Source organism: Kryptolebias marmoratus, linkage group LG13 (assembly GCF_001649575.2).
Source record: "Kryptolebias marmoratus isolate JLee-2015 linkage group LG13, ASM164957v2, whole genome shotgun sequence".
NCBI lineage: Eukaryota > Metazoa > Chordata > Actinopteri > Cyprinodontiformes > Rivulidae > Kryptolebias > Kryptolebias marmoratus.
The window spans coordinates 8,352,991-8,425,079 of NC_051442.1; the positions used below are offsets into that span (position 1 = coordinate 8,352,991).

Here is a 72,089-nt window from a genome sequence, read left to right on the forward strand (position 1 = left end):
AAGCATCCCAAATAATCCAAAACATACAAGTCATGTCAGAGCAGTATATGGGCTCCTAAAACACTGTTTCCATGAGGACGTAAGGCTGAAACGATAAAACTTTTTGTGTATTCACAAAAACCATCCCACCTGGACGGAGGCTAAGTGTGCCCAAAGCCTTTTACAGCAGGTAAGATATCACGTGTTTACAAGCTTTTCTCCAGAACTCCACTTTAAATATTCTGAATACGTTCAAAGACAGTAAATAGAAGGGTTTCAGAGCTGTATTTCCTATTGGTTTTGTTTTCATATTTTGTCTAAATAACGTAAAAAAAAAGTGTCACCAAGATCTAAGAGTGAAACACGATGCTTTTACCCTTCCTCCTTTTCTCAAAGACGTGGAGTTTGTACCAATGACAACAGCGGAATGAAATAAAACCCATCTACATCCGTTAGAGTGCAGCTTTGATGCTTCTTCACCATTTTACCTGACTCCCCCTCCTCTGCCTCCTCTGCTCATGGTTCCCTGTGGATCTCCTCTGGTGTTTCTCTCCTCTTCCTCCTTCACCTTGCGAGGCTGACTGCTGAGAGGCAGTCTTTCACTGACAGCAGGGGAGGAGCTGAAGGGAAGTCTGTAGGGCAAACTGATGGCTCTAAGGGTGTGTGTGTGTTTGTTTTAAGTGTGTAAAAATTACGATCAATACTTGGAACAAAGCCCTGTCAAAAATAAACATATTCAGAAAAAAACAAAACATTTCAATAAATATAAGATAAATATGAAGAAACTGCATGGTCATTTTAAAATCCAAATTGGCTCAAAGCTGTTTTATGAAAATTTGAGTCTTAAGAGAGCAGCTTCTAACATTATTACAACATCAATCCTGGCTGGTGTCTTTTCACATCATACCCACCTTAGTCTGTCTTTTTCTTGTCTGCTGTTTTTTATACCTCAGACGGTTCAATAAAAAAACAACAATCTAATAAAGTAATGCAGTAGATGGAGAGGACGTATCAGTGCAATATCCTGCACTAGGTGGAGTCTTGTAGGCGTTAGACCGCCAGAAGCTCGATGATGTTATTATTAGACAGACAGGAAGAGGAGTCAGCTGGATCTGATGTCCAGTTGTTCCTTCTAAGTAATCAGGGCCGGTTAAATAATAGGTTAAATAAGCTCTGCAAGGAGCGTGTGCTTCTTTAATGTGAAGCTGATCAGATGGTTTCAGATGATACAGGGTGATTATTTCTGCAGAGGTGACAAAATGAAGCAACAAACCTTTCAGGGGTGTTTTTCCATATGTATCATTTCCTCAATTTTGTTTTATTAGAGCTGTTAATTGGTCTTAACCCTTACTTGACATCAAATATTAAATAATAATTACTACATAATAATAATAATAACTACCTTCTCTTTGACGAATGAAGCCAGCGGCTGCTCCTCTGGTTCCTCAGGTTGATGTTGGTTGTGTAAGTCATGCATAAACAACCATCTGTCCAGAACATTCAGATCTTGAGTCAGGCTTGTTGTGTACAACTAATGAGAACATGTCAATTAGAAAATTGGTGGACATTTTTTTTTTTTGTTCATTTTAAATGTGTTGTGCACACTTTTTATTTCGTATAAATAAAAGCTAAACCTGAAAAATAAACCCCATTAACCTTCATTTATTTCAGTAAAAAGTAAACAACACTAAATCCTATTTATTTTCCAGAATTTGTTGGTTTATTCCAAGGCAAACACACAGATGTATTAAAGTAAAACTTTAAAAATGCTGCAGGATTATCATATCATCCAGTTTATTTGTTCAAGTTTTATGTCTTTCATTAGAGATGATGTGAAATAATATCTAGGTCACACACAATTATCAGAATTACTGATTTATATGTAGCAGATTTTATTTATGTTTTAGTAATTAGCTCATATATTTGGTAATTTAGCAATTCACTGATATTTCAGCTGATTTTTAACAACTTTTACATGGTTTTAAATTGTTAGACTACACTTTAACATGTCGTTTATTAAATATTTAGAATATTTATAATATTAATGTTAGTTAGAGAAATCTGATTATAAAGTCACTGCCGAGATAAAAAAGCAGAGAATATTTAAACTACAGGGTGAGAAGAAGAAAAACACCTAAATGTTCATGTTGGTCAGTTTTGGATTTTATACCAAATGACAAGCTTTTACTTGTACAGAAGTGACTTTTTAAACCGAAAACAAGTTATTGTTAATTCTTTCGTCACACAGAGCTGATGTTCTGCCAGTTTGTTGCTCTTCTTCCTGATTTCCCTCAGCTGTCATGTTTTAAAACCTTAAACTTGTGTTGCATTATTACTAAGTGACACACTGCATTTTCTTTTCTGCCTAAAATCTGTTAAACTGAGGGGCCGTTTCATGACTCAGCAAGGAAAAACCCTGACAGCTGATGGCTTCATCAGAATGTGTGCCTTTAATTAGGAAAGGCAGCTCTTCATATCACTCAAAACAAGCGCCTCATCTTCCTTTCACAGAGAACCGTGTGGATGAATAAAACATCCAGCGGACACAAAGAACACAGGTCGTCTTATTGTACTTTCCCTGCTGTCAGTCATGGATTCTCATTATCATGAACAGCAGAATCGTAGGATGAATGTGATTTGAGAGCACGGGCCTCTAAATAAAACAACCTGCTGAAAAATCAGCAGCTGCTGTCGATCACCTCGGGCCCACATCAGGCCCAGTGTCAGAGCAACAGAAACGCAGCGTTAAGTGGAACTGACAGACATGCAGCACAGGTCACAGCTTGTTTTTATTCTGAATTCAAACCAAGAGGGCAGAGACAAGGTTACACGCTGATAAATTACACCAGGTATCAATACAACTAACATCACAATATCTGATCGAAGCGCTTGACGATAGATCCAACATTTTAAAATAACGGTACACAAAGGTAGTTTAGCTGCAGCTGAAGTCCGACTAGGAGCATAACAGTACACTGAGGAAAATAGGATCTTGGCAAGAAACAGTGATGTGTACAATATCTCCTTTTCCACCAGCAAAACTGTGTTTAATCAAACTACAAGACTGGCAGCTGAAGCAATGTGTTATAGTTCACAGAAAGGAATCGTAGGTCTTAAAAAAAAGGAAACCTCGCTACTACAATGCAAACACACAAAGCTAGCCTGAACGCACAACTGTATGTACAGCTTGGGGGGGGATTCTAGGATTTATGGCACAGCACATTGAAAATAAGCTATCAAACAGCAACGATGCATAAATGTATTCCGTCACAGTCGTGGATGTTAACCTCAGACTGACAGGCTGAGAAGCTTTTTAAGAAACAATGATAAAAGATATGAATATAAAGGGAACAGTGTGGATAATGTGTGTTAAACTAGAGTGATGTTACAGGAACTGGACAAAAAAAACAGCAAAAAGAGTTGAGAAAATGTGCAAAGTACCAAGACTAAACTCTTAAAAACGAGTGCTAGAAATATTCTAAACATAAAAATTAGCTGTAACTGGTGCTTTTGTACAAAACGTGGCAATGACGTACAAAACATCCATACATTACAGTAAAAAATAAATACATCATGACAGTCAATGACTAATAAATTAGAGGTGGTGAATATGCAGGAGGTTTATGTGAGCGAGAACCCGCCAAAAATGAGAATCCCACGAGAGAATGAGCATACGAATGAGCAGACACATGTTCAGGGGATGTTTTAGCATGTGCTTGTGTCTCTTAATGTCTGAAAGTCCTGAAAGCTTGAATAAAAGGCAACTGGACTCCCCCCCACACGGCAGGTAAAACCAAATAAAGATGTCCAAGAACCAAGAAAGGAAAACCTGTTGCCTCCTATTCAAGCATTTAGGATTACCATGACCTGGATGGTTCAAAATCTACACCAACTCAATGTCTGCATGCATGTTTTTACTCTAGTTTTTTATTTGTAGCTGTTGTTTCTTTTTGTCTATCGCTCTAAATGTTTACCAATGTGTTGTTCTTGGTCTACCTCCATTCGTAGTTACTTTATTTTCACGTGTTTGTGTGTGTTTACATCCAGGAACCCTTCAGCTAACTCAGTGGCCTTCACCGCTCGGAGGTTTAGCTTCGTGGCCCGTCGCCCCCGCAGGCAGCCAGGGGGAGACGGAGTGGGAGGTGGTCTGCTTGGCCATGCTGTAGTGGCTGATCACTGTGTAGAAGCGACCCCTCGAATTGGCGTCTTGGGCAGCGTAGTAAGCCTCGAGAGAAGCTGGGATGCACCTCTTGTGCTGCGAACAAGAAGAATGTGGTCGGTTTGTTCCGCTGTTGCACCTTGACGTGGGAAACCTGCACAGCCTCCTTACAAACCAATAAATTTTGCACTTAATTCATCAACCAGGATGCTGCTTGTCGTTCTTTGACTTGTAAATCGCTTCGGATAAAAGCACGAGGTGGAAATAAAACCTACATGTACATTTAAAATGCTAATTGTAGCATCATGTGGTGATTGCAGCAACTTTACTGAGAAGCAGCAAAACATATTCAACCCAAATTCCATCTCTTCCTGTACTGTGTTTTATGAAACTTGAAGCACTTTAAGGGTGAAGCTTTTAATCCTGAAAGTGAAATTGGTTTGGCGCTGCCTGCAGTTTATTTTTTTTTACATGTTCCGTTTAATTTAAGCTGTACTTGCAGAAACGATTGTCAACATTTTTAAACACAGCCTAAATTCTATTTTGAACATTTATCAGCATCCCCGTTCTGAAGCACCAACAGAAGAGCCACGTGTCAGCTGTGAAATTCTGTCAGGCTGCAGCCGAAGCACACTTCCTTCTTGCCACTGTGGCTTCACTGTGTTCTGTGTACAGCTGGACCTGCACACATTTTACTGCAGCCACCGCAAAATACAATCTTTTGTTAGTATTTAAATCAGCCTGATCAGCTTGGTCTTTAAAGGACTTAAACCCACAGAGAAACTCCAAACAGCTACTGTGTTTTTACCTCTTTAAAAAAGCCCCTAAGGCTGCCTTCTACTTTCTTCAGGGCTAAACAATTTCATGGAACAAGAATTGATTTATATATCCACTTTTTCTTTCAGTCTTTATAGAAATGGACTTTCTTAAACACATTTCCATTTCTATTCTCGTGCATATTTGGGCTCTGTAGATCCTGTATGTTATTTTGTAATGTGTGTGTGACTTTCTAGTGGCACTTTTTCCCCCAAAGGTAATAATGTCTCTGCAGATAGCTCTAGCAGAGATTGTGGGAGCCTGAAACTAGATGCAGTCCACCTTAAAAAACGTTTGTTGAGAGGCACAGAGTTTCAAGGTGACCTTTTTCGAGGTACAGTGCACCTGAAAACGCAGAATGCAGCAGCGTGAGGAGAGAAAGAGGCTCCTGCATCCATTCATACACTGTATGACAGTGATAGCTTCTGCTCAGCAGATTGTTGGATAAGGGTTACTCTGAGCCTCTGAGAGCCATTTTCTTTTACAACCTCTGCTATGAAGAAGTGAATCATAATGTGGTGATCATTATAAAACAGACAATGGGGTTATTTTTCCCTAATCTTTTCATAACAGTCCTTCTGCCTTATAACTTATAAAAGCAGATTTAATGGAGTATATGTCTCTGGCAAGCAAAGAAACTTCAAATTACCCTTTATTACGCTGGTCATAACAAAATCTCTGATTTCATTGACTGACGATTGCTTATCGGGTTTCGTAAGCCTCCTCCAGTTACATGACCTCTGAAAACAGAAGTAGGCCAGGAGTACCTTTTATATCTTCTCCCATAGGGGGCTGCACTCAACTTGATTTCTTTATTTAGATAAGTGCAAAAGAAAAGACGGAGAAAGTCAAAGCCAGAGAGGATAGTCTTTTGGTCAAGGACACATCTGCAAGAAGAATATTTCCAAGCGTGGCAAACTATCTTACCTGCTAAAGAAGGTAAGCTATTATTATCACTAATCAATTTTAATTTAAATAAACTGTACCTATCTTTCTGATTTGCCCTGAATAATAAACCCTCACTTGTAGACCTATTTAACTAAAAGGAGGCTTTTATTTGACCCAGTGTCCAATCCAGCTGCTCCGTTAAGCTCCTGACTTATCTGGGCTCTGAACAGATTGTGAAATATGAGCCACTTAAAGGTCTTACCTTATAAATGAATCCATCTGGGCAGGCGTGGTCGTAGGTGAACGCTTTATACACCACCAGGAACACGATGCAGGCAAGGAAGGCCAAGGCCAGGATGATCAGAACTGTCACCTGGAAGAGGGACAAACACGTGGTCAGCGTGTGTGTAGTGTGTGTGGTTTATGTAAGTGAGGAAGGGTTAGGGGTTAGACAATGAGGAAGATGAAGTATGTGCACTGAAGTGGGTCTGTGCGTTGTCATAATAAATGGTAAGACGCTGCTGACTGAGGTCAATGGCTCCTCGAGGCAAGGTGTTCTGTTCAGTAACATGATGGATGACTCAAGTCGTGACGCAGCCAGAAACTACCTTGTTTCCACAAACGCAGCGTTCCTTGGTTCAGATAAGTATAAGACATCAAGTCAGCGAGGTGAATCGGAAGAATCATTCCTCCTCTGCTGTTTAATGTTCTTGTTTTTGGTTTGTCTTATTAGATTTGTCTGTTGCCACAGTGTGCAGGGTCTCTTTGCAACAACACCGTGCAGAAAGCTCTGCTTCTAAAATTGTGTTTTAACAATTCTGACTTGTCAAAAAAAGGAAAATTAGCATTAAAGATGACTGTCCTATTCAAGCACCGTAGTAAGCTGTGAGGAGACAAAGACAAAAAGAACTGAAATGGGATTCAGATGCATTATTTTCACTCTAATTTAGACCACACTGAGACAAAAAAGTGCCCCAATTACATTTTAGTTACACTTATAAGCTATTAAGTAGAATTTGTAAAATTCACATCCAGAACACTCATTAAAAGCATAGTTCAGATCCTTTGAAGGTGAATTCAGTGGAAAAGTTAGGAACAATTAATATCTTACTAATAAGCCTGTGAAACAGAAATTATTTAGGCCTATATCTATTCTCTGGCTATTTCATCAGTTTAATGTTGCAAGCATTTTGTGATATGAATCAGTCGACGGCAGCTCTGAAGTGAAAGCTTTTTAATTTTCTGTCATAATAAATGTTTTGCAAAAGCTATCACAAACTAATTTGAACCGTTTTTACTCCAAGGAACTGTCGCCAGCATTTATTTGGATAATAACCTGAATTGGATCACAGTAATCACACCGTGTGAAAATGTGTAACATCCAGTAAAAGCTATTTAAAAATTAAGAGAAAGCACTTATTTCTGAATGATGCAAATACAGTATGTAGTTGAAGATTCATCATTTCTCTGGCAGGCAAGACAATGCAGCTGTAAAGGATATTAACATATAAAAAGCTCGGTTTCTTTATATTTCCGACATGACATCCTGATTGGCGCTAAAAATTGAGCATTTAATTAAAATTATGCTAATCAAGAGCAAAGAAAGCTGGAGGTGTGCGTGCGTGCGTGCGTGTGTGGTGGTTTTTACTCATGCTAAAAAATAAAAAATGCTGTCAGATTTTTTTCCCCCCCTCAGTCAGAAAACTAAAATACATAATTTTTCATGCTGGATGAATATTTCAAATGTCCTGTTTTCTATTCTTTACTGGAACTAAATCCATTTCCTATTACTGCTCCGTATACAATCTGTCACAGCGAGATGTCAGAGCAATTACACGACTGTGATCATCAGTCTCCAGCGGCGTTATGAGGGTGGACAGGGACACGCACGCTAAGTGACTGTTTATTCCGAGTCAACTAGGGGACACAACTCTCACCCCTGCTTGGTGTTGACACTCCTGCTAAATTACATCTCCCCCATCACACCCAGCCATACATTAAAGGGATGCGTTTAAAGTCAGGGTGACCCGCCTTTTGGAGCTGCAGCAGAGACACAACGACCGATTTAAGATCCGCCCAACTCCTTCTCAACTGATGAATGCAACCGAAACGTCTTCTTAAGAAGACGGATTACAGTAAAGCTCCTCATATCACAGAGAAAACAGCACAAGTGCTTCATGAACGTAGACTTTGTTTGAAGTCATGACATGAATACTCCAGCTGCTAATGACTGGAGAGGTTTCCACTTGTGTCTGCAACTAGAAGGGATTAAAATTAATCCAACTTCATCTAAGTGTTTGTGTGAGATAGTTGATCATTGGTTAAATATAAATATGGTCTCACTTTATAAAAAGGAATAGTTACCTGAGGACAGAGTAAAGGTTAGCCAACGCTTTCAGACTTAATGACACTTTTTACATGTCTACATAAAAGATAATCATTGATACAATTAAATCATTAAGTTCATAAATTGTTCAAAACTCAGGTTTTACAATAGTTTTTTGCCATTTAAGTCTGATTCAAACAGTGAGCGTTACTTTTTCCCTGGAACGCCCCCTGGTGTCAGAATTCTTGAGATTCTTGACCGAGCCCGACATCAAAATCTAACATGGCTGCACTGCACATGAAAAGTAAAAGTTGCAGTAATTAACTTTGTAATTTTGTTTCTGTCAGTTTATACCACGTTAAGTCTTTGGCGCACATAGTATTCTGCTACTTTTAACAGGAAACGAGGTTACAGCGTTAAAACGCACAAAATGTAGAAAAGCCAACAAAAAACAATCTAATCAGATTATTAAACACACCTCTCAAACATTTTATTTAAAAAAAACTAACTTTCTTAAACACCTAGTTAATTAGTGTTTTCAAAACTAATGTTATGGGCTTAAATTACAAATAATAATCAGCCTGTTTACTGAGCACAACAGACTAAATCTCCCAGATTGTCCAACTCTCAACAGCAACATGGTTATTCTTGGTGCTATTCTTAGATTTGAGTTCAGACTATTGAGATAACCATTATTTTCTCATTACTACATCATTTGACATTAATCAGTTGTCATTTGTGGTTACTAAATAATCTACATAGTTAACTAATACATCTACTAATATTATCAGATCTACTGCAAATCTTTGCAGTAGATCTGATAATATTAGTAGACAGCTACTTAATGGTTCCTCTGTCGTTAGCATTCATGCTAATGGTAGCCAGCTTGTTCCTGTGTCAAATACTGACATACTAATGTTGATGTAAAAAAGAACTGTTCTAAGCTGCTCAGTGTTTGGAACACCATTAATTAAGAACAATTCATTAAAATAAAGTCAAGATTTGATCTATTTGTAGATAAACTACTTATTTATTCACCAGTTCAGTTTCATCTATTCAGCTTAATATAATCATTATCTACCATGTAGTCCTGGACTGTGAGTTGTAATGGAAAAGATGAATAAAAACATGTACTGTTAGGCAGTTTATAATTGTTCTTTATTCGCTCGTATGCAAAATGTCTTGTTGAAATATATTACAAACTCCTACTAAATATTACCAATCTTTTAAGGGTCTTAAAGTTAAGTTGTGACATGGCACTTACATAAAACACAGTGATTAACCCTTAAAATTCATTTACACCTCAGTTCTAGATTCAGTATTAGAGCAGTAGTCGGAGCAGCAGTTCAGACAGGAACACACTGTTGTTTGTGATAAAAATAATCTCTGTAAAATCCCTATCGATGCGTCTGTGGTCATGTGGCGTATAAAGCCATTAAAAATCTGACCTTTCTCTATTATTCATAATCTGGCTGAACTCAGCTGTAAAACCTTAGGAGGCATGGTAACGGCACAGCTCAGGGATGAGTCTCTGTGTGTACGATGTGGAATCGTCTACTGTTATAAAATAAAGCTCTGATAGCAGGTGGAGTCATATTCAGCATGAAAAAGCAGAAATTACAGAAGAGGATATTGTAGTTTTTATTTGGCCGGTGTAGAAGTATGACTTTTTTCCAATTTTCCTGCTCAGCCTGGAACCCTGACAGTAGCTGTTACCTCATTAGTGCTCGACAGTGTGTAATCAACACCTCTTTGAATACAACCTCCATGTTGTTTACTGCATGCCACAGATAACAGTTAGTCTTACTCGTGGAGGTAGAAGCACAGCATGTTTTAACACTTTAGACAAAGAACAAGGTGTCCATAATAAGATTCGAGCCCAGAGGTAAAGGAGGTTCTGACTGCACAGCAGGTAATTGTGTCCTCTGGAGTTTAATTGTGTCACTGAATCTGCTGAGCACTGATAGAAAACCCCACTGATTCTGTTCACACAGACAAAAAATGAGAAATTAGATTGTATTTAAGGTTCCTTTGAAAAGCGCATCCCACTAACCCTAAGTCACACTGCTTGCCAACATGTCATCTTTAAACTCTGATCAGCATTTGAATCTGCATGATCTGTAGACAAAGAACAGATTTTTTAAGTATTGAAAGTCCATCTGTTGCTGTAGTAGTAACCAATCACATCTGAGCAAAACAATATTTGGGAAAAAAAAGTCAACAAAAACCAATCTAACCAGATTATAAAAAAATAAATCTAGGGGTTATTTTTCCTCCTCCAGCTTGTTTTTCTCTCCAGCTATTGTTCCATTTTCTCACACCTTTTACATAAAAAACTTTATTAAACTCCTGGTTAATTAGGGTTTTCACATTTAATTCTCTGAGAGTGAAATCGTCAACAAAATACCTTTAATTATTTATAGCTTTGTGGTGCATCAGAGGTTCAAAGGCATTTTCTAAACGGTTTCCACGCATTCGGTCTCACCAGCTTTTCACATATGATTTTTCTCCTTCTTTTTATTATAAACACTCCGCTGTGTTAGGATGCAACACACCGCCCACTCTCACCGCTGTAAGCTGACGGGCCATATGGAGGAGCAGACACCTCCTCACACTCTCTCGAGGAACAGGAGAGAATATGAAACCGTGTGGGAAAGAAATAGAAGGATGTGGGTGTGACAGGAGAGAAAAATGTCTCTGATAATAAAAAAGGTAACTGAGAGGCAGAGTAGGCAAAGTGAGATATAAAAGAAGAGATGACAAAAACAATATAGCAGCGAGAAAAAGGCAGGCAGAGTGTATGATGGAGGTCCAAGGACAGATGGAGAATCATTTCTCGTGGGAAAGACGGACAAACAGAGGGCAGCAAACACAATATGATATTGGATGACACATCGATCAATACACCACTGGAGGAAAAAAATTATTCATCTACCTATTAACCTTTTCAAAAGCAGTATAAAAGAAGCTTAGTTACCCACTTTAATGTGATTCCTTTTATGTTTTGCTGTTGTATTTTCATTAACTGCATATGCAGGATGTGCTACATTATAAAAAAATAAAAAAAACACAAGGAGGAATACCAGGAGGAAATCCTAAGTGATTTAAAAGAAGGCCACTGGACTTGAAGACGTTTCACCTCTCATCCAAACAACTAACGTCAGCATTATCAGGGAGAATTCCACATGTGACAACGACTTACAAGATGGAGGGTTTAGGTCAGTGACTCCTGACTTTAGCTGCCTTATTTGTGTGATAATTAGGACAATGACTTATAAGCCTGGAACTAACCTACAATCACAACTGAAGAAGCCTTTTGGATGAGAGGTGAAATGTATTCTTTTTCTTTCAGCTGTTCCCTTTTCAGGGTTCACCACAGCGAGTCAACCTCCTCCATCTAACTCTGTCTTCTGTGTCCTCTGTCCTCACTCCAGCTACCTCCATGTCCTCTCTAACTGCATCCATATATCTCCTCTTTGTCTTTTTCCTGGCAGCTGCGTCTCTAACATCCTTCTTCCAATATACCCACTGTGCCTCCTCTGCACATGTCCAAACCATCTCAGGCTGGCCTCTCTAACTTCATCTCCCAGTCGTTCAACCTGTGCTATACCTCTGATGACCTCATTCCTAATCCTGTCCGTCCTTGTCCCTCCCAAGGAGAGCCTCAATATCTTCAGCTCTGCCACTTCCTGTTCTGTCTCCTGTCTATTTGTCAGTGCCAACGTCTCCAAACTATACAACACACACTGAACAAAAATTTAAACGCAACAATTTGTTTTTCTACCCATTTTTCATGAGCTGAACTCAAAGATCTAAGACTTTCCCTGTACACAACAGGCCTTTTTCTCTCAAATATTGTTGACAAATTAGTGTAAATCTGTGTCAGTGAGCACTTTTCCTTTGCCGAGATAATCCGTCCACCTCACAGGTGTGGCATATCAAGATGTCGACCCAGCTCCCGCTCCATCCTACCATCTTTCACGAACAGGGCTCCAGAATATGCTCCGTATACAATCTGTCAGGTCCGTTTGAGGCAGAGACTCACCCTCGACCTGCGAGGTTGTCAACAATAATTGCACTCGTCACCAAATCTATTTTGGTTTGGATTGTTCACAGCCTCAGAGCAATTGCAATAAACAATATCATGTTCATTTTATGCCACTACAATGGACTGAGACGTTTCAGGATCATCTATAGTAGCATATTCTCTGTTGATGCCTGGAAAAATTAGGTTTTTAGACTAAACTCCTGCTACAGATTTACCAAAAGTGTAATACAGGCAATCTAAACGTTGTCTGGTTTTTAAATAAATTGCTTCTTTTCTTCCTGCTTGCAGCAGTGTTTCTATAAGGTAAGCTGTTACCTTAATGAGTACATGTTCAGAACAAATAAAAGCAATGGCAAAATAAATAGATACTACAATAAAATAAAAAGGTTGAAATGGACTTGAAATGACTGTCTGGTAACAAATCAGATTTACTCTCCAGTCTGACACATATTGTACAACCCAGCACTTCTAAACGTATCCACAGCAGCAATAATTGTTTTGTGTTTGATTATTTTTATTTGGAATATTGATGGGGAAAAGAAATTCAGCCATTCATGCATCCATCCCTGTGATCCTAACAGCTATGATTTATTGTCTTATTAACCATATATAGTTGTTTAAATTTAAAACTTCCCTTTGGTTAAATATGATTGCTGTTGTGTTTTAACGTAAACACTAATCACCTATTCATCACGTTTTAAGTGTTCAAATCAGGACTCAGCACGGTTCATAAAAGAAAAAAAAACTTGCCTTATTAAGGCACTTGTGGAAGAATAAATTAATAAAGTGAGTGACAAGACACCAGTTAGGGCAAATGGTCTGAAAGTCCACATTATAACTAAAAGGTCAATGGTCTGAATGTCCACGTGCAAACCGCAGCACTTACATCGACTCAAAAAAACGTCCACGAAATATGACTGTGGAGGCTGCGGATATGAACATTAGGTAAATGATGCTAAAACAGTGATTAGAGCACATTATCATCTCCTCAAGGCTTCTTGGTAATGAGCTGAACATCAAGAACTTAAGTGGATTAGGACGATACAGCGCCAACCTTTTGGTCCCCAGAGCCTATTTTTAACTCTCATGAAACAAACAATACATATTATTGTATTAACAACAAAGTTCAAATTTGCTTGCAGAAAAAAATACAAATGGTTTTCAAAGCAGACCATCCAGTGGCACATTATGAATAATTATACGTTAGTGCATTTTTTGGCATTTTATCAAAGCCAGGGGTTTATGGAGTCGCTTTTACTGCATATGTGGGAAGTTTTTAATTAATTTTTTGACCCTTAGTCCATATTTTGTAATTTAGCTCTGGAGGCTATGAACATTTACGTAAATTAAACTAAAGCTCCTTTTCACACTGGATTAAAAAAACTAAACAAAAAAACAGAGGGCTTTAACTTTAAATGATAAAGACTCTTAATAGGCATTTAGTTCCATATCAAATAACTCTACGGTTGTATTTATTGGATCCAGCTGAATGATACCAACATACACACTCATTTTTACAGAATGTAGTACTGGAACAGAAAGACTGGACATTGTCAGTATCTTCTCAGAACAAATGTCCTCAGTGTTTTCTTTCTTTGCTAGTAGTCTTATGTGTGTTCTTTCTCTTTACGTGCAGTCAGCAGCCACAGTTCGAGTGGTCTCAAAATGATGGGGTACGAGTGGTCTACCCTGCTGGACCCTTATGGATATAAGACTTTATGTGACAGAGGCCTCAAAAAAAAAGTGAGCTAATAAATTAGGATTTTAATAGTTTGACCCTTGGCTGGAAGTAATAAGAACTAAACAATATTAACTTTAAAGTGCATCTGGAGCTCTGAGCTTATGCTGTTTCTAACAATGAGACAGGATTGGTTTAAAAAGCCTTCACGTAAACATAAATGTTGGAGTAAAAAATGAGTATAGTTACCAGTTAACATAGTTGTTATAGTTAAACTATAACAAGATATCAAAGCTCAGAAGATCAGTTTTAATGTTTAACTTAGCATTTCAAAAGCTCTTAACATGTATTGTTTATAAAAAAAAGGATTTATCTAAAGAGAGACAGATTTACTTTCCTTTTTTGTCTTCTTCACTTTAAACTAAGAGCACATGAGGTCATGCTTTGTTTCTGAAATCATAGCACAGTTCAAAAGACACTTTAGTCTAAATTAATACTTTTGAACCAATTTGTGCTTTTTTAAGAGCACCCTTTTGTTCATTTTCCTTTAAACTTGTGCTTTTTTTCCCCCAAAAGAACTGTAGTAAAGAATATTCCTTTTGTTTTCCATCAGTAAAACAAAGACAAGTCTCAGAGCAGGCGGTGTTCGGGGAGCTGACTACCTCTGAGCTGAGTATCTGAGACAGGGCAGAGGGATGTCAAGGAGACTGTGGAGAGGGATTTGGGCTCTCGAGGACAGCTTATCCGGTTGAAACAAGAACAACTACAGCAGTCAGGCAACAAAGTGCAAACACGCCGCTGTCCAGGAGCGCGGTATCGCTGACGAAAACACAAACTGGTAAAATGTCAACCTTAGGAAACACAAGCTTCTGCCCTGATTTGAGGCCAGCCGAGGTCTTTACGCAAGCTTCGATTCCTCTGAGGTCCACAAAACTGCATAGCTCACACAAAAACAATAAGTAAACACAGGCCTAGGAGTTATTTATGGGGCTTTTATGGAGGATTTTATTACACAACCATCATTTTAATGTAAAGGTAAATTCAGTTAAGCCACTTCTTTGGATCAGTAAACAAAACTTTAGATTAAAAAAAAAAGTGATCTAAATTTAAATTCTGAAAAGATCTTCCTCAGATTGACTGTGGACGTGTAAATAAGATGCAAACATTTTGTTCTTTAACATCCTTCACTGCCTCCTTCATTAAAAGTAAGTTTTTTGTTTTTTGTTTTTCGGACCAGGCTGACTGTAAATTGACAGCACTGGATCCTACAGATTAGGTGCTGAAAAACTGAGCCATATGTCTGAAAAAAGAAAAAGTCACACGTGTACTAAGTGACTTATCCAGATTATATTCATGATTGTTCAAGTTGGTGATGTTTTAACAATCTTAAGCCTCTCTGTATTCGTCTGTTTGACTCATGATTATGAAAGAATCACAAAGGTTCCAGTAGCTCATTTTCTGCACTCAGATTTAAATTCTGCAGACTAGATAATAACTTGTAGCTTTCCATGGTGACTTGACCTATTTTTTTTGGAAATTGCCGCAGTCTTGCTATAATCTCCAAAAAAAAATTATTTTTTTCCAGGCTAAATTAGGATTATAGAAAGTATTCCTAGCTTTAGTGAACATCAGACTGTTTTAAGAATATTGTTCAATGGGAAAATCTCACTGTACTTCTGGGGTTTGAGTTTTTTGAAAGGCTGTGCTAAAGTCATTTTTCAAGATATGAATTCATTTTTGTTCCTGTGTTTTATGATGAGATTCGTCTTAAAAAACATTCACATTAAAACCACATGCTCAAAATAGACTGTGCACATTCAGCAGGAGATAGGTACTAATTATGCTAATGTATCCCAATTAACCCAGGTTTCTATGGAAACAAAAATTCAAAGGTTTTGTTGGCGCTCACGACCAGATTAGTAAGAGACGCCGCTAGCAGGAGAGCACACTTATAGGGTACGCAATCAAACAGGAGGTTGGGGAACAAAAAGACAAGACAAAAAAGAAAAGCAAAAAATGAACAAAGGAAAAAAATAACAAAAAAATGGCACAAAAGCCCCATATGTGCAGTCCCCAAAATCCCACTTTCTCATTGACGGTATATTGTTCAGTTAATCTGAATAATTATTCTGCAACCCATTTAAAAACTAAAAGGCAATATTAGCAAATCTGAGTGCATTTCCTTTGCGATGACCACGCCACACTGTTCATGAATCAGTAATAAGTCTCTGAGGAGACAGTAAACATCAGGCTTTAATTTGCAAATTTAGCTTCTGCTCTGCTGAAAGCTGCTGCAACAGAGGAGATCATTTTATTGACGGGAGCGGCCTCGTCTTTCACACAAACACAAGCGCGGCACACCTCTGAACAGCTGTTTACATCACAAAACAGGGTTCATTACTCTAATATCTCCCACTTCTTGGTCTCCGGGGGACTTTTTGTATTCCTGCATTTGTTCACTGTGTACACAACAGTGTGTACATGTGAGTGTGTAGGTGTATTAGCATAATGAGTTTCGCATTTGTACAGTGGATAGAAAAATGTACTCTCTTCTTGCAAATGTTCATACTTGTATAGGTAAATTTATGTGGATTTAGCCCAAGATTGAGTCTTTTTTATTATTTTAAATGTTGAATTATGTGTTTTGTAGTTACACAAATGTAAATGTAGTTTCCTTTCATATTTTTTATTATTAATACATATAGTTTCGAAATATAGTAATGTTTGTAGCACTTTTATGATAATAAAGTTGCATTATCAGAAAACTAATGTCTCTGAAATTCTTAAATTCAATAGTTTGGGCGCTGACACTGTCACTGTAACGTCAGAATAATAACAAAAAACAATAAAAGTGACTTGAAGTGACAGATACTGGGATCTTGTATGTTTATTGACAGCGGATGGAAAGATTATGACGGGATAACTTTCAGTCTTCTTGTCTTTCTGGGCAAAAACAGCTTTACACAACAAAGATTGAAAACAAAAGCATCCTGTTAAAATAGTTACTGCTAAAAAGGTAACATGCTTCAGCAGATGACATGTAAAACTGACATTTAATCTTTATTATTCACAAGTTTACCTAGAAAAGTTTATAACAAGGGAAAATGACAGTCCCTACAATTTAGCTTATTTTAAAATCTATCTAGATTAAATACCAACTATTAAAACCTCCTCATGTAGTTTAATTTAAAGCTCTGACACCATCACGTTCTCCCTGCTATCAAAGTGTCTCATCAAGTCAAGCTCCAAAAAACAAAGAAATCTTTACAAATGAGGCTAAAAATACATTTAAGAGAGAGAGTTTAAAACGCCCTTGAAAAATATCCTCCGGCTGCAGCTAAAGTTATCACAAATTATGTCGATTTCCAGCCGCTCTGGTGTGACTAAAACACCTAAAGCATCTCACAACTGAAAGAAAAATCATCAAACGTGTCACCAGGTCAACTTTAGAGACTAATGGATGACCATACATCCCACCCACATCTACTTACTTCTGACTGAGGTTCATTTTTACTGAATGTTTTTAACATTTATTAGATTTCACTTTAACTCTGATAAATTTTCTTGCCACATTTAAACTGATCAGCTTCACAAAAAGTTTCAAAAGCAGTTCACAACAACTTCGCTCAGACGCTTGGACGGATCTCTCTGACGTCTGCAGCTAGAAGGCTAATGTCTACGGGAGCGGGAGGCGGAGAAATTGTGAGGACAAATGTCAAAGTGAGAGGAAACAACAGAGGAGTAAAGAGTGGAGGGTCAGACTGGTCCTCCTCAGTCTGTCTGTCTCCTAATTGCTCCCCGGGCTCAGATTGTCAGAACAGGAGCAGCAAAGTGAAGGACTCAGGCAGAGGACAGGGAGCAGCGTGACCGCTCACTTTCTTCCTTCACTTAGCAGTTTCAACACTGAAACATCAAACCCAGGATTTATTTTCCTCTGTGTGTGTGTGTGTGTGTGTGTGTGTGTGTGTGTCCATTTTCACTTTGCTGCAGCTGAATGAGCAGAAATGTGAGTGACCGTCATAAAGAAGTTCAGGATGTCGCGTTTTGAGTCTCATTGAACTTGATTTGAATTACCATTTTTTGTCACATTTTAATCCCACGTATAACAGTTTGAGAAAATGTGCTCTTTAATCATAAATTAAATGTCCTTTGTAATCATGTTCTCTGAGTTTTAACTGATCCACTAAGACTTCTTGCTTCTCTTTTTTAACTCAATAACCAGAACTACAGAACTTACTCCCCATATCACCACTTTGTTAAAATCTCCTAAATCCTGGCTCATGAGCTGCAAACATCTCATTTTAAATATGTTGGTTTTCTGGATTTTGTCATGTTTATGCCTCTGTAGCTTCTTTGAATTGGTTAATAAAGTTTATTTATTTCTCGGGTACTTTTCCCAAACCTGTGGCAGATATATGTGTAATTCAGGTTCATATTAATTTCCTGTGGAATTTTAAAGCAATTGAACCTATTTTTCAAATTATTTTTCTCTTTTTTTTAATTTTCTCTTGAAATTTCTATTATTTTGAATACTTTTATGAAGCTAACTTGTGTATTTTAGTGTGCATGGCAATAAACTGTCTTATCTGCTTTAAGGATGTGTTTGGGTTTGGATTTTCCTCTCTGCGTACCACGAATAAACCCAGCACTCACACATTAACATCTGCCTAACCCTATTAAATAAACCACTAAACTAATCATCTCAAACAGCATTTTTTTTTTTAAAGGCACAGATTTTAAATTTGTGTACCACCTGCCGTTTTCAAAGACGTTTTTCTCTTTTCATCTGTAAATATATTTTAAAAACCACTCAGTCAGTATAAGACTTCCAATGAGCAAATAGCAACTTCACCACCAAACTTCAATGAACTCTGCTGACATGTTTCAGATATATCCTGCTGATGATTAAAGCAAGAAACAAAAATCACGGATATTAATCTATGTTTACAATCTACCAACTAACCAATACTAATAACTTCCCCATAATTTAATAACATCTAAAGAAGGACTGGATTAGAAAGTAAAGTGATGGATGACATCATGGTCTGGTGTGGCTATCAAGCACTACTACAAAATTTAAAAGCAAACTCATTAAAACATATGAGAGCCAAAAGACTTACTGATGGACTTACTGGCCATCAGTCAAGCTAAAAAAAAAAAATCATTTTTGTCTTTGCAACCCTTGACAACTAAGTTATAATGAAAAGTGTCTGCATCCTTGCAAAAACAAAACAAGATGATCGATTTTAGATGGATTCACAAATCATTTTATATATTCACAAATTGAATGTTCTCTTCTCCGTGACCTTTTAGATGAAATGGGACATGAAGTTAGAACTTTGTTTCCAAATGTTCCCGGAATATCGACTGGGCACAAGAGATAATTCATGCATATGCATTCACATCTGCTGATATTGATAGGGAAACATTGTTTGAAGTGCCCTGTCCTTTGAGATACTGCTTCATAATGAAGCTAAAACAGAACAGCAGAACAGAAGCCATCTGGAGTTCTAAATAATCCCAAATATCCCTCACAGCAGCCATGTCTGCCTCTGTTGTTATCTGCCGTTCTCTGTGGCCCTGAAGACATTAAGTTGTCATTCTGTCCGGTTTTGTTTTTCAGTGTCTCATAAGGCGGCTGACACAGGGAACCTCTTTACAGTGACAAATGACTCAGACTTAAGTTGACATTAAGGCCTTCGGAATAACAGACTGACCTAAACACGACTGACTTTCTGGTTCAGTGGAGCGTGAGGACATTTTGAACATCATCGTCTAACTTTACGCAGGTTTTGATTTATAAAGTGTTGCTGTTTGCAGCCTTTTTACGAGGAAACTTTTCAGACTCTTTTGCACCTATAACTGGTTTTCTCCTCCATTTATAAAGTCATAGTTTCCAGCTGAGGACTGGACTGCACGGATAAATTTATGAGGTCGAGCGTCACGTGTACGAGTGCACCAAGAGTTCAGGATCTAGGGCTCACATCAGAGTTATTTAAGGCCAATTCCAAACAACAAAATGTCTGTAGATGTCTGCCAACAGAAGCTGGCACCGTTCTAACTGTGAGGGTTTGTGTTAAAAATGCTGTAAAATCTTTCCCTGGGTACAGTTTGATTTGATGAGAGAGTGTGAGCATGCAGCTGGTATGGTATTACGAGGTGTGGTATGATGAGGGAGGAACAAAAAGAGACAAAATGGTGGGAAATAAAAGCAGAAGGTGGACAAATTCTGTTGAGAAAATTAACAAGAGATGGATGGAAGCATATTAGAGGGGAAGAAAGTAAGAGGCATATAGTTGCCAAACTGGACAGGTAACCCTGACGTCTGTCCCCACACTTATACTAAACTAGAGCTGCTGAGGTGCAGATGGTAATAACAATAAATCTATTTCTGCCCTGAGATCAGCTCATCAGGGCCTACCGATATAACCTTACCATATGTTTTATATTATCTGCTCATCTTAAGAACAATCAGTCTTAGTTTTTTATTGATTTTATGTTTAAAGTGATTTATTTCCTCCCTGGAATACAAAGCCTCCAGAATTATTTGTAGGTATAAATCTAGAAATAAAGTTATTAACACCGTTTTCTCTGTGCATCATATTTAAGTGTATATACTGTAACAATTGTGGAAGTGTGTTTAGTTTTTTTTTACTTTATTTTCCTCCTGACTGTCTCCAACAAAAAAAAAAGCATCTTCTGACTCGTTCTTTATGAGCCACGGCTTTAACAGCTTTTGGAGTCACACAGGCATGAAATTAGGTGAAAATCTCTTTATTCAAACTAGAAGGGCAGGCAAATGTTAGGGTTTACCCGATCACAATTACTAATGAGTTTCTGTGAATTGTGAGCAAAAGATGAGCAGCATCCATAAGACAGAGAGGAACCTAAGAATCTGTGAAACACCAAGATGTCCAGGAGCTTTTCTGTGACCCTGGAGTGGTGTTTTACTGCCCTACTGTGTATAAATACTTCTAATGTAAGTTTATGAGGACTACAGAAAAAATATAATAATTTCTGCTGTTACTGTAGACATGAAGGGTGGCTGAAGAAAGAATTCAAACAAACAAAATCAATTTTTTACACATTTCAGGCAAACTCAATAAAAAACTACTCAATCAGCCAAGCAGTTCTAAAATGACAGAAACATGGATGAGCATTTGTTGTTGGGGCTTCAAAACACATCAGAGAAGCTCCGATTCTATTTTTCTCGCATCAGTAACAACAAATCATGTAGTCATTACTCAGATGTTTTGAACCAGAACACAGATTTAAGCGTCCACTCTTCCTGGGCTAATACTAATAATACTGGTGACGTTGTTACTTATTGCTGTTGTATGTTTGCATCAGTGTGGGTGTTTAACTGAGATCTGTTAAAGCCTTAAATACTCTATAATCAACGTGCTGTTAGTCATCCATATGAAAAAATAAAAAATAAAGTGAAAGAACGATTTGCAGAACTGGAGACTATGTAAGGTTTGCAGCCCACAGCAGTAATTACCTCCAAACTGATGAACACTGAAGGCCGTCTGTGGAGGCGGCAGACTGCAGCAAAGCTTTTATCTGAAGGCAAAATGAAGGTAATAATGAGATAATTGTTTTAGATGATGGCTGTTTCTCCCACAGCTACTTGCACAGTCCTGCTAACTTCTCTCGTGTGTTTTTGTGCATGATTAGGTCTGTAACAGCATTTTACCAGGAGGGCGAATGTGTAAGTTTGTGTTTAATGCTCAGGGTTAGCAGTGTGTGCTTGTAGATAAAAGCTGATCAAAACGACATGCTTTTTGTGTGAAAAGCACCAGAAATCAAGTAGGGCATCACAAAAACTATCTGCCTTTCATCACTCTTTACCCCTACATTTCCCTGCCCCTCAGCGCCAACCTTATGCTTTTTCCTCACTTCTAATCTCCATTTTTAGGAAATCCCTTCAAGGAAAAGCCTGCAGTGCAAAAGAATAGATCCTTTCAGCTGCAAGCTGACTTCAAATAAAATACATCACAAATTCAAAATTTTCTATTTAATCATTGCCCCCTTTGGACTCGAGGCTTTAGGTTTGAAAGGCTGCGTCTGCGCTTGGTGACTATCTGAGAGGGTTTAGTTCGCTTCATAAGAGTGTCAGGAAAACAGCTTCCATATGAGCATGCACAAACATTTGGTTCAAGGTTATTTAGATTTGTCCATCAATTTCTAGATTAGATTAGATATATAACCAGGTTCTATTGCAGCACAAATAAATCTATTAATACAACCTTTTACATTCATTTTATTATGGTTGAAGGGGGAAAGGTTGTAGTTTTCATCTTTTTAATTTGAAAGTTTTGAAGGTCTGATTGACCAAGAACAGCAAACCGACAACTTGTTTGATGAATGCATATCACCCGCCGCCCTGCTTATCAACACTTTTATCAAGGATCTTTTGTTAGAGCTCACAGTATGTGTTGGGTAGGACTCCCAGCTACTACCACACCAAACTTTAGCTCAATATCTATAAACATAACTGAGTTATAGCCATTTTTTGTGTTTGCTAAATCTGACTAGGTGTGGCAGCCATCATGAACCAGGCTGACTCTAAAAATTTATTTCTTATAGATGCATATCAAATCCTTTCAGCAATTCATGATATATTTTGCTAACAGACAGATACACACAGAGACTTACATTACCACCCAGCACCATGAAAGGAAGATGATAAAACCACTTTACGGGAACGGCTTTTTAAAACTCTGACCCATTACAGATTGTTAACAATTATTATTTGTCTTTTACCTCAAACATATCACTTTTTTTAGTTAAAATTCAGTTATATTTCTTAATATAAATTGAGATTTTTATCATATGTAGGTATATTCAGGACTTAAGTGTTTAGAGACTTATATTACTTATATATTATAAATGCTCATTTTCCACAGTTTGTTTTTTCTTCCTAAAACGCACAATATGCAGTTTGGTTGACCAAACCCCAATTTATCAGGTTAATAAATCAACTGCAGAAGGTTTTGGAGCAATCCTGAGCAAGTACCTGTTTTCATTTTGTAGTTTGACACAACTGATTATGTGAACAGCAGCTTCTTAGTGCTTTAAATGTGAGTCTTACAGGAATGCACTGCAGCCTGGATTTATTTATTTATTTATTTCACATTTTATGAGTGAGGTGAAGAAGTCACAGTGAGAACACAAATGACCAAATCAGTCGTGACAGACTGTATGGAGTTTATTCTAAAAGTTCCCTGGTAAGAAAGAAGAAAATGTAATATCTAATTGAGTTCAGGAGAAAATAAATAGGTAACTATGAATAATTTACAGAACTCATTTGTTAGAGTTAACGTGATGAAGTTCTTGCTGCATTTTGCTCTTATCAGTACTGTAGTTATGCTTAAATACATGAAGGTTGTGATTAAAGTAAACTGTCTGTAGATGATCCTCAACACTCTGTAAACAAAGTGAAGCTTTCACAGAAAGTGACGACACCAAATATTCCTGAGTTTCTCCATAGTTCATGAGTGAAAACAGCTTGTGTGACTTGTTAGTTTCACACACTAAAAAGGTGTAAAAAATATGAGAACAGCAGGAGCAGAAAAGGCTTTTGGTGAACTACGGAGACGACAGAGAAGCAGGGAGGTGATTGTTGGTTTAAAGAAATCTTTTATGAACAGAGTTGAGGTTGAAGTTTTAAATATTTGGAAATAATTTGTATAAAAAGGTGGAAAGAGCTGTAATTAATCTATGAAAAAGAAAACATGTTCCTCTGCATGTTCAGTGAAACACTACAACCAGCGAGTATGAGGACAGAATGATCTGCTCTCTACATGCAGGAGAACAAACACTTCATAATGTGTTATTTACAACCATCAGCGTGCCAGCTATCACTTCATTTATCTTTTGCAAAATCTAATTCCTGACAGCATAATACATGCTCTTTATCTCCTATGTGTTCATTTGTCTATGTTAGCAAAATATCTTATGAACCAGATTTTACTGGAATCTTCATTGGATGCACCTCTAAACTGATAAATATTTGGCTGCTGCAGCTAGCTTATAAGACACAAACATGGCTACAACTCAGCCAATTTTATAGACAAGGGGCTAAAACTTGGTGTGGTAGCAGCTGAAAGTCATTCACAATATGCATTCTTTCAGGAACTGCTAGGCCTTAATTTTTTTTTCTGTTATTGCTGCAGTATAACCTCATCTGTAAAGATCCTGAACTGCTGAGGAGGAGATTAAATGCCATGATAGTGTCTCAGATATTAAACATCCGGGGCACTTAGCTTGTTTCAACTGCACCACTGAGCAAACTTCACCTCTCGGGGTTCGACAAGCCTTTCATGGACTACCCCCCAAAAAATAAAAATAAATAAACAAAATAATGCAGAAAATTTTCAAAGGATCGTAGTTCATGTTCTAGTTTTCTAATGAGGCAGAAAACACTCTGCACAAAGTTTTGCAGGAACAAAATAACTGGAGGGAATCCACTAACTAGCTGGGAATAATCAGTGACAAAGAGGGAAGGAGGGAGCAGCGGTGACAAAACAGACGGTGAGGGACAAATCAAGGAGACTGTCCTCCCTGTTGGATTGAGAGGAGAGAGGGAGGAGGAAGCAGATGGGGGCACTTGAAGAAATGTCATATAAAAAAGATCTAAAAGGGAAGAATCTGGAAAAGCAGAAAAACTGATGATACAGGCGAGAAGGAAGTGTGATGGCTCCTCTACATTATAACACGTGTCATGTTTTTACGTTTCCTTTTTCCTGTTCTCTGCTTCCTTTGCTGAAGAATGGCTGTTTTTTAAAAGTCATAGCCAGTTGATGTGTGGAAGCTGCAGCTCAATGCCTGAATTGTGACACGTCATTTATAAGTAAGCCTGCATTGCTACAAGTCCTAAATAAAAACTGCTTAAATCAAACCACACGCACACGGGGAAAAAAGCAGTCTTGCGAGCGGAGATATGCAAGGAGAGGAGCGAAGGACTTGGATGGAGTGTGGTAAGCAGGAAGAAGACGGCGAGGGAGGGCCGATAAGAGAGCGTTTTACACTCTGAGCTCTTCATCCATCAACGCAATCTGCAAAAGCTTTGAAGAGAGGAGATGTGCATGTGAGCTTTTCATCCATAAATATGTTTGCTCTGCACAGAACAGTGTGTGGCGCTCCTTACTGTACGTGTGTGTGTTTAGACGTGGCTGCAGAATCAGCTCTGTCTGTCAGGCAAAGCCAGCGGTTCAGCTGAGCACCCAAAACTAAGAGACGTCGCCCAAAATCACAAGGACTGCAATGCAATTCTGCCTCACAAAAGCTGATGTGTTGTGGCAAGACACTGAATTTGGGCCACATCTGACAAGCAACAATCTCTCAATCAGCATTTCTTTTTTTTTGTTGTTGTTGTTTTTTGTTTTTTTTTGCACAAGTGTCTCAAAAAGTTCTCTGAAAAACCTGCATCATACATTTCAAAGAGTAATCAGAAATCTTAAAAGCAGAGAATTAAAATATATTTAGCACCATACCAAACCCTGTTAGTATTGGGAAAGACATCAATAAGGAGATCTTTGTTAATACGACACCTAATGGGTAAAATGGAAGCAAAGAAGTCAGATAAAATGTTTATTCTTTTGTTCTCTGGATCTTTTCAGCACACTGTGGCTTCTCTAGCCTGTATTTTATTGTCAGTAATTTAATTTGTACGGTCCATGATACTGAGGCCATTAATAGTAATAATTAAGGAGTGATAAATCTCCAAAATGTCCAGGGGGCTTTCATAAGAGAATACACCTGAATCTCAAATGTTGTCATATCTTCACATGTTGAACAGCAGCATTTTACAGGAAATAGCCAATTCAGAATGTCTGATTGCTGGAAATAATCAGAAATCTTCTTTTTTACTTTAAAAGAGGTAGAAACGGTTTAATTATGGCAGCAATATTATAAACACTTCAGGGTTTCGCATCAAGAGCTATTTCAATCCACTTTTCAAGGCCACTTCAGCTCTGAAGGACCCCTGGTAAAACCAGAGTTACACTTTTCATTTACTCGTGCACCAATATTTGCACATCTCTGCTTCTTTTTCCTCGCTCCCCGCCAGGGTTGCCATGGAGGGAGGTTTTCTTTGCTGCCATGACAACATGAGTTCTCTTTGGTCTCCCCTGATGACAGAAAGACCGAACAGCGAGCACCCTGGTGATGTACTCACACAAGGCTGCAGTCAGCTGGCTTACTCTTCGCAAAACAGATTCTCCAAAGAGATTTTTTTTTTTAAGCCTTTTACTTGTTTAAAAAAGACAACAACAATGTGAAGATACTCACTTACAAGTAAAGATTGCAAAAACATGAATAAAGTAAAGCAAATGATGAGAATTTGTACCTTAAGTCTCTCAGACACTCCGTCAGTAAAGCTGATGGTGAACTCCTCCACCTTAGGAACCTTCAGCCGCTTCTTCTCTGTCTGGTACTCTGTGCGAGTTTTCACCACCACCTTAAAGAAAAGGCAAAGGAAAAAAAATTAAAGTTTACTCGACTCCCACATAAGAACCATATAATAGATGTGACACTAAAATCACATCAGGGGTACAGTCATTGATCGTTTGCATGTTCCATATATGCAGAAATGTGACAAAAAATTAAATTAAAAACAAATAAACTTGGCTACAGATGAAACCCAACTACCTGGGAACCAATTCTACAGTAAATATTTATGTCAGCACAGTTCTGTCCTAATACTGTCACTCTCACTATCCTTGAGCAAAACAGTTCAGAGCTGAAGTCAGCATACAGAGGACGACTCAGAAACTCTAAAAACTGAAAGTTTTCTGCAGACAGAAAAAAAAATCATGGAAGTGTTATTCCTAATACAGAAATAACTAAATTTCTTTAAAGCTAGACGCCTAAATTAAAGGATATGTCTTTTTTTAAAACATCAGAATCAAAATATTACAGTTTAGTTTCTGTACGGAACAATGAATGGATCATTTCAAAACTGAGCATCTACTTTCTTTTTGTGTTATTGTCTTGAATTATCTGAGGAACCTTTTCAGTTGCAGGTTTTGTTTTTTCCTCCCTGCAAACACTAAAAAGGCACAATGTTCCAGCTGTTGTTCTGCATTCTCTTTAGAATAATGCACAGAAGAGAATGGGGCAGAGGAGAGAAGAATGGGAGGGAAAAAAAGAACAATGTCTCTGTGTCCTTGTAGCTGAGCCAGAAACCGCTGTGCACACAAACTGACTCCACTATCTGAATAACAAAGCTTTCGTTTGGCTTTAGAAAGCTCTTATCGAAAAGTTGAAACCTGCAGTGGTGAATACAATGTGTTTCATTGGACCCCTGAGGCGCCGAAACCCCGTGGCTTTCAGTGTAGCATCACGAGACATCTGGCTTGCCGTTTAGTCCCATCAATGTCTCAATTTTTAGCCTAACTTCCTTATTTTCAAAGTCATTTCACATTAAAATGTTCATGGCCTCCAGGTTTAAACACACCGTGTTTCAGGTTGATGGTTTTACTCCTCCATTTCTCTTTCTTTCATTTCTTTCTGCCTAATGAAGTAGCTATCAATCACCATCACCTCATTTAAACAACACGTTATCCACCAGCAGCTTCTTCTCTACAGGTGTCAATATTGTCTAAAAAAAAAAACAATTTCTAAAGAAGAATCTTATTGCACCATGCTGAATGTGAAATAACAGGCACAGAAATAACCTTTTCTCCCTAGCAGTTTTAATCTGTGAGTGTGCAGAAATGTGTCATTCAAGTGGATGGCTTTGTCAGTCAGAAAGATTGGATTATTCCTTCAATTCTGGTATTTTACTACCTGTAGGTGACACTTTTGGTTCTGAGTTCATTGTGCTTGAGTAAGGAGTTCTGTTCAGGATGGAGCAGGAGACGGATCGACGGGTCTGGACTTCATCTGGAGGTAATGAGGGCGTTGCTCCGGTCTGTTGTGGTGAAGAAAGAGTTGAGACGAAAGGCATAGCTCTCGATTTACTGGTCATGAGGTGTGGATGACAGCCAAAGGAATGAGATCCCACATACAAGCAGCTGAAATGAGCTTCCTCTGTCGGGTGGCTGGGCTCAGCCTTGGAGGTGAGGTGAGGAGCTCCGTCATCCAGGGGGGACCTGGAGTAGAGACGCTGCTCTTACACATCAATAGGAGTCGGCTGAGGCAGCTCTGGCATCTGATTAGGATGCTTCCTGGGCGCCTCACTTTGGAGGTTTTCTGGGCACGTCCAACTGGGAGGAAGCAGGGATTGTGTATGTTTTCCAGCCTGGGAACACCTTGGGATCTTCTAGAAGGAACTGGAGAGTGTCGCTGGGGAGAGGGATATCTAGGTGTCCTTCCTAAACCTGTTTCCCCCATGACCCACCAAGAGATAAGCAGCACAAAATAGAGGAATGTTTGAGTGGACTACCATAAATAATAGCTCCTGTTTATAGACTAAAATCCTTCTGATTTATGTGACTTGTACTTTATTATAACACCGCTATACTGTAGAGACCCACTGACAACATTTTGAAACCAATGCCAGATATACAGACTCTCCACAAGTTTGTCCTTTTACAAACCTTCTACGTCTGGCTGCTTTACCAGAAACAAAGCAGATGATTGGTAACAACTGCAAGAATGAAACGTAAAAACTTCTCAATAGCATTTTAATTATTATTATTTGGACTTTTGCAACATAAGCTGATACATCAGAACACATTTGGAATTGTATAGCTTTTTAATTGTTAAACATAGAAGTCACATGAGTGATAAATACTTCATTTTTAAAATTTGCAGCAGGAGCTGCTTGTCTGATTGAAGCGTGCATGCACAGTTTCCTCTGGATATTCTGTTTTCCTCCACAGTTAAAACACATGAAAGTTGGGTTAACTGGCCAACTTGCCCCCAGTTGTGCGTGTTTTTGCTAAAACTACCCTGTCCTAACAAATCAACATCATTTTAAATAGAGACAACAAATCGCTGGAGGACTCTCAACTCTTTACTTTATTCAAAATCATGCAAACATCAGGCATGGATCCAAAACTTTCTGATTAAGATGCTTTTTGATTGATTTTTCTGCTACAGTGGACAAAAAAAACTTTCTTATATCAACTCTGTTCCTTCACTCAGTAATTGTTGTTTTGACCACGACTCCACCATCAAACATTCATCATTTTGTTGTTACCCATCTCATTTTATTTCACGGCACATGTCTGATGCTGCTGGATTACACTGGCTGGATTCGAAAATATTATCCTCGTCTTTTCATCTGTCGCTGGGCTGCAGACGATCAGGCCTTTTTTATGCCAACAGGACTGACAGACTCTCCTACAACATGAAAAGGCTGCTTAATGACTCCAGCACACACGCAGCCTCCGACAGCCTCCTGAAAGAATCGGTTTTCTGAAATTCAATAAGGAATATTTATTTCACGCAAACAACTTGAATAAATATGACCTTTTAAATCCTCCACGCCACACTCGGAGCCACTTTCAGATCTGTAACAGAGCTGTGCAGATGACGAACTTTTGAATTTACATTTCTTTAAAAGACTGTTATTATTTCTATATTTGAAGGAATAAAGTGAATGAAAGTAAGGAAGAACAAAGTGAATTTTAGAAAAGGTAATTTCTGCCTCTCCATCTCCAATCGCTGCGATTTTTTAGATTTGATATTCCCTGTAGAAAACCTGTCAGACTTTTTTTCTCTCTTCTGCACGTCTTCCCCAGCAGGTTATTCCTCAAAACTGTGACTGAGATAATTGCCGTTTCATCTATAATCCCCGGAGGCTGAGCCGTGGGAGTGCAAGTCTTTGGTAAATTTCGGTGTTGTTGCAGCCACTTTTTTTGACATCTTTGATTTCTTTCCTTATGAATAAAACAGTAAATGAAATTCTTTATTAAAGGAAAGAAGAGCTCTCTCCTTGTAGTAGTGTCACTCAGTGTTTCAACGGAGTGAAGCGATAAGTTAATCAAAGATGATTAATGTTTCATCAGCTGCTCTTGTAGTGTTTGCATATTTAATTGACTGAAGACAGACAGCCTTTTTATTGCTTCACTGCTGCTGTATAGTTTGAAAGTATGAAACCAGACGCATGAACTTCCGACACATTATGCGTTTGATTATAAACATGTCAAGGTGCAAAAAGGTTTGTTCTTATGACCAGGTGCTCATTAAGGGCAGACCTACAAGGATCATTGGATTTTTAATACTTTGCAGTTGGTATAGGAAGATTTTAGCAAACAGATGCCATGATATTTGTACATAAAACAGTCACTTATTATCGCTTGCTGCCTGCGTTTATGTGTCATGTTAGCAAATTATCTCATGAACCACTGCACAGAATTTAATGAAACTCTCAGAAAGTAATAATTGGATGTACATCTACAACTGGTTTACCTTTGGAGTCAATCCAATTCAAGATGGCAGCCACAAACAGTCAAACACAAAAATGGCTTTAACCCATAGATAGATAATGAGCTAAAATTTGGTGTGGAAGTAGCTGAGAGTCATCTCCAACACAGTCTGAGCGCTACACATTGAGCAACATTTTACTTAAATCTTTGGCATTAACTGTTGGCATGAGTCCTGTTTGTCTGTTAGCAAAATATCCCATGAACCAGTGGACAGATTTTATTGCAACTCTCAGAAAATAATCATTGGGTGTACATCTACAGCTCAATAACTTCTGGAGTCAACCATATTTGTAGCGAATCAACCTTAGCCAACACAAAAATGGTTTTAACTCATTCAAATTTAAAAATATTGAGCTAAATATTGGTAGTAGTAGCTGAGAGTCATCCTCAACACACACTTTGTGCACATTTCATGAGATCGTGCATAACCTCATTTACAAGATTTTATCAAAAACTGTCCCTTCTCATCAAATGATCCTCATTTAAAACTATGTCATGAACGGTAGCGGGGGATATGCATTCCTTCAGGGACTGCTAGGCTTTTAACTTAAAGTAATGGTTTTGGTCCTTATAAAGCTGATTCAGGTTCCTGGCCATACAACCAACACAATCTCTCATTCTGAGGGTTTAACACTCCAGCTTCTAGTTTAGAGTCATTAAAATAAATCTAACTGTTAAAGTATGAAAAAAAAGAGATGAAATTTGTTTAAACAGGAAAAGCTTTAGGCCACAATCAGGGTTTTAAATCTTAGCCCACTGTTGGTGCTCTTTCGTTCTCAAAAAGAAAGCAGAAAGTGTCTTTCCCTCAGTATCAGAGCCATAAATCCATTTCTCTGAATCACCAAAGTGAAATGTAGTCATTTTACATTTTTACAAACCATAAATTCTCATCATCTCAGTTGGTTGAGCTGCTGAGAAACATTGGGATCAAATGTACCAGTGGAACATAAAAGTGGCAATGTGTCACTCTGGGGACCGAATTGTTCATTGTAATTATATTATAAGTACTTCAACAATAAAAATTAAAATGATTAGTCCGTGAGTCAGTCAGGAGAAAATTATTCATCTATTCTAAGTCTTAACTAACCCTTAAACTCTCTGCTCAGAGTCAAATCTTCTATTGTTCTGGCTAAATGTTGTGTTTCTGCAGTGTCGCCATGGATTCTTGGGGAACTTGATGGATATGACTTAATTAGCAGAGGGGGTTCTTCTTAAATTATCTACTTCAATAAGAAAAATATGAATGACAGACAACAACTGGCTTCAGCTCTATTTTACATTATTAGCTGGGGTTTGGACTTAACAAGGATACAGACCAGCGGTTCCCAAAGATTGGGTCGGGACCCCACTGTGGGTCAGGAAACATCAAGTTCTGGGTCTTGAGCTGATTTCCAGAAATAAATTACATTTAAAAATGAGGACTAAAAGCATTTTCCCATAGCTGCAACAGGAAACACAACATATAAGTATAAATAGAAAACAATATAGTTGGGGTGGGAAGTTTCTGTTAGTTTGAGACTCAGAAGCTGAAACTTTAGGAACCGCAGGTGAAGATGAAGCTCTTATTATTGACGGATCTCAGAAGTTTCCAGCTTTTAGGAATTTTGGTTGATTTATCAGATTAAGGAAACTAAACATAAGCAATTAAAGGCCTAGCATTTCTTGAAGAAATGAATATCGCCCACCGAGTTTTAGACTGAGATCTTCTGCTGAGAAATAAAAGAGTTGCTGCCATTTTATTGAAAGCCCAAAAAATGACATTACGTGCAAAAAATGTTCAAAGTACATGTTGTTATCGACTCTCAGCTACTGCCACAATAAATTGTATGTCAATATCTGTAAAATTGACTGAATTGTAGCCATTTTTGTGTGTTTTAAAGGTCAGTTGGCAGTGGAAGCCATCTTGAATCAGGTTGACTCCAAACATTAATCACCTGTAGGTCCACATCCAGTGATTACTTTCTAAGTTTTAAATTAGTCCATTGGTTTATGAGATATTTTGCTAACACACACACACAGACCAGGACAAAAAAATTATTGCCCTTTTGCATTTAGAATACTAATCAGAATTCCAAAAGGTTCTCTGAACTCAGTGAGGGAGGAGAGAAGCTGAAGCAAAAGTTTCAGGTGTAGTTTCGAGAACAGGGGAAACTGAAAAGATCAATGAGTTCTTCTGCTTCTCTCTCTCCACCCTGCTTGTTGTTGTTGTTGTTGTTCAAACTGAGCAATCCAATCAAGATATTAGAGACCCAGAAATGGCTGTGATGTTGTCCAGATGAAATCAGATTTAATTCCTTTCTAAAGCTGCAGACTTTGGTGGTTTCAGCAGTACTGTGCGTTGTGTTTTGTGTGTGTGTGTGTGTTAACGTCACACAACTTTACTCTGCCCCTGCAAACATTCCCGGGTAGCCCTGTAGCCGTAGAGGTCACACAGTCATCAGTCGGGATCAGGGTGAAAACAGCTGGACTGGAGCCTGTAAAGCTGCTGATCTAAGGGTCCAAGTCAGACCACGTGACCCAGAAATCATCACTTTAGCTTTAAAAGACCGATTTTAAGAGGAAGGGGGGAAAAGGCCTCAGATCAGAGTCTGAAAAGCAGATAAAAACTGATTAACAGTGAACTCTTTCTGGGTGGGCCATGTGGCAAAAAATTCAGGCGGATTAGAGATTTTCATCCCAAAGATTTTATTCGAGTGCACACTTTCTGATGTTTCCCAGCTTTTCACTGCAGCTGTTCGGAATATTTTTAAGCTGTAACTCAAACGAAAGGGTGAAACAGTTCATTAGCAGTGAAAAATAACTAAGTTTCAGCTCATTGTTTCACTGTCTAACACACAGATGGTTTCCTCTCGTAGCCTTCCTGTTGTCTCCTGCTGTGGGAGGCAGCTGTTTTTCTTTAACAAAACACTTTTTAAAAGCTCCGTACACTTCCTGCTGCGCTGCATGCAGGGAAGTTAGCAAGTAGCTGGTGAGATTTTAGGAAAAGCACGAGCTATTTCTGTTTCCCTCAAGACAAAGCGCAACGAGAGAAACTGTGAGATTCTTGTAAATGAAGTAGACAAATGCAAATGAATGATGGAGCTGCATCACAGTTTATTGTTTATTCTGTATCCTAATGGTTAAGAAAATCCATTCAAGTATTTTGTAAAGTTGAAAACAGGGATGAAAATACAACCAAAATACTTGTTTATATACTTTTAACTTAAAAAAAAACAAGAATTTTAGGCTGACAAACTATGTAGAGTGGAAAAATTCCAATTTATTATATGAATAGTGAATATGAAGTTTTTTGTTTTTTTTTGTATTTCAAGTTTTTCGCAATGTTTAAGTAAAGTATAAACACTGTACACCATTTCAAAATTCACTTAAATCTGAACATTGTACACCATCAACTCTTGGTTCACTTTGTTGATAAATTGTAGCAAATTACAACTTTTTTGTTCATCCATAAAGCACAAGTCTTTCTAGAAATAATGTCTAAACTAAATAAAATCTACCTATATTCTGCTAAGTATAACATATCATTTAAAATAAAGGTTGTCTGTAATGTTGCTTTAATTTGAGGTCGACAGATATGAGTTTGTTTTATGGCCGATGGGGCAGCTGATGGTTGATATAAAACATCAAGTTTGGGGATGTTTTTTGGCCAATTTGTATTTTTCTTTTACAAAACAGAACAACAGCTGTTAACTTACATAAACATATACTAAACAACCTTTAAAAGGAATTTATAACCCTGAAAATAATACACAAAAGAGCATTGTTACTTAAGAAAAACACATATTAGGCTACAGTAGCAGCTGCTGCTGCATCTTGACTTTCCTACTTAGTTGTTGATTAAGTATGTACAGACATGGCCGACTGCTGAGGTTTTAAAGAGGCCAACGTCAGCTGATTAAAATCAGTGGGCCGATTAATTGGTCTATCTGGACTTTAAATCCAAGCAATTAGATCGTGGTATTATTGCTTTCTATACGAGCAAAATGTTTGTTTTTCAGAGAACAGGAGGAAGATCCACTTCTGCAGAGACTGGCTCGGTTTTCAGTTGAGAAATATATCAAGATAAAGCAGATAGTTTGGTTTATTCAGGTCAGATCAGATGAAGATGTATAACCATCAGCAATATTTTTATGTGAACAGAAGCAAAAGGGAGTAATCTTGGCTTTTGTTTTTTGGATTTCTGCATAGCCGAGCCATCTTCATTACCCACTTTATCTAATTACAGCTTTAATTTATTTCCTGGCTTGTGTTGCGTTAATGCATCGCCTACTAGCAGAACAAATTCATGCACTTCCAGCTCCACACAAACTCACTGATTTAGTAGCAAACTGACCTTTCCAAATCTCATAGTGTCCCATTTGAGAACAAATAGGCCCATTTGCATCTGCATGCAGAGGCTGGGCCAGAAATGTGTTGTCTGTGTGCAGAGAAGCCTCGTGCAAAGTCTGCAGCTAGGATTTATTCAAAAAGAGGAGAGCAAAAGCTGGTTTTGTTGGGGGGAAAAAATATGATTTTTAGTCCCACAGTGCATAAAAACAAACGTGTGTGAGTGCATGTGCTATATTCTCTACCCCGCGGCTGCTTTAGATGCAGAATGTGGCAGTGTTTTTTATTCTGCTGGGACTGATTTAATCAGCATGAAATGACTGACAGCTCGACGTACCGTATGTCCTTTCACAAACTGGTGGCTGCTGACATAATCGATATGCCACTCACACACGCACATGTGCGTGCACAAGCATGTCTGCACTGTACGCACACAAACACACACGCACAGTGGGGGAATAAATGCAAGTGCCTCCTGAATAAAAGTGTGTGCGTGTAAGTGCAATGAAGGGCAAGTCATTTAGCAGGTAGAAGGGATGGAAAGAGACTTTGCCTTCCTCAGCAGAATAAACATGCAAGTTCAAGCCGTGCCGTGAGTTTCTGCAGCAATTCCACACAAATATTGGGTTTTAAATTATTCTAACTGAAAAAATTGAAATAAATACCAATTAAAAACTTTATAATTTCTGTAGAAAGTTTTAAAGCTGTCAACGCAGCTACCGCCAAAACAAGCCGATATAGTAAAAATCTGAACTAAGAAAAACAAAAGGCAAATTTTGATGGATAAGAGGTGTGAAAAGAAATGTTAAAGCTGATGCCAATGGCTCATTGGGGTAACCACGGTAACCACACACCTGCGTCTCTCACTCCCTGAATCCATTTTTACAAGAGGCAGACAGAAAATTAAGCCTCAAATTAACAGTCGCTGCAAAAACTTGAAGTTGTAATTTAAAACTTCTTGAACCCTAAATGGTGGCAGAAGACTGATGGTCACTTGATTTTTTTGTGTTTCTACGGGCTTCTATACAGGAGTCAGGACAAGTTAAAAAGATCTTTTACTTCTAGTTTTGAAGAGAGTATTTTGAGCTCGAATACAACAAAAGTCTGTGGAAGCTCGGCGGTGCACTTTCTGCGTTTTGGGGGGAAATTGAGAGAAAGATGAGTGAGTCCTGTAGCAGCGAGAGACACACTGAGCGAAAGAAGACAAAAATATCCATCTTCTGATGGATTATTTGTATATGCACCAAAAGGTAAAGTTGCAGGAACAGATTGTAAAGCAGCAACAATCACCTGAGCATCCAGCACGTCCAAAACACCTTTGAAGGTGATTTGCTTGTTGCCGTAGCGATCAGATTATCTCCCACATCTAAGAAGTTTGTCATTTGCGTGAAGTCCTAAATCTAGACACCGAGAAAAGTGACATTTAGTTCGAATTACAGCTTTCTTTTCCCATTTTGGGGAAAATGCCAACAGCATAAAATGCTTTAGGGACACCTGCTGGAACTTTGTTAACCTGAGTATGTTGTGATCTGATTTTTGAAGACAGAAGCAGAAGGAATCAAGTTCAGATAACGAGGTGTGATGTTGGCTTCTATTATCAGCTGTTTTTCAATCATTTCTTCTTCTTGTGACTCATTCCAACGCCGGCCCAAACCATGATTGGTCCACCCTTGTGTTTATCAATGAGAAATGGAATCTGTTCATCAAAATGCTCGTTTTTTTTCCCTTCAAACACAGTGTACCTTTGCTCATTAAAACATAATTTTGCCTTTAATATAAACAGTCCTCTGCATTTTCTTCTAAAATGCCTCCAACTTGTTTGGATGTTTCATTTTCAGAGCTCTGACTCTGAAAGTTTTGATGAGAAGATAGGAGAGGTTTTTTGTTCTGATCGTCATCTTTTTTATGAACTTCCTACTGTTGTTGCATTCGACCTCAGTGTCTCCCAGATCTCATTTTCACCTGCACAAGTTCTGATACCTGATGGGTTTTTTTTTATTAGTGCATCTTCCAGGGTCCCGTGGAGCCCAAGCCTCAACAAGTCAAGGCTCCTCTGCTCACAAAGGGAGGCTGAAAGAAGGTGGTCATTATTTTATTGCTAAGAAATTGAGAAAAATCATTTACAACCTTCTTCTTGCTCCTACGGCTTTGTGGGCTTCAGTGGTTTTAATATTCAGAGTGTAAGGCTGCAATAAGTTATTTTACTTGGAAAGACTTGTAATTAGCATCACCTGACCTTTGCTAATGAAGACTGGGTCAGAGCCAAGCTCATTTAAGACCTCAGACTTCTCAGAAACAACACGTGCTTCTTGCTTGAAAGAATGTTTCACATTTAAATAAACCTTACTTAACTCTTCACAGAAACAGACATTTTACCCCCTCTATCAGTTCAACGCTGTAATATGTTGGTTGTCTACTTGAAGCTGTTTATTTGAGGCTGAGCAGGTTGGGATTTTAGATGAGAAACTGAGTTAAACAGCAAGTTGAAATCCGAAGAGAGCTTCAGATTCGGGTAATAAAAGTGTCATCACAGTAGTCCATCGTCGGTCTATAAAAGTCGTTTCATTTAAAATGCCAACAAACGTGTAGGAACAGCCCAGTTCTGAAATGAATTGCAATGGATATCTGAAAAGTGAAATGATGAAACTGTAATTGGTGCTCAGCAGAGTGCCAAACACCGCGGCACATTTTATGCAGAAAGTCTCCAAAAAAATGTGCTGGAAGTAATAAGGAGCTCGCCTATTGCCTCATTTCATTCATTTTCATAATGTGCAATCAGTGCAGCTCTCCGTCCCAGCCCCGCAAACACACCAATCAGCTCGGCTCCGCCGCCATGGTAACTGGATTAACAGCAGCGGTGAAATTACTATGGGATGTCAGGGTGATAAATGACAGCCTGTCTGGCTCCGAATCGGTCTCCTAATCTCAGCTGGAAAAACAAAGGACGAGGCTGGGAGACAGCTGAGATGAATGAACGGGTGAATGAATGAAACATCATCATGGATGTGTGTGTGTGTGAGGGTGTGTGTGTGGATCGGAGGAGGGGGTTACTCTGTATAAGAGGGTTTAGGGATGGTATGGATCAACAACACTGAGTTAATGTCAACAGAAGGAGATTTAGGGGGGGGGAAATCTGACAGATGCGCAAACATGTAGGGAGGCTTTTTTCTGATAAACACACACACACACGGTTGGTGGGCAGTCTCTCACCTTGTCAGGTGCTTGGCTTTGGAGGCTGCCAACATCCAGAGGAGTGATGAGGGGCACATTCTGGAAGCCGTCCTCCACACTCACAGCTTTGGCCCCTTTGTCCTGAAGATTACTCCCCAGTTTGACCATCTTCAACCTGATTACACTCCTTTATTTCCCTCAGGGCTGCTTCTGAAAAAAGGAAAAGAAAAGCAGTTAAAAAAAAAAGGTTCATTTTTGTTCATTCAGATCAATGAAACCTGACCAGAAATTAATAAATAAATAACAAAAAAATCAAGACAATTAGCTAGTTTTAACTTTAAATGTTTCATTGTGTTTGTTTGGATGTTATTAAAAATAATATATACATAACATGAGAGAAGCTTTGAAAACATGGGCATTTTAGGTGTTAAAATGACAGGAAACCGAGCAGAAAATGCACCTATCGCTGCGAAGAGCGCTTTCTCCAAAAATAAAATAAAATAAACAACAACAAGAGAAAGTGCCTGCAAAGCGGCCAGAAAGCAGCTACTTACGGGCTGCTCGTCCTTGTCCGTCCGCCTCCTCGGTGCTGCGGCAGCGGTGTGAGAGCGGCGCAGGTGAGGCTGCAGGCTGCTAATTGCTTAGGCGTCGCTGCTGCTGCTGCTGCGGGGAAGCGACGCGGGACCACCGGGGACAAGCTCGATGTGTCTGACGGCAGCTTTCCGAACAGCGAGGCAGCCCAACCCCCTAAACCCAACAACACAGCCTGCTCGTCTCTGCGACGCTAAACCCGAACGCTGGAGCTACCGCTAGAGGGGATGTTTCCCTTCTTCTTCCTTTTTTTTAAATCCCCCCCACCCCTCCACGTTCAGTTTGTTTGGTTAAAGTGAAAACCGGTAATGTTGCATTCTTGGCTCCTCGTAAACTCCGGCTTCTCAAGAAGGAAAAGCTGAAATATTCGATTTAAAACTTAATTCGTTTGCCTAAAAGTGGCCATGGCCCTAAAGGTATCACATTCGGATCGATAAGAAGTTCAACAAAAGTGTAACTGTGGTGGTCTTAATTTTCCTACGTTGTCCGTGGGGTAAAACGTATTATTTCCGGCAGCACTTAAACGTAATTCAAGCAAAGAAGCGCCGACGCCGGTTCTTCTTGTCCTATGGCGCCCCCTGGCGGTTGAGTTAGTGAAGTCCAGCCCTCACAGGAGCTGATTTCCATAGGATGAGTTGCTAAATAAATAAATAACAGATCCCCTTGTGTTTAAAATACCACTTCAAAATTACTTGGGGACTCATTACATTGAACACAAGAAAGATTAAAACAAATGTAAATAAACAGAATTGTACATGCAACACTAGAAGAACACAGAAACTGACCAGGCAGCCCACGTAATGAAACTAGAATCAGAAGAAAGTGTCTTTATTTCCCTTTTTTTTTTTTTAATGAGCGACACATCTAAGAAATATCAGCAGGTGTGAAAGGGAGTAAATATTTAGTTGTATATAAATTATTTCATAAATTTGTAGCAACAACTATAAAAATGCAATAATTTGTATTTCAACACAGAGACATATAAGAGAATCTGTTCACTCGTCCTCTGTCTTAGATTAGCTAGAATGATGTAAACGATCCTGCAGATAAGACAGGATAATGATACCTTAAAAAACTAAAATCAAACTTCTAACAGACGAGGACCTAACAGAGTGATGCCACTGCTCATGCTGAAGTCAACATGCAGCTAGTAAACTACAAAGTAGCCAAATGCACAGCAAAAAATATGAAATATTTTCTGTTATTGTAGGTTTGAACTGTAAACCCTTTATCCTTCCAGAAGTGTCTGTATATCGTTTGTAAACAGTTTGTGGTGGTTGGTTTTGAGCATATGATAATAAAACTTTAACCACTGCATTAAATGTTTACTAGTTAATGCACAGATGCTTAGGTGACAGAAACTATGGGATTTTGTCATGCAGAATGTGTTAAGTCATTTAACCACACCCAAACATATTCCTTAACGTCTCTGCAACGTAACAAGATGTGAACAAACTGGAAGATGAACTCATCTGAACCAGAACAGGATTTTAACAAAGCGGCGGCAACAAAAGATATCAGCTGGAAAAAAAAAAAGTCTGACTTAGACTAAGTTTGACTCAAGACTTTTACACAGAGCTGTACGTTACATGATGGGTGTTTATAGAGCTGTACGTTACATGATGGGTGTTTATAGAGCTGTACGTTACATGATGGGTGTTTATAGAGGACCTTTTTCATTGAGGTTACCTTCACACTAAGTTCATACAGGCTGTCATTTTAGATTTGGGCCTAATTTCTTATTTAAGGACTCTTAAACAAATAAGTCTCTGAACTGAGGAGCTGTTCTTTAAAGAGCTCGTTTATCTACTAGCTGAAGTATTGTCATTAAACCAGTTCAACCAGTTAAAGCTGAGGCTTCATGTGGTCAACGAACAAAAAAAGGTCATCGAGTCAGATTTTAATTTATAGATAATAGGTATAAACAACATTAATTAGCTAATTATTTTATACTTTTAGCTAGCCTTTTGTTCTTTTAGCTTTTAGCTGTCTTTTCACTACTTTTGCTCCTAGCTAGGCTTTAGCTACATTTAGCTACTTTTAACTTTTAGTTAATCTTTTGCTGCTTTTAGCCAGCCTTTTGCTAGACTTAGTTTCTAGCTTTCATTATGAAAGTGAGTTTTTAAATAGCCTTTTCCCAGTTCTAGCATTTACCTAGCCTTTAACTAATTTTAGCTAGTGTTTTGCTTCTTTTATCTTTAGCAATCAGTTTCAGCTTCAGTTTCAGCAATCAGTTTCAGCTTCAGCGAACTTCAGCAGCCTATCGGCGCTCAGCGTTCACAGAAACTGAGATTTTTGCTGTAATATTTGGAAAACTTCAGAAGCAAAGACGTTGGAGGAGAAACTCTTTCCTTTTCCAACAGAAAGGAGCTCATTGACGTTTCACGCTCCTGCAGGCGATCACAGCTCACACAGCTCATCCCATCGGCCCAGAAGTGACGCCAGAACGCCACAGAGCCGTTGCTAGGTTACTCTGCAGCTGACGAAGGTCTGCATCAAGGTCAGGCCGTTTGAAGAAATAAAACTAAAAGACTAAAAAAAGGAGACGTGACACGACCTGGAGACAAGGAGACAGATGTGAGACATCTCAAAGGAAAGCATGAATAAGCGGACCACACACACACATCGTTTTCATCACAGTTAAGATTTATTTCATTCAACATTTCACATTACAAATATTTAAAAATTATGCATACTGTTATAAATAGTTGGCTGCAAACAATTAAATAACATTAGATTTTTCTTTTTGTCGTTTCACTAGCACTTCTACAGACCAACTCCAAGAAATATGGACAAATCCATATTACATAACTTAATTAGAAAGGAAAATACAAAAATAGGAACTTATAAAGTGAAATGACAATAAAAATTAAGGTGATATCTTAAGTAAAAAAATGCTATTAATAAATACAACAACCTTCCCATACACAGTTAAAAACTATTGAAATCTTGCCATTAAGTAACATCATTAACAGACAAATATTTAAATATTTATTTTCCTTCAGAAAATGTGAACCATATATTGTGGAGCACAATATAGCAATTAGTAAAAACTAGACACTTTAACATATTAAAAGCTTCACCTCAAAAATATAACAAAAATCTGATCAAAATTATAAAAATCAATTATACATTCCAATTAAAAATATACCAATAAACAGCTAAATACATTGTTGACCTAATAATTACAATGCAATCAATCACAGTAGCTTAAAATAAACAGAAAAATAAGCAAATGAGCACAAAAAACCTTTTTGAATGTTTTAAAAATAACTTCAATTATTTATATTAGTACAAATAGTTTGATTTCTTTTCTTTCTTTTTTTTTTTTACAAACACCAGCATGAAAAGGATTACAATAACAGTAGAAAATGACTGTGAAAAACATATTAACATCTTCTTTTTAATTAAATGTCTGCAATTAAAAATGGCATTAAAGAATTACATTGCAAAGAGTCTTTATCTGGAAAAAGGTTCAAAAGAAGTATTGCACATAACAACTTGAAGTTAACTTGCAACATTTGTGTGTTTTTTTTTTTGTTTGTTTTTTGTTTTTTTTTACCACATTCAAGTCTTTTTAAGCTCCCCTTCCTCCAGATAGGTCTACGTAAGGTCGCCTCGACGGACAGACGGCGGGGGCGACTTCTCAAGTCTGGTTGAACAGTGTTTCATACGGATGCTCAAAGCCCTGCGCTTTTAGTTCGAAGTTTGTCTTTATTCTCATTTCCTCTGAATGTTAGCCTCTCTGCCGCGTGGGGGGGGCGGCGAATACGAGGGTCAAAGGGGACGGGCGGGGTGGGGGTCCTTAACGTAATAGCTGAGAAACATTTGGTGCACACCACAACAGTTAATTTTAATAGCTAATTCACGTACTTGTCATTTTCTCGCTTTTTTTTTCCTTTTTTTTCTCTTTTTTTTTTTGTTATTCGTCATGCATGCTAAGGATTACGATAGGTGCTAGTTGGCAAGTTCAAGAATATATTTATGTATATATATATATATATATATATGTATATATATATTTTTTTTCAAATATTAAAATATCTAAACACCAAACATCCATTCTTGTGATAACGGGATTCAGCGTTAAGCGTGAACCAGATTTTGCATTCTCCTCATATTAAGTTACGCTCCATCTATGGAGAGGAAACCAAGACAGACGTTCCAACTAGTAGGTTTAGAGACATTTACATTAATTTCTTCTCTTTTTTTTTTTCTTTCCTTTTTTTCTTTTTGTTTATTTCTCCATGCTGTTATTGACCAGATTGGCTGGAAACATCTAATGTACGGAAAGCTAAGACCAAGAGAGCTTCGGTCTGTCCTCTGCAGATCTGAAGTCGCATCAACACAACTGCGCACTTGTAAAGTTGTAAAGAGTCCTCAGCACGGAAATGTATAAAAAGCATAATTGAAAATAATAATAATAATAATAATATATATTGAAATCGCTCAACTTTTTTTGTCTTTTTCTTAAAACGAACATCTCCATATATGCAGATCTCTCAGTAACAAAAGTACAAAAGCTACCTTTCACAATGTGAAAAATTGAGGTATTGCAAAAAGGAGTTTCCCCATTTGTGAAAAATGTGCCTAAAATGACTGTTTGGAAAAAAAAAAAAAAAAAGAAAAAAAAAAGGAAAAAAAATATTTAGAAAAGTAGTGCATAATAAATGTTTATATGTGCATGACAAAATAATTTAGCTAGAAAACACTGTACCAAAAAATCAGCAGGCCATGTATAAAATAATCTTTTTTTTTTTCTCTTTTTTTATCTCATTTAACAGCAAATTCTTCACAAAGTGTTTTAACTTCTAAAATGCTCACCCAAACACACCCACAGAAAAACGAACGTTCTGGGGTGCGAAAAAAGAAAAAATTTTAAATTTAAAAACAATAAGAAAGAACTGGTGCAACGACGCCGCGCCGACATGAGGATTCTCACTAGTGTGTTTAATCAAGTTTCTGTACTGACTCCCTGACGTTTAAATGCTCGGCGAGAAGCTTTTCGCCGCTTTGTGACTGAAAACCGGCGAACGAGCGCGAGGGTTACTGTGTCGCCCTTCGCAGTGGGAATGTGCACTTCAGGTTCAATTTCCCCAAACTGTTTCAGGTAAAAAAAACTAACTGGTGGCTCCACTTTGAGCTGTAAGAGAAGCTGAGGCCTTGTTGTCTGCAAGCCCTGCAGGTTCCCCACTGCGGTTCTGTCAGATAGCCGGCCCGGATACAAGATGTTTTTTTTTTTTTCCAGCACGTTCCGTGGAGGTGGTGTTCAAGGCCAATCTTTGGTTTTGATCGAGTCCGTCAGGGCTTGAGAATTGCAAACTAAACTGGACAGGAGTGACAGACTGCTGAAAATGGAGACGAGGACGAAACGAGAACGTAAAACGTCAGGACAAGGAAACGAGCTACAGTGTGACCCACTACTGCGCAACCATCTTTGGTTCCCAGACCTGCGCTCCTGCTCCCGCTCTCGAACTGCACTGTGGGTCACGAGCGTGTTGTAGTAGTAGGGCACGCTGCGGAGGCTATCTTCATTTATGCTTTCGAAAACACTGGATGCTGAGTTGGATTAAGCTGGCGGCAGAAGGGATGGAGGGTTTCGCCGGAAGAGGAAAATAAATAAATAGAAAGAAGCGCCGATCCCTCCGTGACTCGAGCGTGCGCCGACGATTTGCAAAGCAGATCAACTGCTTTTCTTTTTCCTCCTTTTCTTTAATTGCTTCTTTCATTAAATGTCACTCGCTCTCGGATGCAAAGTAGCACTTTGTCATTAAGGACTTGGGAGAATTGCACAAATGCGTTCAAAGAAAACGAACAGAGAGAGGCGTTTCCTTGTAAGGTGGCGGCCCAGCCGAAGCTGTGAAGTGGGGCCGCGGACGGGCCGGGCCCGCTCTTGAGGAGTTGCGTTCGCTTCGTGTGCTGAAAGAACCGGATCGAAGCTCTGCTGTGCGCGCGCCCACAGAAAGCAGGGCTTTTTTTGTTTGTTTTTTATCCAAAACTGAGGCCCTGCCCTGTGTTAGCTGCTAGCCTAGCAGACGTGAGGAAGGGAAGTGGGCTGCATTTACACCTGTCTCTCCCATAGCCCCTCTAAGCCATACATTCCCGTAATACACTGTATACTGTATGATGCTTCGCTCTGTCGCTAGCACAACCCTGGGTTTGATTACAAAAATAAGGAGGTGATGAAGCAAGTGAGTACAAAACTGTGCCAGTTACCTCACTCTCTGTGTAACATCACTTCCCTCTGATTAGAAGTCTAAGGAAAGGAGAACACCGGAGAGCGTTAATGGGTTTTTTTCTTCTTGCTTGCTTGCTTTTTTTCCTTACTGTATTCGGCACATTAGCAGCTGAGTTTGAGGTATTAGTTTTGCATGTCACAATGGAGATCAAAACCCAAATCTGTGTTGCTAAAATTTTCTTGCAATTTTCAAGTAACGTCAAAATGTTTGTGTGATTTTGAATGGAGGAAAAAAAACAAAACAAAAAAAAACAACAATAAAACAAAAACATAAAAGGAAAAAGGTGGGAGAGAAAGAATCCGTTTCGTTTCTGCAGTGGGCCCGCTGTGTTCTTCGAGGGTAATCAGGATTCAGCTTTGGTTAACTACAAAAAGGGTCTCATCTACGGTGTCTTCGCTCTTTAAACTGGAAATAAGTGCACTCTTCTTCAGCAACACCCTTTGTTACTCACATTTGCTCGGGAGCCTCTTGCAACATAGGCAAACTCAGCCGCGCCGGCTGTGAAGTCTACGAAAGGTCCCAGCTCTGCTACGAGATCTGACAGCTGGAGGTCACATTAGGGCCCCTTGTATCAAAAGCAAATGTGGGTTTTGTTTTTGTTTGTCTTTCTTTTTCAGAAAAAAAAATATGCCAATTGAATAGCAGAGTACCATATCACACGTCAAGCTTTCTTACATTTCAAATATATACGTTTTTTTGTTTGTTTGTTTTTGAGAACTAAAAATATTTCAAGAATCAGAAGAAAAATAAAATTATGTTACACATCTTCTTTTCCTAGATGGACACTTTTGGATACAATCCAGTTTTTCTTTTCTATCTTTAAAATATTGATATATATTAACTTTAAATAAAACTAAAAATAATAATAATAATAATAATGTTAGGTGAAATTAGAGCAAAAAGGAACCAGCAACAGAAAAGTGCATTTATTTGTACAATGATTTGCGACTCCTGCACTACCTGCCCTCCTCTCCTCTCCTCTCCTCTCCTCTCCTCTCCGTCGTTCTGCTCAGTTCCAGCGGAAGGAGATGTGGCGGGGCCGGTCGCCGCCCTCCTTCACAAGGGGCTTGTGGAACTCCCGCCCGGCGCGGGAGTGGATGGCCGCCCAGCAGTACTCGCAGTAGTACTGCAAGCAGGTGACGTTGGCGCAGAAGAACGGCGCAAACTTCCCACCGCAGCGAGTCCCCTGGCACTCGTCACACAGCTGGTCATCGAGCACGTATGGCTTCACTTCCACCTGCAGGCGGAGGGGGGAGGGGGGGAGGGGACCCATTACAATCTGCACAACACTCAAAGAGGCAACGAGCAGAGCAACCCGACCAACTGGGGGCTGTTCCTCGAAGTTACACATCCGTCGGGTTTAAGTGAAAACGGATCAACCCAAGTCCAAAACAAATGGGATGCTGGGTAAAATGTACAGAAAACAGAACACAACGATTTGCAAATCTGAAATAACCCTCACTCTATTCACAGTGAATCACATGAAGGGTTTAAACTAATAAATTGGACCATTTTGTTCGGAAAAATAAGGTGATTTTGAATTTTTTGGCAGCAAAATATCTCAAAAAAGACGGGACAGGAGCAAGAAAAGGCTGTTAACCTAAGAGGTACAAATATACAGCTGCAGGAGCATTTGGCAACAATGGTAACTGGTAAACAGGTTAGTAGTTAGTAGGAGGACTGGGTATAAAAGGAGCGTTTTAGAAGTAAAGATGGGCAGAGGTTCCCCAGTCTGACAATCTGACTCTTTGTAAACTGTGACTATCTCATCACCTACTATATAATTATTACTACTACTACTACATTTGATACATTTATCCAACTTTTTGGGGTTAGGGTTGAAAATTCACTGTGTTTTTTTATGCATTTTCATTTAGTCACTGAAATTAAACACTTTTTGATTCTTTTTGCTAACAGTTCATATTAAGACATAAGACTTCCCACTGAAGGCAGGCTCATAAATAAAGCTACATATTTCTTACAGACGGCAGAACCTCGAAGGCCATCACTCTTCAACATCTTGTCTCGGCGTATTTGTTTTTCGACAACAAAATTCCCTTTTGAGACTTGAATGGAGGCCTGACACGATGCGCTGAAGTTTGCGGCGCCAACTCGACCGAAAGTATCATTTTAGAAACGTCTCAAACTGTTTCCAAACACCTCGTTCTTCCTTTTTCCACAGCCCTCTGACTCAGCGGCTCAGGAGGAAGTCACCGAGAGTCTCAATCTACAAAATTTGCACACCAATTATGCAAAAAAAAAAAAAAAAAAAGAGTACGTGCTACACTATCATTCCAGCATTTTATATTCTGTACGACATCCTCCACTTGGTACCAGCTCAGGTTATCTTTACAAACCTTTTGTGCAAATGTGGAGGACACGGGTGTGTAATTTACAGGTACACCGCTAAACAGACCTCCAAATAGTAGTCATTTATTTTAAAAAAAAACAGCATTTCTATCAATAACTAATTTGTGTAGAACAATTTATTGCAATAAACAACATTTGTACAGAAAATAAGCCGCTGGTGAAGTTACACACTGGAGTGTAAAGATGTCACCTGTAGTTATCCAAACAAAAGCAAAGTGAGTTTTAAAGCGGTAGGGAGAAATTTAGGCACCTTATTTCGAATTTGAAAATCCCATTCACTGCTCCCTCACACAATCTCCTGCGACTCACATTTGGAGGAGAGCTTGGATCAGATTCACCAGTGAAACGATGTCAGACAACGTGTGGATCTTTGACAAAAACACCAAGCCTAAACTTCACCTCCAGAGGTTCTTCCACAAAAAAAAATCTGTTTCTATGACTCCTATAATCAGCCTTCTGACGAGAAACATGCAGCCGCCGAGAGTCGAGTTCTGTTGGTCGTCCTTCTGAAATCTAATCAGTTCTGAAAGATGCTTCTCTGCTCTGCAAATAACCACATGTTCTACTTATAGTGCAAAATGTAAGCCCCAAAACACTAAAAAAGGTCAAATGCAAAATAAGTTGGAACATTTTTAATGAGCTGTTTATGTAAAACTGTATCAGATATTGACCGTGTTTATAGAAACATTTCATTTTTTATATCTTTTAGTAGACAAAAATGTTCCATGTTGTTTATCGAGCTTTTATACAAACAAAAATGGACCAAAGAAATGAAACAAAGGTAGTTAGGTTTGAGATAAAAGAACAGGAAGTAAAGAGCCTGTGTGTGTGTGTGTGTGTGTGTGTGTGTGTGTGTGTGTGTGTGTGTGTGTGTGTGTGTGTGTGTGAGGGGGGGGGGGACAGCTGAAGAAAGAAAGGGGCTGGAGAAAGGAAGCAGAAAAACACTCGGCTCTTTTCTTTCCACTCACCCGTTTATCGATTTCTCCATGCTGCAGCTGTACAAAGCGAGCACTGATAGCAGCAATGTAGCTCTGCTGATTAGAGAAGGCGACCCGCCCCGCTCCCTTGGGGTACTTCAGCTCGGGGTCTGTGTCGATGCCGGCGTAGCAAACTCCTCCGTACAGGCGGTCCATGATCATGGCCAGCTCCACTGCGGAGGAGCAGAAACGCACACACACACAGAAAAAAAAAATTAAAAATCAGGCTCACTCAATAAAAACTGCAAAAGTCCAATGGCAGTTTTCATCTGTTTTCAAATCTAAAGCATTTCTGCTCGAAGGCTCATAAAATATTTAACATACCACAGGGCCTCGTGACCTTGGTCATTACCACAACTACAGTGCAGAGGTCTAAACACGACAACCAGCAGTGCAAACACAGTCCACATAATGCCCAGATCAGAGAAAAATAATTAAATGTGTTATTCTTAAGAGCTCAGCATGCTGCAAAGAGTTCGTTCTACTACAACCAGTGTAGGTCAGCGCCTCTGTGGTTCTACCCTCCAGCAGGTTGACCACACTGCTGAAGGAAGCATTCTGCTTACAGCTAGAATAAAAAAAACAACTTAGGAACAAAGCAGAAGAGGTCAATCATGGCTGTTTATGATTCCCTACGTGTGGTATTTAAATAAATATGCAGAGATGTGACACAAACATGGGGGACATTCTGAAGCCCTTTAATAAATGATTCAAAATACGGGAGAGCCGTGATGACCCTTAAGATTCGACCCGTATGCCGAGTATATACTTCAAATCTAACTGTTTTTATTGCAAACACATACTTGTTGTCATTTGGTCTGGCAGGAAAATGCGAGTCAAAAGTACCTGCACGGAGCGGGCGAGGAACTCCGCCCACAAAGATGGTTTTCCTCGGGTCCAGAGGCTGAGATCCATCCATCACAAAGTCGCTGTCATTCAGGTTCCAGGGGCGAATCTGGACCTGTTGCACACAAATCACAGAGGTTTCAGGTCTAACAGAAGCTGCTTTCAGAGTCATAAACGTCGGAACCAGTGAGCGGGACTGGAAGAAGTGAGAATTTCTCAGCAGACGGCTGCGCCTGCGCTCCCACTAACCGGCTTGTCTTTAATGGTGGGGCTGGAAACGCAGAGATACAGTTTACCGTCCTCCTCGATGCAGGCGTCGATCAAAGCCTGCACGGAGCTTTCATCCTGGAACAGCAGGAAGGCGTAGCCTGCATAAAACACAGCAGGGTTATTCGAGCTGCTCAGGCCACAGAAAAATATAAAAATAAAAAAGACGACACAGAATCCTGCTGGAATTTAATGTGCTGATTACTGTGATCATGACACCCTGCTTTCATTTTTGTTACAGCAGGGGGAAAAAAAAACAAGAAACATTTCAGATATGGTTAACAAAAGCTTCAGACAACAGCAAAAAACACAGAACCACAGATGCACTGAAGCAACAGATACAACGGAACAAATTTGCAGCTTCACCGAAAGAGATAAAGATGCACTAAAAAAGCTCAAGTGTTGACAAGCGAGCTGGTGCTTATTTAAGATACCTTTAGGGGGGAAATAGGATTTGCTCTCTGCTTTGTGGGGCCAGTCCACAAACAGGTGTCCGAAGCGCCGGAAACTGGCCGTTATCTCATCTGAAATGAAAACCAGAACACAAAGGCAGGGTTTTGTAAGAAAACACTGATAAAGACGTACAGCAGCAGCATCCTGAGTGTCTGCGTGAGGCATAATTTCCTTCGTCTGGCCCCGGGTTTTTAATTAATTACGGCTAATATTAGCCACGGAACTGAGTCCCCGTGATTTCAATGTAACTACCGTACCTTCATCTATATCTGGAGGCAGCCCGCCGACGAAGACCTTGCGCGAGTAGCGTTCCACGCGCTCGCCGTTCTGATGAGGGAAGCAGTGCGGGGAGCCCAGACCTGCGAGCCCCTGATCCCCGCGCTCATCGTCGGGGAAACTGTCCTCCATGGGAAAGAGAGAGGAGTGGCCTGAGAGAGAAAAGGAGGTGGTGAAGGGAACTGACTTATTTCATGAGGTGAGATTTAAAAATTTAAAAAACAGTGTAAAGAAAAGTGATGTCGTGACGTGGACATGACAAATAAATGAATTCTTCCTGTTGGACTTCTTTACTGACGTGAACACGCATGCAGATTGGAGCCCTCTTAAGCGAGCACGTCTGAGCAGTTTCGCTGTGGAACATATGCGTGGTGGAGGCTAAGCTGTCCCTGGCCCATTCCTGCTCCCATACAACCTGCCCTGAGCTGCTTTATAAAGATTTGTGCAAGCGTGTTAGTCTTAACTTCCAGTGTGTGCCATGTGTCTGCGTCAGCCGCAGTGTGACTAAATGACACATGATGCTCCGTGAGCCTCACTGCCTCATTAAGTCTCGGCTAAATGTAACACTCACTCGTATCGTCTGTTTTAATGCTACAAAATGTACGTGAAGAGGAGAATGTAAGCAGAGTAAAGCTTAATGAAGGAGGGGGGGAGAAAATGCTCTTCACAAGCTCATAACAAAGCTCTCCACTTCATGCAGACAAATATGGAGAAAAGAGACAAAAGGATTCCACATTTATATGATCAGAAAAAACAGTTCATATCAAATACATTCCAAAAACACATCTTTACACAGGAAAAAAAAAAAAATAGAAATAACAAAAATAACACTGACACCCACAAAAAAAAAAAAACTTCCAACAAATGGAGATAATTTATTCATTTATTCGTGAATGTGTTTTACCTCGTCTCCTGCTATAATTCCTGGCTGCATGTGGAATAAAGACAAATCAAAGTAAAGGATATTTATAAATGTTGCATAATAATCTGAAGCAATGAAAGTGCCAGGTGGTCCATGACAATGACGGTCCGGTCCGCAGTCAGCCTGCCCACCCTTGATCTGGTTAATCAGCGGTGAATCATAATCAGCTGGCGCTGCTGTTCCCACACTCGCACCAATCCCATCGTGTAGTAACGCAGCAGATTCGTGTTGCTGTTTTATATCTGTACTTCTGAATAAGTAATTTTACCACAATAAAGCTAACAATTTATATATATAAAAAAAAAAAAAACAGCAGCATGTTTCAACGTTGAAGGAGATGAAAAGTTGATGTAAAAACACAAAGAGAAAGAACGTCTCAGCTAAGCAATGCGGGAGCCAAGATTTATTTGTGTTTGTTGTTTATTTAATAATTCAAATTTGATTTTTTTTTTTTTTTCCTCACTCCGTTTACACCAGAGTCCCGGAGGATTTTCTCTCTTTTTTTTTTTCTTCTCGCCAAACACGCACGAGCAAAGAAGTGGCAAAACTCAACAGCCATAAGAGGCACGACTCCCGTGACATTAAAAGAAACTTGATTCAGTCAAATACTGACATTCAGACGAGACGCAGGGCATCTGACACAACATATTAAAGACCACAGGAAGGGTTACACGCTGATCTACAACTAGAGACAGCTGAAATGAAATGTTAAGAAGCTGAAAAAACACAAAGACAAGTAAAAACATTTTGGCTGGAATTTAATTGTCAAATAGGACTAAATAGTTCAAATTGGGGGAAACAACTGTGCTGCTGCTCCATTCCAGTTTGAGGGAAAAAGTAGTGAAAATAAAACTTGAATATTCAGACAACGGGAACGGGACAGTGTTAATGCCTTCAGGGTAAACACAACGAACTAATCCGGAGTCTGAACCTGAAGGTGGTACCTCACTGGGCTCTGACTGTTTGAGACAAGCTGGCGACCCAGAGGTATGGGAAAACTGCAACAAAAACAGCCAAATTTTCCTCTGCAGTCGGAGTAAATTATGAGTGTTTGTGACCAAGTGACCAGAGAGCCATGCGGATGCATTTTGGGCAGGCAAGTTTTTGAAAAATCACGCCCTGTTTTCGTGTCCACACCTTGCAGAGCTGCATTCTTGGTCAAACAGTCCTAATCTGACAACAATTCGGTCTCTGTAACAGTAAAAATGGATTTCTATCCTGTATGATTTTTACTGTTTTCAGTGGCTGCAAATTTGCAATCGTGATGAACCTGGGTGGCCAACCTCAGAATGAGGATTGAAGGTATATTTTTGTTTTTGTTTTTTTTTGCAAAGAACCAAAGTCAAAGAATTCAAATGTTGGCTTCATCAAAAAAAAAACTGTGAGAACGTGGATGGCGAGGAAGAGGCTGCCAGAACACACAAGCAATAATCCGCATCTCCCTCAGTGGACTGTCCAAACCAGATGGACATTAACTCTGCCGGGCAGGTCAAAAGGAGCCAGAAACAGAGAAAATAGGAAGGGGCAGTAAAGCAGATTGAAAGAGAGCACAGAGTGCTATAAAAAGATGTGTGTGTGAGAGGGAGAGGAAAAATAGATTAGAAGTGATGGAGAAATGAGCTGATAAAAAGCCGTGTGGGGGTGAGAGAAAATGAGAGTGACTGGAGGGAGGGTGGGGGGGATCAAGGGAATGAGGAATGCAATCTGCGTATCCTTATGAGGCAGAGAGAGAGAGACAGAGAGAGAGGGAAAGGAAAAAAAAAAGGAGGGCTGGTGTGCAGCCTCTATCCGCTGGCACCATCTGTCTTAGGGCAGGATGACAGCTCCTGACCATGTGATCTTATCATGTGACCCAGCAGGCTTTTCAAGAAACTAACTGGCCTCTCCTGTTTGACACGCTGGCCAGAGTTACAAAACCAAAACCACACTCGCAGATAGATAAAGCAAATCAAGGGGAAAGGCAGAGTTGCTCTTGCACAAGTGAGCGCGCAATCTTTGCTTGTAGAGTCAAAAAAAAAAAAAAAAAAGTGCTCCACATCAACGTTTTCTGAAACTGCCACTTCTGGTCATATTTTACAGAATGATGTAGACGTATTTGTCTATAAATTAAGAGTTTTAGGAGTATTATACCACAAATAACAGACATCAGGATTTTTGCCTGCCCCTCCTTTGTATCCATCAGCCCCTTTACGGGATCCCTTACAACATTTTACCCAACCATTATTCTATCTGCACTTATTCTTTCATTTGCCTCTCAGTGCAGGAACAAAGCAATACGAGCAGACACAGCAAAGGGGAAGAACACCAAAGTTACAAAAGGAGATAAAAGGTTGCAACCAAAACTACTTTGATGCAAGCAAGAAAAGGAAATGGCTGCTTTTGCTTTGCATTCACAGCGGCAAAGGAATGGGGAACAGAGGAGCGAGCGGCTCAACACTCGCTTGGACTTGAGCCGAGGCGAGCGAGGGAACAGTAGGCTCAGGATGCCACAAGACACAGATATTCAGGTGGTTGTACGTCGTCCAAGCACTTCCACCTGCTACGCTCACACAGCTTTGTGTTACAAACATCCCCACGATCAGGTGAATCATTCCTTCCAGTTGTCTGCTTTACTAACAGCGCAAACTTCACGTGATCCTTCAAAAAGAATGCCATCTTTTAATAATAGGAGCAATATTTTCCTATAAAACTAATGCCTCCTTGTTTAGATTTGAAAAAAAAAAATCTGTAAAGTTCCAAATTATTTTGCAAAAATGATCTTTTTAATCCCCAGTTTTAATTGTGGACAGAGCCTTGAAAGTGGTGCGTAGGTTACAATACGTACCGTTAAGGGGGAGAGGGTTCTCCCCTCCTGGGTGGGGAAAGCCCAGACGACCTACACAAGAAGACAGAACAAAAATATGTATCATGTTTTATATTTACAGAGACCTCCATGTTATTCTTGTATTTTATGATAACTGTAATCTGAATTTAATCACCATCAGGAACAAATGTTTTTCATTTCAGTTCGAACACAAAAAAAAGATGCTAACAGGTCGGATGTCGGGACTCTGAGAATCACTACAGCTTTCAGAAATGAAGTGCAACTTTCAGAAGATGACAACCACATTAGGCAGACAACAACACAAAGCAGGACTACTAATACTATAAGGCAGTGGGTTCTAATTCAGCTAAAAGCTTGATTACTGCAGTGAAAGGATAAAGAGTAAAGTTGAGCCTTCCTGTCTCGATGCCACCATCCCAGATCTGTGTGCAGATCAGGCTGTTTGCTGAAAGATGACTGAACTCCAACAAGACAAAGGACGGTGTTCAAATTAGTGATGTTTTGGTGCTTAAACTAAATGAAAATCAGTAAAACAAGTTGGGTTTTTTTGTTTGTTTTTTTTAAATGGTACCCTTCAGTGTGTTTACATTTCTTGAAGTTGGACCATGGGAGACCTGTTTCGGTCAGCACACATTTCCACCTTGCCAAAGGAAGCTAAAAACACACACAAAAGAGTGCATCTCTTAAAAATACTTAACCTGGTATTTTACAAGTTTGGCTACAAACTGAAAACACAAATGGGCATAAAGGAGCAAATGTTCCAGCCTTTTGAGCATCAACTATACAAATGATGCTAAAATGCAAAACCCACACCAGTTGCATTAATCATTTCTTTGCCTTTCTTTGAAATCTTGAAAGGTTTAACAGCAGTTCAGAAGCAGATCAATTACAAACTCTCCTTTACATGGTACCAGTGACATAAAAGGTTCACCGTGCTGAATTAAAATGTGACTGTTTGCATGAGTTATAAACATATCCAGCGTTGCCTCGACAATCAATCATATTAGAGGCTACATCTATAAGACATCAATCATCTCTCTCCTTCCCATCAGCCTCAATTTACCCCATCTGCATCATCTGCTCTGAGCCTCCTATCCTACATTTCATAACGAGCCGTTTGCCAGGGCCATCTAACAAACACACACACCGGCTCCCACACAAACGCATGTTATGATGCCAAACAAGCTTCAAAGTTATGCAAGGCTTGCTCGCAGCAGAGGAATAATGAGATGAAAGAGCTTAAATAGTGCGGCCATTGTTGCATGGACGTGGACCGCCTGGCGATTGGTGCATTCCGATGCCTCTGTCACAAGCAAATATGTTGGTTCCTCCCCCACACTTTGCAAACTGAGCCTCACGGAGCAGAAACTGGAGTGCAACACAGAAACCATAGCTAACAACCCGTGAGCTTTAAAAACACACTACCATATTAAATAATGTAACAAACTGCCGAACATTCAAGAGCATCCATAACAAGCTCAACACTCCTGGCCTGTAAATATTGAAAGTTTGTTGGGCTGGTGAAAGGTTTCAGTCAAATCAAAAGCAGGTCATAACGGCAATCTCATACCTTGCTACAAATTTTATTAATTTGTATTCCTACATCACTTAGCAAAGATAAATAAAAAGGCAGGTGCACATGTTGCATCGATTAAAATAAATAAATTAAAGTCCGTCAGAGCTCGGATCAGAGGCCTCTCGTGGCCTCTGAGGAACAAGCAGGTACATCATATTCCTGTGTCTGCCGGACCGTGTGTGGCTGCTTTGTGAACCTTATTTGCATGCCGCTGGCTGCACACACACAGACAGCACACTTACAATTAAAGCAAACGTACACACGAGCTCACACAACACAGTGGTGTGTTTATGTGGGGTGGCTGAACAGAGGGATCCTTTCTGACAGTCAGAACAATGCTGGAAGCCATTCAAAGCCACTTCGACTGTAGACATTTTGTCTCGGCCGTTCTTTTGCTTTATTGTGCTCCTTTTGTTCGGTACGTTTAGCTGAAACGATAAATTTATGCGTATGCGTTTCTAATCTAAATGTGCTGCGTGCGTGCGTTTGTTGTGCTCGTGTTTACATGAACGTGTGTGTGTGTGTGTGTGTGTGTGTGTCACAGAGGGCAACAGATAGCAGGGGACAGAATACGTCGTGATGCATCATGTGACACCAGAACACAATGGGTCGCACTATAAAAACAAATCAGAGAAGGGTAGAGAAGGACAGAACACAAAGAAAACAAACTTGCTGTGATGCTAAATACGTGTTTAAATGCAGAATAGATTGTGAAATCAGAAAGTTCATTTGTTTTATCAAAAAGATGCTACTAGACAACCCCACTGTACTCCAAAAATTAAAGAACCAAGCATTTATATTCAACTAATACTGTAGTTTGGAAGTTACATATTCTATAAGCCTAGGTACTGTAATATGGCTAATAAAATAGCCTTCAAGCATTATTCTGTTATTACTCAGGTAAGACTTACTTTGACAGCAGAACTCAAACTCTCAGCCAGGTGAGATGAGTCTTGTGGGTGACACTACATAGAAGTGAAGAGGTGTCTGGAGTTCAGGGTTTTCACTTATTTTGGGATTCTTACAGTGCAATAGGAGGTTTTTTGTTTGTTTGTTTTACCATGGGGCATCTTATATGATCAGAAAGCTATGGCATTTAGTGTGATTATACAGAAAATCATTAGCTTACTGGGCCTGCGATTTGTGAGCAGAAAAAAAAAAACACATTTTGGGGATTTTTTTTTATATTAAAGATTAAACCTACACAAGCTTAACTTAATCCACAGCTCAATAGATTGTGACAACCTAACTAAAACTTTGTTGTGATACGAGATTAAGCCCTTGGGATCTATTTAATTACAAAGAAATGTGATGATGACCGACCATTTCTGTTCGTGTGCCCCACCCAAATGCCTTAACACCACTGAGGCTCTTGGAAGTCAAAGGTGTTTCCTTTTAGAGATTATTCCTCCGACCAGCTCCTCCCTCTCAACCAACAACTAACAGCAGCCATAGTGTTTTCTGTAAACCGAGTACTCTTCAGCTGTGATTACTGCAAGCTGCACGCTCTAAAAACACCCGCAACCTGCTGCGTTCAGTAAATCTCCTGCGTTAACAGCAGCCGACATTGTTCAGCCATTTACACATACTCTGTCTAACTTGGCGAAAACTAGTTAACCAAATGTATGCTGGGGTCTGGTTCCATTAAAGAACCATTCTCTCATTAGAAAGAAAAGCTTTTGAACTGGACTTCGTGTGGATGCTACTGCCACAAACCAAGCAGCCAACTGAATGGTGATGGCCTCCCACAGAAGGACAATGTGAACCCCACATAGACTGTAAAAAAATAAATAAATAAGTAGACCATCTTCCCTGTCGGCTGGTTCCAGTACAAGCTTTAAGTCCCGCCCCCTCCAGGACATTGCCGTTGTTAAAAAATATATATATAAACACGCCTAAGGTAATTGTTTTCAGGTCTTGACTCTTGTTCATTCACGTAGCTCTTACCTTGGTGATGTATGTTCAAATATATAAATATAATTAGTTGTTTTATGCCTAAAAGAAAGGTCATGTAACACCCTGACTGTGAGCAGGAGAGTAGGCAGGACTTAAAGCCCCATGCGGCTGATGCTGGTTTCAGAAAGACAACATGGCAGCTTCATAAAACGGTTCCTGCTGGCTTCAATTCAACAACAAAAGAAGGCAGAGGTTGTTGGTCTATTAGTATATATAATGTCTATGGAACCCCAACCGTTCAACCTTTGGGTTTAAAAAAAAAATGGTTGGCTATTGATGTATTGGTTTATAAAAAAATGCACATTAGTTATGGTCAAATCTATGTTTTAGTCAAAGAAACATAAGGAAGGTTTTCCCTTTTCATATAGCTCACAAACTGCCTCTTAAAGAATCCAGCATTTTATCTCCATCTTAATATGGAAAGGGACAAAGGGTCAAATTTGGGCTCTTCAATTCATCACATTTTATTCTCATTGACAATACTGGCTGCGTGTAATCAAATAAACATAATCACATGATGTTGATCAACAGATATTGAAAAGAGGGCACTCCCTTGATGGAACACAAAGGAGAGGCAAATCAAGTGCTGATCAATACGTGTGGTTATTGAAGGCATTTCTGTAGACGACATAACGTTGTGGTACATTGATCTACTGCATGTTCCAAACTGTCAAAATGACGTTCAGAATTGTATGACTATTGTCAAATGTGTAAATTAAAAAGGTGGTAAGAAACCCTTGATAAAAAGCTGAGTTTAGATAAATTAAATATAAGTGTGCACGATTACTAAGTCGCCAATGACATAAGAGAACTGGTGATAAGTTTGCAGAAATTATTTAAATTAAGCTTTGAATTCTGTGTTAATTCTGCATAAAGGCAGCTGGTGAAAAAAGGTAAATACAACATGAGAGTCACGTTCTGGTCAGATAATAACTGGATAATATTACGGTAATGTTTGCCACTGATGATGTATATCACTACAGCCTGGCTGGAAATATCCAAACAAACACGATGAACAATATCTTTGCAGTCAACAACAAAAAGTGACAGCCAATTATTCTTGCTCGTCTTTGATGAACATTTGCCATCTTTACCTTTCAGGGTGTCCTGCTCAGCCCTCATGATGTCAATCAGGGAGCTCTCCAAAGGGCCCATGTTGAAGCTGTCAATTGACCTGTTGCGTTCCTAAAGACACAAAAGACAAGGAGAAGAAACTTTAGAGTTTTTTTTTTTTTCTCTTGCTTTGAAGCCACACAGATTACATTACTTCCTTAATGACTGTGGCAGCCAACAATCTCAATGTTTGAACTAAAAGTTGGACCAATTCCACATATCTTCTAATGCAGCACTGACTTAATTAACCCATCCTAGCCAAAAGGCAGAGGAGGAGATGATGGCTGTTCTCATTTACACATGAAAATATGGTCAGAGCACTTCTCTCACACACACACACGCAGAGACACTGAACACCTGTGACCACAGTAATAAAAGAATAAATTCAAACAGAGCAGTCAGATGCTGCCCTGTTGCTGCTTCGCTTCAGTTCTTTCTCAAAATGTCAAATTACCGAAGGCATGACAGAATCGCATCATTTGAATCGATTAATCATTTTGTTTACCTTGCTGTGAAACCAACAACTGCCATTAATTAAATGTGCAACAGCCTGTTAAGACATTCTGACATTTTGACCTAAATACCTGAAAACTAAAATTAGTTCTTTAAGATTGTTTAAGGATTCTTTCAGCAGATGTTGTTCTCCTTATACAGTTGGTCAAATAAATCTATTTGTTCTCTACATTTTGTGGTTTTTGGATATCTCCCGAGAACCTTTAAACCAATATCTTCCTGCATGTGTGTTTTATATGGCTTCAGCTGATGTGTACTAAAATAATGATCCGAAAACACACACCCAGTCATGGAGGTGACAGAGTAACAGTTAACAGTAAAACAAACCAATTCCTGCACGTCAACTAGGCCACATAAATCATAAAACAGGGGCATCCTCGGCACACCAGCCGTGCAAAATATGTGCGTGTGCACACATGAACGCGTAAACACTCACGCTCTTACATGTGTACACACAAGACACGTTCTCACGGAGAAACGACGTCCCCGTCCACAAACACATACTGCAAGTGCCACGCTGATAAGGTTTCTGTCTCGACTCCACCTCAACCAAACACGCAGCCGACGAAAACAACTAGTGAAACTGACAAATTCTTCTGGTTTCCTTCTTTTCAAAAGTAACAAAAGACCACAATATAAAATTCCTATCGCTATTGTATTCTTTTTTAAGAGCCTTTAAATATCTAATTTCCCCACAACATCACATGTTTGAATGCCTCATTGCTTCCTTCCGCATATTTTTTTTTTTTTTTTTTTTACAAATTTCCAGTTGTTCTATGATCAATGTCACTTCAAAACCAGAAAGCCTTTAAATAGTGGGATGTTTCTCAGCCGTGCATCAGAGATTTCACACTTTGAAGAGCCTGTGACTCCTCTGGCTGCAAGATGTTCCTCAGTCGGTTGCACCTGATGTCTAAAACATGTTCAGCAACGTTTAGGTTCTTAAAAACAGACTGGTCAGGACTTTCTGCATCATAGAATTTTTAATATTTCAAGGACTTTCTTTGAAACGTAGGCAGGGACTTCTCAGTGTACGTTTAGATTAGGACTCCCTCACGCACATGCGAACAAACAACAGACTAATAACATTTAATGACACGGCAGGACAGAGAGGGTGCTCTTCTACGAAGACAGGTATGTGCTTTTAAAAGATCAATATGAAAGCATTTAACATTTGAAAACATCCACTTCGAACTGAATGAGTCTGATGAGATGCTCGACAGCCCAGACTCACGAGCCACTGAATGCGACTCTGCAATAACGTCGACACGGTCTATTCCAAAGTCGATGTGGTGCGTGAATGAGGAGAAAAAAAACGGGAAAGTAAAAGTCGGGATGAACAAGTCGACCAGTGAATTCAATCAGATGTAACGCTGTTGGAATATCGTTTGTCTGTCGGACACAATCTTTGAAATTGGGCCTAACACAAACGAGGGGAAGTGAGTCTTTACCCTCTCCCCCTGCAAGCTCATTCTGTACATTCACGATGTATAGCGAGGCATGTGGTCACATGCACACAAACATACACAACCTTACTCAGTCACATTTCACAATACACACATTCCATTTGAACACAACGACTGTGTGAAACCAACTGAATAATCTTATCTCCTGATTATGACGCTATAGTTTGTCTGTTTCTAACACCTTGTCTTACGATGTACGTTTCATCTCATGAGTGAAAGAAAATAAAGTCACGTCTTTTGAAAAGCACCCTGACAAGAACATCAACACTTCAAGATGAGCCACTGCTCTGACTGATAATAGTCAGAACTTGTACGACAAGAATTACCCAACATGCCAGTCAACATGTAAGCAATCTTCATTCTCAGTCACTCTTTTCATTCGCACCACTGTAGCTGCCTTGGCTCTTAATTCTTTTCTTCTTCTTTTTTTTTCCAGAAAAGTGAGTAAAACTGTTGCAAACTGTAGCTGAAGTCAATAAGAAAAGCCTGAGCGTGAAGCCACTCTGGAAAAGAAAAGCTCATGGCGTACTGTTACCATGAACTCCACAGAAGTCAAATGCTAAAGGGTTAAAAAAAAAAACAACAAATCTACGTCTGTGAACTGCATGACCCAGGGTCCACCAGGCAGCCAACTCACTTCTTCATCAACTGTCTGGTGTCTGCAGTGCCTCCCAAATTTAAAAGCTACTTTGAGTGCCTAACCAGCTAAGAGTGTAGTTGGATATTTGGCAGGCTGGCTGGTAAAAAAAAAGCCAAACCTTTCAACTGTAGCCAATATTTAACAGCATTTGGGCTACTGCACATCTCCCACATCAGCTGAAAGAAGCTACAAAAATAGAAATAGTATGATAGAACACACCCAATGTGCACTCTCGCCCTCAAAACAAATATAAGCACAGGGATAAAGACCAGCCCGAGTCTTCTGTTTTCTCATATCCGCCTCGATATCAAATGCAAGCATAGGCTGTTGCTTCAGGTCAAACAAACCAAACACCAGATAAAGATCTGTAACAAGTGAAGGACTGATTACAATGGGAAACATACATTACTAATCAGCATAATCCTGCACGATGAAACACATGCTGATAGGAGGCGACCAACGCAACATTTCAGCTTTCCACGCTTTGTGTTTAAGGGTTTGAAACACCATCTTCTTTCGATGGCGTAGTTATATTTTATTGTTCCTGGATGATCGAAATTCACTGCGTGGCTGAGATGGACTCCGGTAAAGCTGTGGTCCGGGGTGGGGCTCTGCAGCTGCTGAAGCATTACCCTTGAGAGGTGAGGAGATGATGATTAATCATCGGATCCGTGCATCCTTCCTTCTCAACAAACTGGACAGCTGACCTGCAAACTACTTTTCCCTGACAGATTGAAGGGCATGCACAGGCACACAAACACCCACACATCCGAGACAAGAAAGACTCAATTTATAGGGCAGTCCATGTCATTTAAATCCATGAGAAATTGCCCACAGTAACTCAAGGCCATGGACATCGTACATCCTTCACTGTCTGCAGGACGGACGGGACACTTCGGGGCATCATTCTACCTTTAACCGTTTCACTCAACAGTAGCATACTTAGGGTATGCATCACAGATAGAGATACCACAGCACTCCACATCTCGTTTAACAGATTCTGCTCCCATAATCTTTATGTTTATTGATTGGTGCTAACAACCTCATATGGAGAAGAATTTTAATTGTGCTAAAGATTCTGGTCATAGAAATGTATTTATTCCTTTTAGGTGCAAAAAAACCACTTTCTCTTAATGAAAAAAAAAATGGAAAGACTTGTCATACATGCCGTGTGTGTGCTAAAAATATCACTTAATGAGGTAATTGCTTCCGCTGGAAAGAATATACAGCAGGTACAAATGTGCAAACTTAAGCCAACGCTGCTTCAAGTTTATAAAAACTAGCATTGCAGTCATTAGTCTATTAATTGTTGACAGTAGATAGATATTCGTTTTGATCTTTTTTTGAGCCGAAACATTTCATAACTTTGGAACTTGATAGTCAGATACAGTCATTAAAATTAATAAATCATTAACAGAAAGAAAGAAAACAATTTACCTGTCACGTCCTACTGAAAACTGTGTCAGGGTGTGGTGTACAGCCTGTGCTGACGGAGGCAGATGTCAAATTCAAATTGCTGTTTTTTGTTGTGTTCGCCAGCGTGTTACAGTGTACTTAGATACAAGGTATAATGCATGGGGGGATTCTGAAAAGCATCATACACTGCTGTGAAAGCTACTGTAATTAACCGGCATACCTTTGAAGCATTAAGTCAAACTAATGTTTGGTGTCCTTGGAACAACTCGAGCAGGAGTTGGCAGAGGGGCCTCGCCACCACAGGTTCCCAGCTTGCCGTTTTCTCATACGGTTATCGATTCCTGACAGCTGTCAAATCAGGCGCCCAAGAAGCTATCCAATCGTTCGCAAAATAAAACGTTCTAAGGCTGCATTTGATTAACCGAGGCGTGAACCAAAAGTGGAAGTTAAAAAAAAAATTGGACAAGAATATCTGCAACATAGGGAATACAGCCTCTCAATCAAATTTAGATGGCGCTGAGTAGCGAAAGCTGATTAAATACAGCATGCAGAGGGTGATTAACTCCGACATTAATCATCCCAGTTACCTGCTTGTTAATGAAAAATGGAGGCTATCAAAGGCTAAGAGTGGAGAAAGCAGAGGATAAAGAGCATAAGGTTATACGGGTGCAGTGTAATATTTCAGCTTTTTGAAGTTAAGAGGCGACTTCAAAAGTCATTTCAAGTTGTGAGTTGAAAAGCTCGAGCTTCTGATCACTTTCCTAAAACAACAATAAAGAGGGAAACTAAAGTAGGATATTGCAAAAAAAAAAAAAAAAGAAATAAGATGATTGAGAAAGTGAGTGGGAAGGTAAAAGCATAGTTAAAAAGTGAAGAACAGAGGGCAGGAAAGGGAAGCAGGTTGAGCTTTTGATGTTTTTTTTCCCCTCATCAATTCTTTCAAAGACCTGTGGTGACACAAAATACCCTCAACTGTCAAAACCAGCCAGTTAGTGTTGGTTGAATGGCTCAGTAGTGTGTGCATGCATGAATCTGGGGTCTAACAAGACCAAGTTCCAGCAGCACTTGCATTTCTTGAGGATTAGATTAAACTAAAGCGAACCCTTTAATGTACGGAATGCACGAGGCTAAACGTAAAGGGCCACGTCCACATGATTTCTGCACCCTCTTCCTTCTTCGTTAGGACACATGTGCAAAGGACATAGGCCAGGGACTAATTAGGACTCAAGCGCACATGGATGTGCTCCCTCTTCCTGTTTCAGGGCTTCTTTCGAGGGTGTGAAAAAGGCTGCATTAGTAGAGTTATGTGCTTGGCTGTGCAGCTCAGACGGCTCATTAGTCTAAAAGACATTTCTCCTATATCACACGATTGTCAGAAGAGCCTGAGATGATTGGCTGCAATCTGGAGACTGGTACTAAATGCCAAAAAGTCTGGTTTTAGATGCACATATTCAGCATAAGAGGACACTTATGATGCTAAAAGTTTTCCTCCTAAATGTTGCGTTTGTCACTCTGCTGTTTATTTAAAGAGCAAGAATTCAAAATGTAGGCCGAGTTTCTGTTGTGTGGTGTCAATTTCCTCCAGGCAACTAACAATGTGAACTATAATACAATACTTCACCACCAGATAATTCATTACTTGCAGGTCTGAGTCTACAAGTACTTGTGTTTTTATTGGGTTTAGGATTTTAGCCACAAAGTCACTTTCAACAAGAAAGATTTTCTTCACATAGGGTGAATGCACTGAACTGAAGAAGCAGTTTAATATTGTGTGGGGGGGGGCATTTTATGAAGCTACAGTATTTCTTAGCCACACAAACAGTGAGGTGTGTGGGGGGGATTGTAACCAACAGTTACCCAGGTGGCTTACTGAGACAATATCCTGCCTTGGCTTACCTTCCTTCGGGCCCTGTGGGTCTTGACCTGGTCACAAGCCAAATTTACCAGCCCAAATCAGCCCAGTGCACCTGACACAACAGCAGGCTCCTGACCTCAAATGTAAGAAATTCACGAGCAAAAAAATGAGAGAAAGAAGAAAAATTTTTTAAAAAGAGCTCAACTAAAGTAAAAAAAAAGACGTTTTTGACTATGAATGTATAACTTTCTATCTGAAGCTATATACTGACTGAACAGGGCATTAGCAGTGGTATGTCTATACAAGCTTGTTCAGGTATTAAAGCTACTATAGTACTGTATATTTGTGGGTCACCAACGGCTATAACACTAGAAAAAACCCTCTTTCTGCAGGTCATGGTTCTGCACACCATTTCCATTAAAATATCTGCCAGATGTACACTATCATTTGCTCTTGTACGCCATAAAAGGTCTGAGACAACCACTACAAAACTTGTAGTTAAAAACAGGTCCTGATCCTCGGCAGTTAAATACTGTGTTTTCTAAGAAAAACATTCCTTAAGTGTTTGTCTATCTTACAGGGGTTCATTATCTGTATCTGTAGAGTTGCATGCTATGATCTGAACTCCCAAACATGTACAAAAGCCTTACACAACCTTACAGTTACTTCAGTGACTGAGCAACGAGACAACTAAAGCAAAAGCCGCTGATCCCTCATCTGTTGTGCCCGTGCTAAAATGGGAACTATCTGAAACAGTTGGAGAGGGCTTATAGTGGCATCAGTTCCTCATGGGGTCTGTTTAGTCCACAAAGCAGACTATTTAATGTACTAAACCTGGGAGCTCTTTTTTTTATTTAAGGAAACATTTGTGATCTGAACTGTGCCTGAGCTCAGTAAACATTTACTAACAGCATTTTACACTGTTCAGGAAAAAAACAAAACAAAAAAAACCCAGACAAAGCTATTTACCTATAAACGTTTCTTCAGCAAATGAAGCTAAACCAGAGACAATGTAAAGGAAATTGCCTAATTCAAGAGATGTGACTGATGTGGAAACTGTCATCCTGTAAGTGAAATATAACCCTGACAAATACTGGATTTAAGACTGAGCTATTAATTGAAGGCATCTGATGACTGAACTTAATAACTGGTTGCCAGTGGCAGCTTCAATGCAGCAACATGATCCACTTTATAACATATAACATTATCAAATTAAATTGATAAAATACAATATTAACCTGCTTATAAGAAAGATATACTTTAGTTCATCGCTTGATTTACTCACAATCTGTCTTCTGAAAGAAAATCCTTATTTTTTTTAGAAAAAGAACACCTCTTAGAAGGATCAAATTATAATTTCCAAATAATATAAAACAAATGGACTGGCCCATTCCGACACATCAATAAATAAAAGACTATAAGATTAAATGATGGAAATACCTGGACTATTTAGTTGTCCAACAAATGCCACTGTCTAGCAAAAACATGACAGAATATATCCTCCTGCAGCAAAAATGGCAAAAACTCATATGGACACATCATATTCTAAGTAATCTTTGAGTCTAATAAGGTTTAAAAATCTGCATTTTATATTTTCTCAACACGCTCCTCTGTGGGTCCTGTAGATTTGCAGAAGCATCTCCTCATTTGGAAATGAATTATTTGAACACTGAATCTCTCTGTGGAGCTAAATGTAGCCAGGGGATTGTTTTTTGGAACTTTTTTTGAAGTTATCTGAGTAACACTGTCATAAAATTAATATTTTTTATGCCTGCTTACTGAAATTTAGCAGATGAATGTTAATTAACATAAAATAAAGAGTTCCAATATGAACAACAAAAGTGTTACCATTTTTCTAAAAAAAAAACAAAAAAAAATCAAAAGCCACAGATGGGGAAGAAGACGGTAGTTGGGCACAAATTAAAAGAAATGGTAAAATAAAAAATAAGTAGGACAGGCAGAGGAGATGGAAGAGCGATAAACTTGAGTTATTTACCTCGAGTATAAAGTAAAGATCCGAAGCAACTCTCAGAGAAATTAGGACAAATGCTAAAAGCCTCGATGGAACCTTGAGTGGCTCGAGAACACCTGTTGGATGGTCATTTTGTTCTAAGTCTTTTATCAAACAAAATCTGAAAGTAAAAACGGAGAACAGACCACCTGCTGCACCGTCTAAGCCAGAAGCCATCTCCCTCACCTTGTTGATTTAGCTCAGGTTTTTGTTGTTTTGGTTTTTAAACTGAAAAAAATACTCTAGAGGAAACGCTGCATGCCCAGATTCATTTCCATTCAGGTTCTACTGTATATGGTCCAATTGTTATTGGAAAATGGGTTATATTTACATAATCAGTGCCTCTCTCGCATGCACACACAGTAAGGCCATTCAAGGCCCATCCTCCATCTGCCCTTGCAGAATCAAGAGGGCAAGAGGACAATGCTACTTTAGTGGATCTGATCAAACCACAAGAAGGAGCAGCGGGCTGCGGCTACAGTAATGCTAGCTTTAATGTAAATCTGATCTGACACGGGCATGGAACAGAAGGGACTCGAAAAGTACAGAATCACAACTGTGTACGCTCAAAACCAATTTGGATGCATCAAAGACTGAAGGAAAGAGCTGCATGACGAGGCAAAAACGTTCTCACTGTATACGTTATCCATTTTGAACCATGCCGATTGTGAAAATGACGCAGAACTTAAAATCCCTGATAACAAGCCAACGAGTGTCCAGGAAATCTAATCCAGTTCTATTTCTGAAAGTTTTAGCTATATTTGTAGCTATATTTATATCTATATTACACACAAGTAACAGCGAACCTTCGTGTTTCTTGTCAGCCGTCAGCCTGCTGAGCTCGCTGAAGAAACTCTGTGGCAACTTCTTGGTAAATCTGAGTGCACGTATATTTGGAAGGCGCCTTTTATTAATCTTTACGTAACGTAACAGCTCGAGCCCCTCCGTTTGTCTGTATGCAGCTCAACAGTTGCGATACTGTTTGTAAACTGCTTTCCTGAGAATAGCTTGCTTAGAAGGATTGCAAAGGCATTAGATATTGCAACACAAACCACTCAGGTGGCAGCGGTGCCAGAGGAGACCTCCCTCTGCCTGTGTGTCCGTACTTTTAGACTGGAGGGGCTGATCTAATGTCAAAGTGTGTGTCATTCACCATACACTAAAAGAGGAGGACTGACTCACTGCGCTGGACACACCATCTACGGTTACAAAAAAAAAAATCCTATCAAGAATAGCCAAAAAATCCAAGAAGCTTAACCAATGATTTGCAGTATGAGTGTGTAACATACAGACCTTTAGACAGAGCCCCTGTTGTTTCTTTTGACAGTATCAGAGGATTCTCTGAAGATGGCTAATGCCGACAAACACACTCAACAACAAAATGGAACAGCAATCTGATTTTAAGAGTGTTTTATAGTTTTTATCCAGTTGTAAAAGATCTAGCTATTAATTGGTACAAAAATAGTTATGAGCATCCTTCTCACTAAAAGGTTGTTTTTTGTTTGAGTAACAATAAAGAACAGAATAGTTGTTTTTGCGAGATAACTTGCAGGAAAATACTCAAGACAAGTCGAGACATGTCAGTATAAGGTTCTTTCTATATAACCTGTGAAGTACCGTGACACATTTATAGTAAATAGAGGAGGCAAGAAACACGTAAAAGTCTCAACAGGCATTGCTTTTGGCCATTTTAAAAGGTGTTGCTTCGCCTGTACAGTTAAATTTAGCTACTGTCAGCTCATTCATACAAGCTGGAAACAAAGGAAACCAATCATTCAGACAATGTGACCCTTTTCCTCCTTAGCCAAGTACTTATGACTGACCCTAAATTAATTTGAAGACAAAGGCTGTCAGTAGGCAAGGAAACATTTTACAAAAGTAAAAGACAAAGGATAAACTACAGTTCATAAAGAAACCACTCTTCATGACATTTTGCCCAGCTGAGCCTATCTATGGAAACCTGACTCATTTCACCCCCCACTTCCTTCAAACGACCAATATGATCAATCACGAGACTGATCAATAAAATTAATCACCATGAATTTCCATCTCTGTGCTTCCACTAAGTCGTTCCATCATGCCTGGTTCCTACATGTGATAATAAAATTAGCTGCACCATCTCATTGAGTGTGGCTCCAGCTTTGAAAATTACACTACAAATAGAACAGCTTTTTTTTTTTTTTTTTTAAATGGGATTGTTAGGCTATGACAACCATGACCTAGTCAATTAATGACACAATAATACAACAAGGCATTAGGCCCGATTTCAACAACTAAAATAGACTGATAACCTTTAGGTAAAAAGAGCCAGGAATAAGGCTCAGTCCTTATGACAATGCTTTCTTGCTCACTGTTTTATCTTAGCCTTTGTTTTATTTCACCCCTGAACATTTTCCTTGGTACCTCTGCCCCCCCATTTCTAACCACACACCCCTCCTCCATTTTTCTCTCTTCCTCACCCCCCCCCCATCCCCTCTACCTCCGCTCCCTCTTTCAATCAGCTCCCAAACGTGGCACACACCGCTGTCGTCACAGAGCTGTGTTAGTCACACCACAAGGGACGTACAGCTGTGAGAGTACAGGGTCCAATGACAGATTCAACACAGTAACAAATGAAATGCGTAAATCCACCCATCCCATTTCTAAAAATAGCAACAATGCCACATAGCATAATAATATTAATAGCTAACATACTGACACCTTGACATTTAGCAAATGAGGCTACCAGCTGCCCCTGTTGATAGAGTCACATCTAAACACATATGTTACAAACACATTCGTAGGCACTCAAGCTTTGGGAAAAAAAAACAGTAAATTGTGTTACTGCTTTTTAAAAGTAAGTAAGTTTATGAGAAATTGATGAAACAGTCACATACAAACTGACCTGAAAGGGGAAAATGCTATCACGGCCCACACCATCATCAATCCAGGATTTGGGGTTGAAGCCAGCCTGATTATTTCGGGGATACTTCTGGGACGCCACGTGGTTGTTGGGGAAGGTCTTCTTCAGCGGGGAAATAGAATTAATAGGGGTCATTCCTCCATTCAGCCCACGACGATAATCTCTGCCCTGAGATCCGCCCCAGCCACCTCCACCACTACCGTAGCCTCCTCCGGGACTCCACGAAGTGGACGAGCCGGGGGAAGGAGAGGGGCTCTGGTAGCTGGCTGGACCCCAGGGGGACGGGGGCTTGTTTAAGCTGTTGGACAAATGTGGCAACTGACTGAAAGCCGGGTTCCTGTGCGGGAAGGGTGGTGGAGGATGGGGCGAGGCCGGGGAGCGTCGATGCTGCTGGTGTTGACTGTGGGGGTGCTGGAAGTGAGGGTGTGGCGGCGGAGCGGGGTGGTGCTGGGACAAGGCGGCTGGTCCAATCTGGGGGGAGAAATTCCCACCAAAGCCCGGACTAACATGGTGCGAGAAGTTCTGGAACAGCAGTGGCCCGTTGTTGGCAGAGGCCGGGTTGAAAAAGCTGACATCCTCATTGATGATTGTTGACGGCGCAGGCGGGATGGCAGCTGACCAGTTGTTGAAGCCAGTGAGAGATGACGAGGTTGTGCTGGACTGCACCGGGCCAGTTCCCCCTAGACCAGACGTCTCCTGATAATCAAAGCTCGTCAGAACAGGTGACTCAAGACGAAGCTGCTTCTCCTTTCCGTTACTGCTTTCGGAGGTACCGTTCTCCGTCTTGGCTTCATCTGACCGGGCTTTTTCCAGTTCTGAAATTATCCCACCGCCACTCCCACCCTCCTGGTGACTCCCAGGAGACAATTGCTGCTGCTTTTCTTGTGTTTCTTGCATTTCCTGTTGCTGCTGTGCTTTGGGCTTCTCTGTCACCCCCAGGATTTCGTCTTGCACGCTGTTGTGGGTGGCAGAGGCAGGGAAAAGCCAGGGAGAGCCTCCTGTGGTGCCATTCCCTGTGGCTGTGGTGCTGTTTATGAACGCAGCCGGGCTCTGAGACACATTTTGGTGGTGGTGTGGGGGCTGCAGATGCGGGTGGATTCGGACCGGGAAAGCCGACTTGTTGCCAGTGTTGTTTTGAACTAGGACTCCGAACCCGTAATCCCCCATTTGTTTTCTCCCCCCAGAACAAATGCTATCCCCTGAGCTCTTTGGTCCTATTGAGAGAAGAGCAAACAGGATGGTACACAGGTTAGTATTCAGCTCTTCTCATTGCCCTTTTGATAAAGGGATTTGAAAACTACCAGGTGGTAGACATCAACACATGAAAAGGTCTTTTTGTTAACCTACTAGGTCCATAATTGAAAAAAAAAACAATTGTCTACACAGAATGTTACTGATTATTTACTATGCATTAGCTACTTTTACAATACAATTTTTATAATAAATGTTTTGAACTGGGGAATAAAGCTGAAAGGTCCAATGTAGGAGATATTAGAAATCAAGTATTTTGTCCATGCTGTGGGATTATTGGGATACAAAAATTGCTTCTGGGTATTCTCTGACAGGAGCTAACAACAACTCATATTGTAAAGTATCAATATTGTGACAAAATTCAGTCATCTGTCTAAAATAACTTCAAAATCTGCAAATGTGCCAAATCATCTAGTGTAATAGGTTGCAAACCTATAAAAAGGTTTGTCAGTTCATCTGAAAACTATAGCCAACTTGTTAGCACTCTAACCATCTGCTAAGATTAGCATAAAGCTTACTGTTACATTGTTGTTTGTCTGATAGCCCCCTCAAAATCTACAAATATTCACAGATTAGGTTAAATTTCCATTTTTCACATCACGGATAGTTTCATCCTCAGGGTTTCTGGGTGTCTACTCCAATAGAAACCCAGCTAAATAAGGTGGCACACAATTACTGGAGGTTACTCATATTTAAAACGTAACAAATCCACTGTTCAGCTGTACATATAAAGCCGTTTGATTCCCAAAAACAACAACTTTCTGTAACCCTCCCAATTGGTTTCCAAACGTTCGATATTGTATTATAATTACGGGGTTTTAAAAGTGGTAATTATTGTCACCAACTGAGCATATATTCATCACATCTAATTGCAATGTCATTTATTTTAATACCTGTATTTACTCACCAACGCTAGGTGCATTTAAATAACTCCAAGAGATACAATAATCCCAAATTATGGTCATAAACAGCTTATCGTGACACTGGATCCATTTGTCTAGAATATTCTGTACAACTGGAAAGAAACAAACAAAAAAAAAAGAAAAAAAACATGGAGTCAACGTTACATCTTTTGCTAATTATAACCCCGTGACGTTGCAGGTTTGTAAGTCCACAGCTGAGCTCCTGGCAGGAACACTGCTGTGTCGAGCAGAGGCTCCATTTGGAGACGTTTTTTAAAAGGCAAATTTAGCTGACAAGACGTGGAACGGTAACGACGAGGACACCGACACGTAAAAACACCGACGAACGCGGAGAACGTCGACCGCAAACCGACTTAACGTTCGGAAATAAAAGCCCCGACCTTCTATTTGACAGCTGTCAGCAGTCCGTCGAAGAGAAATCAGAGATAAGTTTGCTCTGACGGAAATGTGCCGCATTAAAATAATAATATTAATAATAAATAAATAAATAAATAAGCCGGGAGTTATTTTTTTTCCTCACCATTTCATTTTTCCCCCACAATCGACGCAGTCAGCGACAGGTCTGTAGTTAATATTAACAAAAGCTGACCAGCTAACTTTCCCATCCGTTGCTAACGTTAGCCAGCTAGCTGTTAACGGTTAGCAGGAATGCTAGCTCTCCGGACAGCCTGGATAAAGGCGAGTGAAGAAAAAAAATACAATAACATTTTCACCTTCCGATCACCGCCTTCGACCTCGGCGATGTCTTTTTGTCGAGATCCTTCTCTCGGACTGGCAGCGAGATGGTGTCCTTGAAGCAAAGGCAGGCAAAGCTTTTCAGAGGCGATTTAATAGCTGACTCGTACAGTGCAGTCGGTCAGCTTTTTTTCTCTCCCTTCTCCTGACGTGTCCTGCCTCTCAATGACACAGCTCTCTGCTTTGCGTCTGAT

General features: G+C 39.5%; 2 protein-coding genes across 4 annotated transcripts in view; both read right to left on the reverse strand.

Moving 5' to 3' along the window:
* Window positions 1-2,749: 2,749 nt before the first annotated feature.
* nsg2 (neuronal vesicle trafficking associated 2) lies at window positions 2,750-38,845 on the reverse strand. The gene is made up of 5 exons (XM_017421245.3): window positions 38,328-38,845; window positions 37,813-37,983; window positions 26,247-26,357; window positions 6,105-6,215; window positions 2,750-4,234 (listed from the first exon to the last, which is right to left on the reverse strand). The coding sequence occupies exons 2-5, from the start codon at window positions 37,939-37,941 to the stop codon at window positions 4,043-4,045; spliced, it is 543 nt and encodes a 180-aa protein (XP_017276734.1). The 5' UTR covers window positions 37,942-37,983; window positions 38,328-38,845; the 3' UTR covers window positions 2,750-4,042.
* Window positions 38,846-43,595: 4,750 nt separating this feature from the next.
* Window positions 43,596-72,089, reverse strand: part of cpeb4b (cytoplasmic polyadenylation element binding protein 4b) — a 28,730-nt gene continuing 236 nt past the window's right edge. The window contains exons 1-11 of one of the 3 annotated variants that reach the window (XM_017421345.3): window positions 71,874-72,089; window positions 68,969-70,200; window positions 58,165-58,255; window positions 53,539-53,589; window positions 50,697-50,720; window positions 49,774-49,944; window positions 49,498-49,587; window positions 49,046-49,164; window positions 48,797-48,911; window positions 47,942-48,123; window positions 43,596-45,840 (exon numbers count right to left, since the gene is read on the reverse strand). The exon at window positions 71,874-72,089 is cut by the window's right edge and continues 236 nt beyond it. In XM_017421345.3, the coding sequence (XP_017276834.1) occupies window positions 45,613-45,840; window positions 47,942-48,123; window positions 48,797-48,911; window positions 49,046-49,164; window positions 49,498-49,587; window positions 49,774-49,944; window positions 50,697-50,720; window positions 53,539-53,589; window positions 58,165-58,255; window positions 68,969-70,153 (2,256 nt within the window). In that variant the 5' untranslated portion in view covers window positions 70,154-70,200; window positions 71,874-72,089 and the 3' untranslated portion in view covers window positions 43,596-45,612. The remainder of the gene's footprint in view (window positions 45,841-47,941; window positions 48,124-48,796; window positions 48,912-49,045; window positions 49,165-49,497; window positions 49,588-49,773; window positions 49,945-50,696; window positions 50,721-53,538; window positions 53,590-58,164; window positions 58,256-68,968; window positions 70,201-71,873) is intronic. The other 2 variants (XM_017421346.3, XM_017421348.3) reach the window with 2 other exon arrangements.

Coding starts and splice junctions, on each gene's coding strand:
- nsg2 (XM_017421245.3), bottom strand. CDS start 37,941: ATGGTCAAACTGGGGAGTAATCTTCAGGACAAAGGGGCCAAAGCTGTG. Junction 26,358..37,812: donor AAAGCCAAGCACCTGACAAG/GTGAGAGACTGC, acceptor CTTTTCTTTAAG/GTGGTGGTGAAAACTCGCAC. Junction 4,235..6,104: donor CAGATGGATTCATTTATAAG/GTAAGACCTTTA, acceptor TCTTGTTCGCAG/CACAAGAGGTGCATCCCAGC.